We start from the raw sequence: 65,159 nt of genomic DNA, 5'->3' as shown, positions 1-65,159 counted from the left end.
CATCGGCTTTTCTGCACGGGCAGCGGCTTTGCCTTTCCTCTGGCTTTGATGTGGCGCCCCTGGAGCGTCCTTGACCCGGCAAGGGTTTCTCCCCGCTCCCGCAGCCCCAGACACGCGATTACCTGAGCGCCGAGCGGAATCACCCACGCGGGATTTTCTTCCCGGGACGCAGAAGGTGACGCTGGGAAAGGAGGAGGCAAAAACGAAGCGGTTTGTCCGGCAGCCACGGCCCTAGAAACTACACCTCCCGGCATGCCCCGGGGAACCAACGTGGCCGACCAAAAGCCCCGGATGCCAGGGGACGCAGCCCTCCGTGCTTTGGGATCCTGCGGGGACACCGTTCACCGCGCCACCGCCGCACGTGGAAGCCCCGCCGAGCCCCCAGCGCGGCTCCCCCGCCGCCCGGCCCCGGAGCGGAGCGGCGCGGCTCGGCGCGGGGCCCCCCGCCCCGCACCGGCGCGGCGCCCGCCCAACTCCGGGCTCACCTCGCCACCGGCCCCGACCCGACGCGCCCCCCTCGGCCGGCTCCGGGAAGCCCCGCCCGCCCGGCTCCCACACGGCACCGGACCCTCCCCGCTCCGTGCCTCCCGCCGGCCCGCCGCTCCCCCGCAGGCAAGGGAAAGGAGGAGGCAAAAAGGAAGCGGTTTGCCCGGCAGCCACGGCCCTAGAAACTACACCTCCCGGCATGCCCCGGGGAACCAACGTGACCGACCAAAAGCCCCGGATGCCGCGAGACGCAACCCTCCGTGCTTTGGGACCCTGCGGGGACACCGTTCCCCCCGCCGCCGCCGCACGTGGAAGCCCCGCCGAGCCCCCAGCGCGGCTCCGGGCAGCCCCCGCCAACACCTCCGGCTGCCCGCCCCCGCCCGGCGCCGACGCGGCGCGGCGCCCCCCCGCCGCCCGGCCCCGGACCGGCGCGGCTCGGCGCGGCACCCCCCCGCCCCGGAGCGGCGCGGCTCGGCGCGGCGCCCCCCCGCCGCCCGGCCCCGGAGCGGCGCCGCTCGGCGCGGCGCCCCCCCGCCGCCCGGCCCCGGGAAGCCCCACCCGCCCGGCTCCCACACGGCACCGCACCCTCCCCGCTCCGTGCCTCCCGCCGGCCCGGCCGCTCCCCCCCCAGGCACCGCCGCCCTTCTCGGGACTTTCCCCGCTCACCTCCTCCCTGCCTGCAGCCGCAGCCGGGCTCCCGCTGGCCCCTCCGCGGGGGGAAGCTCCACCCACGGCGCGATGCCCGCCCCCGATGCACCTCGCATGCGCTGGCGAAGCTCCGCCCTCCCAGCGGAAAACCCCGCCCTCTGCAGCCAAGCTCTGCCCTGCACACAGCACGCATGCGCCGGTGAAGCTCCGCCCCCTCGGCAAAGCTCCACCCTCCCATGGCAAAGCTCCGCCCCCCCGCAGCAAAGCTCCGCCCCTGAGACAGCGCGCATGCGCAGACAAAGCTCCGCCCTTCACAGCAAACCTCCGCCCTCCCACGGCAAAGCTCCGCCCCTGAGACAGCGCGCATGCGCAGACAAAGCTCCGCCCTTCACAGCAAACCTCCGCCCTCCCACGGCAAAGCTCCGCCTCCCCGCGGCAAGGCTCCGCCCCCGACGCATCGCGCATGCCCTGGTCAAGCTCCGCCCTCATGCGGCAAAGCTCCGCCCCCGACGCATCGCGCATGCGCTGGTCAAGCTCCGCCCTCACCCGGCAAAGCTCCGCCCTCACCTGGCAAGGCTCCGCCCCCCCCGCGGCAACGCTCCGCCCCCGAGGCAGCGCGCATGCGCGGCAAAGCTCCGCCTTTCACATCAAAGCTCCGCCCCCACGGCAAAACTCCGCCCCAAGACAGCGCGCATGCGCCGGTTAAGCTCCGCCCTCACACGGCAAGCTCCGCCCACCCGCGGCAAAGCCCCGCCCTTCAGCGCAAAGCACCGCCCCCCCTCGGCAAGGCTCCGCCCCCGAGACAGCACGCATGCGCCAGTGAAGCTCCGCCCTCGCACGGCAAAGCTCCGCCTTACCACCGCTAGGCTCCGCCCCCCCCCGCGGCTAAGCTCCACCCCAACACAGTGCGCAGGCGTGGTCTCCAGGGGCGGGGCCTGTCGCTAGGGGTGGTGCCCTTCCCCTGCCCGGGGGCATCCAGGGGCGGGGCCCGGCGCTAGGGGCGGGGCCGCTCCACACCAGGACCGGGGCATTCGGCGGGGCGGGGCTGCAGCGGAGGCGGACGCCGCGGGGCGGGGCTGCAGCGGAGGCGGACGCGGCAGTGCTAGCAGCGGCAAGCGCCTCCCGTGCGGCGAGAGCGGCGCTTCCTTACCGGGAGGCAGCAACGGCTGCGGCGGCAGCACCCCGCGGCCACCGCGCTGTCGCATGCCCGTTACCGGCCACCGGCACCGGCGACCACGGGGACGCCACCGCCCCTGCGCGGCTCCCGCCCTGCAGTACCCGCTTTTGGCCGCCAGGCGGCAGCACCACACCAAGCCCGGCGCTCCGACCGCGCCCCGCGGGGAGAAAGGACTCGCCCCCCGGCCCGCCTGGGGCCGCCCGCAGCCGCCGCCGCCGCCGCCTTACGGGGGGGCGGGGGGTGTCACAAGCCTCGCCCTTCTCTGCCCCTGCTCCCGCTCACAGCCCACGCAGCCACAGCCATCGCCTCGCCACCAAAAAGCACCCAAGCGGCTCGAGCATTTCAGTCCTCTGCACTTGACAGCTTGCAGCGGCTGCTGGCCCTTTCTCTCCGCGCCCCCCACCCCAGCACCCAGCCGGGGGACGCAGCACAGGGAACCTGGTCAATACCTTTGCCTCGCCTCGGCTTTTTTGCCCCCAGAAAAAGCCCCCGGGAGTGCTGGATTCATCTGCATGTGGCATCAGGGGTGGCAGAGTGACACCAGCGAGTCAACAGACCCTGGAGAGATTTTAGTAAAAAAAAAAAAAAAAAGAAAAAAAAAAGAAAATAAAAGCGACACCGATGGCATCCTCAAGGCACTGAAAGCTGCTTTGCGTCAGAGGGGCAGCTACGATTATCAGGAAGCGCTGCATGCGAGCAGACCACGGGCAAGCGCGCGATCTGCGAGCGAGCGATACGCTGGCGCCCCTCGGGCTCTGCTGCGGTGCCCGCCCTCTGCTCATCCTGCACACGCACCGGGCTTCCCGCGCAGGGCTTGCCGCTTAAACAAGACGCTGCGCCATGTTACTTACCGCCCTGCGGCGTGCAAAGGAACGAGACGTGAAACAGGGAAAGCAAAGGGGCACGGCGGCCCCTCAGCTGGCCACACCAGACGGCCGTAGAGCCCTGCCAGTTCCCTCGCTGCTCTGGACGGCAACGCAGCTCCGCGCTCCCTGCCGCTCCCGCCAGCACACGCGGCGCCCGCGCTTGGCCGCCTGCAGCGCGCGAGACTCGGGAGGCTGGAGGGGCCGGTCCGCCGAGGGGGCAGCTGAGCCGCTCGCCTCCTTCGGCTGCTTCATTTGCCGCCTTAAAACAATCGCTTCCACGCTCCCTTTCTTCATTTCAGACCCCTCTCCACATCTCCTGGCCTGCAAGCCATTTGCAGCAAGCAACACGGCTGAAATCCTGTGCTGCTAGACACCTAGCTGTCATCTTGCTCCCACGCCCAAAGGCTTTGGGAACCTGAACCCCCTGCTTGGTTGGGCATCGAGACTGCGAGGCGAGAAACACGCCTGGACTCCACCAAGCCAGGCGCCTGCCACATCGCTCAGCACGGTGCTACGCGGCTGCCTGACCGACACCTTCTGCCGCTAAAACCAGAGCGCGGTTCCCTTCTGAAGAGTCACCGGCAGCGCGGAGAGTCCCTCGCCTTTCCCTGCGCCAGGTCCCCCGGGAACAGCGTCTCAGTCGGACTGGAGCGTGCAGCAGCCTCCGGTCGTCCCAGCCCCTCGCCCGTCCAGAAAGCGCCTGCCTGTAGCAGCGGCAGAACCGCTGCTGCCCAGAGGGGAAAGGAATGGCTCGGGGCAAAGCTCCCCAGGCTGCCCGTGTCCCGTGCGGAGCTGGGGGTCCAGAAGCAAAGGAGCTATGGGAGGGGGGAGCAGGGGAGCGGGGGCACGAGACCGGAGGGCAGGGGACGCGGGGGGCACGTCACGGGGCAAAAAAAAACCCGCACAGGGGGAAAAACCTTGTGTGGGGGGACGTTTGGGTGGAGAGCACTTGGGAGGGCGCAGAGACAGGCAGAGGAGGACGGGGGGCAGGAGACGGACACGGACGGACAGCGGCTGTGTGTGGGTAGAAAGGTGCACGGGGGGACACGGGTGGGGATGACCTGCACCAGGGGGTTCGCCCGGCATAATCCACAGCAGATAACTCACCTGGGATAAGCCGCAACGGATAGTCCGCTCCGGAGAAGGAATCCACGCCAGATAATCCCCAGCAATGCCCCTCAAACTGCCAGCGGTTCACCCCAAATTTGGCCCAAATTGGTGTGGGTTTTGCGTTTGGGTTTTTTGGTTTGTTGGCTTGTTTTTTTGTTGTTGTTCTTTTTTGTGTTTTCTTTTACATCATACAAAACTTGGGGGTTTCTGCTTTTCAAAACTATTCAGTTCTGGGGTTTTCCGGCGCTTTTCCACATCATAACAATGGGTCATTTTTGGTTTTCTGCGTTAAAATGTGGGGGGGGGGGGGGGGGGTGTGTGTGCGCGCTTGCTTGCTTTCCAGCTGCACAAATCCAGGCGGATTCGGCTTTCCTGGGAGCCCCAAACCGTGTTGCTCTTGGACTTGGATATTTTGACACTTTGGTATCTTAGACTTCGGTATCTACTTACAATTCTGTCTATTTAGACTTAGTTATCTGTTTACACTTCCATAGAACCTTTACTTCCATTACACAGACGACCTACTTTGGCTTACTCGGTGACACACGGTAAGCGTAGATACCTCTACCTATCCAGACTTTCTTCTGTTTTCAATTCCTTCATCTACATCATCTCTTTTTGCGTTTTAAACTCCTTTATTTCTTCACATATAGACAAGTTCTTTTTTATTTTAAAACCCTATCTATCTCCATTTAGATTTTTTAATAATTTCTAGAACGTAGCAGGTACAGGTTTGTATTTTGAAATCCTATTCTCTCTCTATATATATAGAAATGAATATTATTTTTCAATATATATATATATAAAGGCGAGAGATTTTCCTCTACTGCAATGCCTCGCACCCGTATTTCCAGTTTTTAACATTTTTAATCACACACACACACACACACGAGTTTTCAGGCATTTTGGGGCTGTGACCCCCCCTCCTCTGGGGGGAACCTCCCCGTGACACCTTCATCCCCCACTCACCTGCTCCTCTGTTTCATCATCACACCCCCCGCCCCCAGGGACGTTGGGGTGCCCCAAATGACATCATCACCCCCCAGGCCCCTCCAACACTTTTTCATCACCCCCCCAAAAAAGGCACAAAACAAGGAACACAGCCCCGACCGGCAGCTCGCTACTTTAATAATGCCGTTTACATATGTAGGCGCCCCCCGAAAAGGGGAGCTCCGCCAGAGAAATAAAATGGGGGCAGCCCCCCCCAGCCCCTGTCCCGCAAGCCGGCGGCTGCCCCACGCCCGCGGGGGGGCCTGCCAGGGGACGGTGACGCACCTCTCGCTCAGGCTCGGCTCTGCCGTGCTCCCCCTCCGTTCCCGCGCTGGGACGGGCTCCCCGGGGCAGCGAACCTCCCCGCTCCCTCTTGGCCCGGCACTCTCCCCACCAGACAGCCCTCGCTGACGCACCCGCGGGGCACCCGCCGGAGACAGAGCCAGGAGCCTCCAGGCACGGGGCCGGCCCCTTACCCTCGGGACGCTTCACGACCGGCAGGCCAACCTGGGCCGGGGGGGACCTAGCGAGCATCACGAGACGCCTGCAACAAGACACCTGAAAAACAAAAATCCCAAGCGATATTTCCGCATGTGAAAAAAATAGCACAGCAGCGAGTAGAGGAATTCAGTCAGAGCAAGGGAGAGGAGAGCAGTTGAGCTCAAGGAGGATTCGAGGTAAGCAGGTCAGCTCAAAACACAAGACGTCCTTTAAAAGCTAGAGCGACCTGAACGCTTCCAATCAGCATGAAGACTAACCGGTACGATTCCAAACACGTTCTTCGCGTAAAAGTACGCGCTCTTGCCGGCGTTGGAAAACGTCTCACCCCTTCCTTACGGCACGGCTGCAGGGAGACAACCCTGCGAGGCTGCAGGACAAGGGCGTACCGCAATCAGAATCTACGCTTACAGATCCGCCGCAACAGCTACGGCCCTCGCGCTCCTGCGCATCTTGCTGGCTCGGTCGATAAAGCTGGAAGCGAAGCGTAACGCTTTCGAGGGTAAAAGGAAAACCAGAGGACAAATCGCAGCAATTTGCTTCCTACTAAAAAAGCTGTGCGTGTGCTTACAGACATCCAATAAAAATACTTCTACTGGAGAAGGGCTGGATTTTCCTTTTGCGTTAATTTAACTTGCACAGCTGTGAATCGATACCAGCAGATTATCTGTCTCCAAGATACGCAGTTATCATTTGACCAGGGGTTTTTTGCGCCTTACGTCATTAGGAGCGACATCTGGCCAGCCGCGCTGCCCGAGAGAGATGCTACTGAACTGCCAGGGAAACGCACCCTTGAAAGCCAGACAGAAAGAAAAGTACTTCAGAGCACTCCGTCAAACGAGCCGGGGGGGGGGGGAACCCATAACGTTCAGTTGCCTCTCCTGGTCAACGTTTAGAACAAATACCTAACGGCTCAAATACACCTGAGCAATTGTACGCCACAGCTAGTTGGCAGTTAAAGTTGAAACAACGCCACAGCTAGTTGGCAGCTGCAGGTGAAACAACGCAAGGCAGTTTGTATAGACAATTTTAACTTTTTTTTTTTTCCTAAAGTTACATCTAGGGTAGAAAAATCAGTGAGAGAAGAGATCCCTCATACGGTTTTACTTTGCGGGCGGAATCCAGTCCCCGGGGCTGCAATGCCTAAGGCTACCAAAAAGGACCGGCAGATTTGCTAACGCTTTTGGCTGCACCGAAGCACGCAGAGGAACGCGTGTTGATGACATCTCGGCTGTTGCAACTGAGAACCAGCGATGCCATCGACTTCTGGAAGACGTGCTGTGCTCGGCTCTTTGGAAGCAAACGGACTTTTCTTTCTTTTTTTTTTTTTTTCTTTTTTTTTTTTTTTAAGAGAGCGGAAAGTCTCGCTGCTGCTGACTTCTACTGCCAAGCGCATCATCTCTGAAGATCCCCACTCTGATGGGGAGTTCATAAAACACAACTTCTTTGAATGAGAAAGACTTCCATTCTGGAAAATCTCTTTCCAACTGAAGTAAGAAACCACACGCTGTAGGTTAAGGAAAAAGGACGCTGCCGAAGCAGTAACTCACCGAAACCACGTCAGGACTCGCTGTCGCTACTTACAAGGCTGGCAATGCTTCTCGGGAAAGCGACGCCGATTCCTCCTCTTTTGTCCACGTCTCTCCTTGGACCTGGATCGCTTTTAGTATGGGTGCCAGTATCTCAGTAAGCTTTTCAAGTACTACTGTAAGGTATTTTCAAAACTTACTGACTGAAAAAGCACACAACAGACGATCCCTCAGAAACATCTGTAACGCGACGCTTCCCGGACACGTCCGCGCTTTAAGCTACGACGGCAAGATAAGCAGGGCTCAAGAAACGCCATGCCGATGAGGCGACGCGTTCGAGACCCTCGGGAGGCTTACCGAGGGGCCCCATGATCACCAAGAGCTACGGAAACATCAAGACCCGAGAAAGCCAGGGTACGAGACACAGAAGACAGACTACGCAAAAGCAGAACACGCAGACACAGGATGGAACCGCCCTGCCCAGCCAACGTCAGCAGCGTGCTAAGAACAGTAACCCGGTCCTTTTCCCTTCCCAAAGGAGACTGCTCCTGGACAGGCCTCTCCCCGACACCAACTTTATAACCCCTCCCTGCAATTCCTATCCTTGATACCTCCTCAGCCCTCACCCCGCAACTGAGCTTTCAGAGGGCCAGGGATCTGAATCCACCCTCAAAAAAGAAAAAAAGAAAACCACCACACACCGAACTAGAACATTCCTGCACTCACTCAGTTCTTCTTCATCATCTCAAAAAAACCAAAAAACAAAAAACAAAAAACCCCAAAACCTCCCAACCCAAAAACCCACAGCACACTAACAAACTAAAACACAGTGCTGGTATTCAGCATCGGTCTGGTTACTGCCAACCGCTTCTGCGACACCCTCCTCCTCAAAAGCACCGCACCGCTCTGCTCCCCTGCTCCACGCCTGTTCTCAAGAAAGATGCTGCGGCTGTCGCTCGGTGCGCCTAGGATGCCAGGAGACACAAAGTTCCCGTGGCGCTCGGGTGAAATAGCCAGCCCCGTGTGCCTCCCCTCTACCACCCAGCTCACCTCAACTTCTCGGCCGATTCTCAAGGCAGCCAGCACAGCTCCCACAAAACCAAACGGGAAATGATTAACCAACATGCCATTTCATACTTTACTATTAAATGACGACCCGGCTGACAACCACCTCGCCTCCTCCAGCCGCTCCTCAGCGGGAAGCTACGCCCTCCGAGGCTGTTAAAAGGGAGGACCCTAAGGAAAGAGAACAACTCCTTGAAAACTAAAGACAGGGAACGGGATAAAAGCAAAAAAAAGTCAATAATGACGGGAATTAGGGCAACAAAGAGAAAAAAATGAAAACCGGGGACAGTGAACTAAAAGAGAGATGTAGGAAGACAATTGAAAAAGCAAAGGTACTAATAGAGACAAGGAAGAATTAAAAAAGGGAAACGGCAAACGGAATACAAGTAGACAGAAGCTTTTGTCGTGGTTTAACCCCAGCCAGCAGCTAAGCACCACACAGCCGCTACGGGGGAGAAAATTGGAAGGGTGGAAGTCAGAACACTCGTGGGTTAAAGGAAGAACAGTTGAACAATTGAAGGAAAAGACAACAGAATAGTAGTAATAGTACTAGTAGTAATAATAATAAACCAATAACAGTATACAAAGCAAGCGATTCACTCTACAGGTGCTCACCACTCGCCGACCGATGCCAAGCACGTCCCCGAGCAGCGATCGCTGACTCCTGGCCAACGACCCCCCCGTTTCCCTACCGAGCGTGACGTCACACGGGAGGGAACAGCGCTTCGGCCGGCGCGGGTCAGCTGAGCTGGCTGTGGCGCCTCCCAGCTTCTGGCGCACCGGGCAGAGCACGGGAAGCTGAAAGGTCCTTGAGCGGTCTAAGCGCTACTTAGCGACAAACAAAACGTCAGTGCGTTACCAACATTGTTCTCGTCCTCAATCCAAACCGCAGCACTCTGCCAGCTACTTGGCCCAGCCCCGTCTTCGCTTCATGGGTCCCACCTGGGCTGCCCTAGCTGGAACCCATCAGGAACTGAGGCCATCACCCCAGCCCCACAGCACATCACTGCGTCCCCTGGACCCAACCGCAGCCGCTCACCCGGAGGCCAGGGGCTGGAAACACATCTGGGGTCACAAAGGAGGCAGCAAATGTTTGTTCCTTCACGCCCATCAGAAATCCCAGCAACGAGCTGGTTACGAGGCTCGGTGCCCAAAGGCAGCGGGACAGAGGGAAAAGAGGGACGAGGAAAGCAGAAGGAAGGATGGAGGGAGGTAGAGAAGAGGGGTAGGACAGGGAGCCAGAAAACGGGATACTGGGAACAAGAGAGGGACGGGGAACCGCACAAGGGTGTTGAGAGAGAGAGAAATGGAGTGCAGCGAGGAGGAGGATGGGGAGATCCCATAGGAACAGGGAGCAACAGGGGGCAGGGGAGAGAGACAGGAGGGACCGAGCGGGACAACAGGAACAGCAGAGAGGCACAGAGAGAATAAGAGACACGCAGGCAGCGGCGGGGCGGGGCGGATAGAGGGAAGTACAAAAGGGGGAAAAAGCAAAAAGAATTAAAAAAAAGTGACAGGAAGTTGGATAGAGGCAGTCACAGAAATAGAAATTAAAAAGCAACAAACATAGGCAAGAATTAAAAATTAGAGAATGTAAGACAGAGCGAGAAATAGAAAGGGAACAGGACAGAGAGGCAGGACATGTAAAAAATTGTTAAAGGGAGCTACGTAGAGGGAGATTTGAAAGGGAAAATAAAAAACAATGGACTACAGGAAACACAGGAAAGAAAAATGGGACAGGGAACTAGATAAATGGAGAGATAGAAATAAGACGTTAAAAGCAACATGGTACGTGACAGGAAAGCATTAAGAATAAGGGAAAGGGAACTAGATAAATGGAGACATAAAAAGAAAATTGTAAAAGCGACAGGGTAAGGAAAACCAGACAAAATTAAAAACAGGGAGAGCAAACTGCGTAAAAGATGAGAGAGAGAAAAATTCAAAAAGGATGGGACAGGAAAGAATTAAAAAACAGGGATAGGGACCTTGATAAAAGTAGACCTAGAAGGAAACTTGAAAATGCCAAGAGGTACAGCACAGTCAGCAAAGAACTAAAAACAGGGACAGCAAACCAGATTACATATGGAAACAAAATTTTAAAAGCCGAGGGATAAAGAGAGGGGAAAATGAAAAAAATAGAGATGGCAATCTAAAGAGAGACATACGAAGAAAAGAGATGAAGTGAAGCACAGGCTGGAGGACAGACAGGAAAGCATTAACAAATAAGCGCGTTGGATGGGATAAAATTAGACATCGGAAAAATAAAAGCCACGTCTCTTAGGAAAGACAAGAAAAAACTACCAAATAAAGAAAGGGGGACAAAGAGAGAGACGCATACAAAGTAAATTTTAAAAGCAACGGGGTACACAACCGTACAAAACTATTAAAAAGTAAGGATAGGGAGCTTGATCAAAGTAGATAGAGAAAGAAAATTTCAAAAGCAACTGGGTAGAGGACAAACAGAAAGAAAATTAAACACAGAGGCAGCAAACGAGATAAAAGTAGACATAGAAACAAAAATTTTAAAGCCGAGGTACTAAGACAGGAAAGAATTAAAAAAATAGCAACAGCGAACCAAACAAATGCAGAGAGACAGAAATTGTAAAAAGCGACCGCGCTAAGGAAAGATGAGAAATAATTAAAAAATAATGACAGTGAACGGAATAAAGGTAGAAAATTTTTAAAGCAACAGAGTTTAGGGAAATAGAGGAAAAAATTTAAAAGTAGGGGCACTGAACTGAAACGGGGACATAGGAAGAAAATTGAAAATCAAAGGCACTAAGGAAATAATTAAAAATAAAGACATCGAAGGGAAAAATGTAGACAGGGAAAGAACGTTTTAAAAGTGATGGGTATGAGGGAAATAAAGGGAAAAATTAAAAGATAGGGACAGCGAACTAAAACAGATGTGGAAAGAAAATCTAAAAAGCAACGGCACGAATGAAAGAAAAAGAAATAATTTTTTAAACAACAGCAAAGGGAATAAAAGTGGGCATAGAAAGAACATTTAATAAGCAGAGGGGAACTAGGGGAATAAAGGGGAAAAATTGAAAAATAGGGACAGCAAACTCAGAGATGGAGAAAGAACATTGAAAAAGCGAGGGCACTAAGGACAGACAAGAAATTATGAAAAGAAAAGACAGCAAAATAAAGACTGCAAAGGGAATAAACGTAGACAATTTTAAAAGCGACAGGGATTAGGGAAATCAAGGGAAAATTATGAGATAAGGAGAGCAAACTAAAACAGAGATGTAAAAATAAAATTTTTAAAGTGACGGCACTAAGACAAGAAATTATTAAAAAAATTCAAAGGTAATAAAAGTAGGCATAGAAAGAAGATTTAATAAGCAGAGGGGAATTAGGGAAACAAAGGGAAAAATTAGGAAATAGGGACAGTGAACTAAAATAAATGCAGAAAGAAACTCTAAAAAGCAAGGGCACTAACCAAAGACAAGAAATTATTAAAAGACAAGACAGCAACATAAAGACAGTGAACGAGGTAAAAGTAGAAAACTCTGAAAAGCAAGGGGGATTAGGGAAATAAAATGGAAAAATTTAAAAATAGGGACTGAACTAAAACAGAGATGTAGAAAGAAAAGAAATAATTAAAAAATAAAGGCATCAAAAGTAAGAAAAGTAAGCATAGAAAGAACATTTTAAAAGGGGGCGATAAGGGAAAAATTAAAACATAGAGACAGCAGGCTAGAACAGATTAAAATAGAACATCTAAAAAGCAAAGGAATTAAAGAAAGGCAAGAAGTAATTAAAAGAACAGCATAATAAAGACTGGGAACGGCATAAAAGAAAATTTTAAAAAGTAACAGGGATTAGAGAAATAAATGGAAAAATTAAAAAATAGTGGCAGTGAACTTAAAGAGATGGAGAAGGAAAATTTAAAAAGTGAGGGCACTATGGAAAGACAAGAAATAATTAAAACATAAATACAGGGAAATAATGACAGCTACTGGAACAAAAGGAGACAGAAAACTTTAAAAGAAACTGTGATTAAGGAAATAAGGATAACATTCAAAAATAGCATCACTGAACTAAAATGGAGATGATGAAAGAAAATCTAAAAAGCGATAGCACTAAGGAAAGACAAGAAAGGACAATCAAAAACTAACAGCAGCAAACGGGATAAAGGTAGAACACTTTAAAAGCCAAAGGACGGCGAAAGGAAAGAACTAAAAAATAGCAGCAGTGAACCACAATGCAGAAATAAAAAAAAAAAAAAAATGCACTAAGGAAATACAAGAAATCATTCAAAACTACAGATGGTGAACAGGAGAAAAGTGGGCAGAGAAAGAAAATTTGCAAAGCCATGAGCATTAGGGAAAAGAAGGGGAGGGAACTAAAAACTAGGGACAGCAAACTAAAGGCAGAGCAAGAAAATTTAAAACGGGAGGGCCCCAAGGAAAGACAAGAAATAATTAACTAGAGCACAATAAAGACAGCAAAGGGGATAAAAGGAGACAGAAAATTTAAAAGCAATGGAGATTAAAGCCATATTGAGCAAATGAAAAAACGGCGATGGCAAACTATAAGGAAAATAAGGAAAAAAATGAATCGAAACTGTGAACTAGAAGAGAGATGTAGAATTAAAAAATTGTAAAAGCAATGGCAGTAATGAAAAACAAGAAAAAATAATTAACATCTCATGACAGCAAAGGAGATAAGAGTAGAAAATTTTAAAAACCAATGATCAAGATTAAGAAAGGAAAAAAGGAAAACCCAAATATTAAGATTAAGAAAGGAAATCGCTAAAAAATAGGGACAGCTAACTACAACACAGACATAAATAGACATTTTAAAAAGCAAAGGCACTAAGGAAAGACAAGAAATCATTAAATAATAAAGACAGTGAACAGGACAAAAGTAGGCATAGAAAGAAAACTAAAAGAAAAAGAAAACAAACTAAGAGAGAGCTGTGGAAAGAAAATTTTAAAAGGTAGGGCACTAAGGAAAGACAAAAAAATAATTAAAGATAAATACATCAAAATAAAGACAGGAAATGGTATAAAAACAGACAAACTTTTAAAAGCAATGGTGATTAAGGAAATAAGGAAAAAATTTTAAAATCCCATTGGTGAACTAAAATGGAGATGGAAAAGAAGATTTAAAAAGTGATGGCACTAAAGAAAAACAAGAAAGAATAATTAAAAATTAATGACAGCAAACAAGATGCAAGTAGAAATTTTAAAAGCCAAAGGATTAAGAGAGGAAAGCAGTACAAAGTAGCAACATTGAACTACAATGCAGACATAGACAGAAATTTTTAAAAGCGACAGTGCTAAGGAAAGACAAGAAATCATTCAAAATAAAGACAGTGAACGGAATAAAAGGAGGCATAGAAAGAAAACTTAAAAAGCAATCAGCATTAGGGACAGTGCACTAAAACAGAGATGCAGAATCAAAACTTTAAAAAGCAAGGGCACTAAGGAAAGACAAGAAATAATTGGGAAAATTAAAAAACAGGACAGTGAACTAAAGGGACGGAGAAGGAAAATTCAAAAAACGAGGGCCCTAAGGAAAGAGGACAACAGGAGACAGGAGAGTGCTTAAAGGAAGCGGCGATTAAGAACATCAGGAAGTGATTTAAAAACCCGCATCGGTGAACTAAAACGGAGACGGAAAAAACAGAAAAAGACAGAAAATTATTTTTGAATCATTTATATAATACAGCAGATATAGGTTTGTATTTGGAAATCCTTCTTTTTATATATATATATATATATATATATATGAATACTGTATATATACATATGAATATTATTTTTATATATATATATATATATATATAAAGGCGAGAGATTTTTCTCTACTGCAATGCCTCACACCCGTATTTACAGTTTTGAACGTTTTTAATCACACACACGAATTTTCGAGGCTGATTCCTCCTCTTTTGTCCACGTCTCTCCTTGGACCTGGATCGCTTTTAGTACGGACGCTAGTATCTCAGTAAGCTTTTCAAGGACTACTCTAAGATATTTTCAAAACTTATTGACTGAAAAAGCACACAGCTTCTATGACGAAAACAAAGCCTGTTTCTTCTGAACGCCTGAACTCTTACAAACGGCGTCTTTCCTCTTTTAGGACGCAACTATTTTCCCGATATCGTTTCCTAGTAAGCGCACAGAAACAGAAGATTGCGCTTTCAGGAAGGCAAAATAAACGGAGGGAAGTCGGCTTTGCACAGGCAGAACACGCTCCAGCGCAGACCTTCTTTTCCTTTTAGGATCTGCGCTAAAATAGTTCCTAGAAAAACTACAGAAGGAAGGAGAGCTGGCGCATTCTTGACGTTAACTTTGAAGTCCATGCTACAAGCGCCTTAGGAAAAACGCGGACACGCATCGCGGACGCACCTTGTACTCGCAGACCGCTACGCAGCCTTTCCGTCCGTCTTGCGCTTTCACGGCAGAAGAAAGGGCGACCACGGTGAAACGGCGGCAGCTGACGCTCTGCTGAGAGAGGAAAAAAAACCTGTAGCATAAAGCTGGGGAGGAGTCCCAAGCTGCCCGGTTTTGTGAAGTCTTGCGAAGGCTACAGCCGAGCGAAGGAAAAAATAGCCCTTTGGAACATATTGCCAAACAACATTCGGCAATAAAACTCGGAGGCGTTTGACACGCGCCCATTTTTTGGTAACTTGCTATTTGCTTCCTGTTATCGTTGTTCTTCCTTCAGAACCTCTACTTGGAGCCAACTTCTTTGCTACCGGTTCAAGCGTTTCCCTTCCTGGTATTACTAGCACACGGGCCCAGGCAAGTCCCTGAACTGCTCTTCCGAACTTCTCCAAACGACAATTACAGCCACGAAAGAGGACTTCAAGAGAGGAAAAGGAGAGGCCGGGCAGCAAAAGAGCTCTGCAGGCTGCCACCAGTCAACATTCCACTCTTTTTTTTTTTTTTCTTTTAAATACACCCCCCCCCGCCCCCCAAATACAAACAAAAGAAACCCATGACCTTGTATTTTTTTTCCTTTGGGAGCTCACCCCTGTCTCAGCACAGTGTCCTCCACAGAGCAGGAAGCGCAGACGATCTGTATCCCGATCTGCACGCGACGAATCCGTGTTCAGAAGAAATAGGCCAGATCTGTAAGACCGGTGTTATTTTGGGGGTTTTAACAATCACAACGCAATTGCATCGACCGACGCGTTTGTGAGAAAACTCCTTAACTTCTAAACGTAGCACCTCCTTGGGTAAAAAAACGTGTGCGAGACTGAAAAAAAGGGATGATTCAGAGCTCCCGCTCACGATGGAGCCGTGGCGAAAGGAATGAAAGTGAAGACAAACAGCAGCAACACGAAGTGAAATTCGGCTTTAACTCTAGGCACGTGCTTAAGAGACTCTCCAAGCCCACACCTCAATCCTAGGAGCGACTAGCCCTTTTCTGGAAGGACAAACTTTGTTACTTCAAAGTCCTAGACCGAAGGCTCCACGGAACAGAACGTGCACCGAGCCACAGGCCACCGTGCCATCGACGCTCTGATGGCAAAGAAAAACCAAGGAAAACTAAAGTTTAAAGATCGGTTTCCATCGCGTTTCATTCCTGACGTTTCCACTGGCACCTAGGTGCTCCAAAATGAACTCTACTGACACCGCATGTTACTAACAATTTAGTTCTGCGTATCAAAACAACAGGCTAGTTCCAGCTCGCCCATCAAAATAGCACGACCGACCAGAAGAGAAACACCGGACCCTAAAGAAGGGAACAGGCAGCTCTTCATTTCTCCTAGAGGAAAGTCTGTTCTTTTGCCCGGAAGGCAAACAGCCGAAACTGCCAAGGGAGCACTGCAGGAACGCGGCGCGCTCTCTCAGCTGCAATTTGTCATCGGCTTTTCGGCACGGGCAGCGGCTTTGCCTTTCCTCTGGCTTTGATGTGGCGCCCCTGGAGCGTCCTTGACCCGGCAAGGGTTTCTCCCCGCTCCCGCAGCCCCAGACACGCGATTACCTGAGCGCCGAGCGGAATCACCCACGCGGGATTTTCTTCCCGGGACGCAGAAGGTGACGCTGGGAAAGGAGGAGGCAAAAAACGAAGCGGTTTGTCCGGCAGCCACGGCCCTAGAAACTACACCTCCCGGCATGCCCCGGGGAACCAACGTGGCCGACCAAAAGCCCCGGATGCCAGGGGACGCAGCCCTCCGTGCTTTGGGATCCTGCGGGGACACCGTTCACCGCGCCACCGCCGCACGTGGAAGCCCCGCCGAGCCCCCAGCGCGGCTCCCCCCGCCGCCCGGCCCCGGAGCGGAGCGGCGCGGCGCGGCTCGGCTCGGCTCGGCGCGGCGCCCCCCCGCCCCGCACCGGCGCGGCGCCCGCCCAACTCCGGGCTCACCTCGCCACCGGCCCCGACCCGACGCGCCCCCCCCTCGCCCGGCTCCGGGAAGCCCCGCCCGCCCGGCTCCCACACGGCACCGAACCCTCCCCGCTCCGTGCCTCCCGCCGGCCCGCCGCTCCCCCGCAGGCAAGGGAAAGGAGGAGGCAAAAAAGGAAGCGGTTTGCCCGGCAGCCACGGCCCTAGAAACTACACCTCCCGGCATGCCCCGGGGAACCAACGTGACCGACCAAAAGCCCCGGATGCCGCGAGACGCAACCCTCCGTGCTTTGGGACCCTGCGGGGACACCGTTCCCCCCGCCGCCGCCGCACGTGGAAGCCCCGCCGAGCCCCCAGCGCGGCTCCGGGCAGCCCCCGCCAACACCTCCGGCTGCCCGCCCCCGCCCGGCGCCGACGCGGCGCGGCGCCCCCCCGCCGCCCGGCCCCGGACCGGCGCGGCGCGGCGCCCCCCCCGCCCCGGAGCGGCGCGGCTCGGCGCGGCGCCCCCCCCCCACCGCCCGGCCCCGGAGCGGCGCGGCGCCCCCCCGCCGCCCGGCCCCGGCGCGGCTCGGCGCCCCCCCGCCGCCCGGCCCCGGCGGGGCTCGGTGCGGCGCCTCTCCGCCGCCCGGCCCGCACCGGCGCGGTGCCCGCCCAGCATCGAACCAGTGCGGCTCAGATCGGCGCGGCGGCCCCCCGGCGCCCGGCCCCAGAGCGGCGCGGCTCGGCGCGGCGCCCGCCCGGCCCCGGACCGGCGCGGCTCGGCGCGACCTCCCGCGCCCGGCCCCGGCGCGGCTCGGCGCTGCCCCGCCGCCCGGCCCCGGCGCGGCTCGGCGCTCCCCGCCGCCCGGCCCGCACCGGCGCGGCGCCCGCCCAGCATCGAACCAGCGCGGCTCAGCTCGGCGCGGCGCCCCCCGCCGCCCGGCCCCGGGAAGCCCCACCCGCCCGGCTCCCACACGGCACCGCACCCTCCCCGCTCCGTGCCTCCCGCCGGCCCGGCCGCTCCCCGCCCCAGGCACCGCCGCCCTTCTCGGGACTTTCCCCGCTCACCTCCTCCCTGCCTGCAGCCGCAGCCGGGCTCCCGCTGGCCCCTCCGCGGGGGGAAGCTCCACCCACGGCGCGATGCCCGCCCCCGATGCACCTCGCATGCGCTGGCGAAGCTCCGCCCTCCCAGCGGAAAACCCCGCCCTCTGCAGCCAAGCTCTGCCCTGCACACAGCACGCATGCGCCGGTGAAGCTCCGCCCCCTCGGCAAAGCTCCACCCTCCCATGGCAAAGCTCCGCCCCCCCGCAGCAAAGCTCCGCCCCTGAGACAGCGCGCATGCGCAGACAAAGCCCCGCCCTTCACAGCAAACCTCCGCCCTCCCACGGCAAAGCTCCGCCCCCCCCGCAGCAAAGCTCCGTCCCCAACTCATCGCGCATGTGCCGATGAAGCTCCGCCCTCACCCGGCAAAGCTCCGCCCCCCCGCGGCAAGGCTCCGCCCCCGACGCATCTCGCATGCGCTGGTCAAGCTCCGCCCTCACCCGGCAAAGCTCCGCCCTCAGCCGGCAAGGCTCCGCCCCCCCGCGGCAAGGCTCCGCCCCCCCGCGGCAAGGCTCCGCCCCCGAAACATCGCGCATGTGCTGGTCAAGCTCCGCCCTCACCCGGCAAAGCTCCGCCCTCACCCGGCAAAGCTCCGCCCCCCCGCGGCAAGGCTCCGCCCCCGACGCATCGCGCATGCGCTGGTCAAGCTCCGCCCTCACCCGGCAAAGCTCCGCCCTCACCCGGCAAAGCTCCGCCCCCCCCGCGGCAAGGCTCCGCCCCCGACGCATCGCGCATGCGCTGGTCAAGCTCCGCCCTCACCCGGCAAAGCTCCGCCCTCACCTGGCAAGGCTCCGCCCCCCCGCGGCAAAGCTCCGCCCCCGAGGCAGCGCGCATGCGCGGTAAAGCTCCGCCTTTCACATCAAAGCTCCGCCCCCACGGCAAAACTCCGCCCCCCGAGACAGCGCGCATGCGCAGACAAAGCTCCGCCCTCACACAGCAAGCTCCGCCCACCCGCGGCAAAGCCCCGCCCTTCAGCGCAAAGCACCGCCCCCCCTCGGCAAGGCTCCGCCCCCGAGACAGCACGCATGCGCCAGTGAAGCTCCGCCCTCGCACGGCAAAGCTCCGCCTTACCACCGCTAGGCTCCGCCCGCCCGCGGCTAAGCTCCACCCCAACACAGTGCGCAGGCGTGGTCTCCAGGGGCGGGGCCTGTCGCTAGGGGTGGTGCCCTTCCCCTGCCCGGGGGCATCCAGGGGCGGGGCCCGGCGCTAGGGGCGGGGCCGCTCCACACCAGGACCGGGGCATTCGGCGGGGCGGGGCTGCAGCGGAGGCGGACGCCGCGGGGCGGGGCTGCAGCGGAGGCGGACGCGGCGGGGCTAGCAGCGGCAAGCGCCTCCCGTGCGGCGAGAGCGGCGCTTCCTTACCGGGAGGCAGCAACGGCTGCGGCGGCAGCACCCCGCGGCCACCGCGCTGTCGCATGCCCGTTACCGGCCACCGGCACCGGCGACCACGGGGACGCCACCGCCCCTGCGCGGCTCCCGCCCTGCAGTACCCGCTTTTGGCCGCCAGGCGGCAGCACCACACCAAGCCCGGCGCTCCGACCGCGCCCCGCGGGGAGAAAGGACTCGCCCCCCGGCCCGCCTGGGGCCGCCCGCAGCCGCCGCCGCCGCCGCCGCCGCCTTACGGGGGGGCGGGGGGTGTCCCAAGCCTCGCCCTTCTCTGCCCCTGCTCCCGCTCACAGCCCACGCAGCCACAGCCATCGCCTCGCCACCAAAAAGCACCCAAGCGGCTCGAGCATTTCAGTCCTCTGCACTTGACAGCTTGCAGCGGCTGCTGGCCCTTTCTCTCCGCGCCCCCCACCCCAGCACCCAGCCGGGGGACGCAGCACAGGGAACCTGGTCAATACCTTTGCCTCGCCTCGGCTTTTTTGCCCCCAGAGTAAGCCCCCGGGAGCGCTGGATTCATCTGCATGTGGCATCAGGGGTGGGAGAGTGACACCAGCGAGTCAACAGACCCTGGAGAGATTTTAGTAAAAAAAAAAAAAAAAAAGAAAAAAAAAAAGAAAATAAAAGCGACACCGATGGCATCCTCAAGGCACTGAAAGCTGCTTTGCGTCAGAGGGGCAGCTACGATTATCAGGAAGCGCTGCATGCGAGCAGACCACGGGCAAGCGCGCGATCTGCGAGCGAGCGATACGCTGGCGCCCCTCGGGCTCTGCTGCGGTGCCCGCCCTCTGCTCATCCTGCACACGCACCGGGCTTCCCGCGCAGGGCTTGCCGCTTAAACAAGACGCTGCGCCATGTTACTTACCGCCCTGCGGCGTGCAAAGGAACGAGACGTGAAACAGGGAAAGCAAAGGGGCACGGCGGCCCCTCAGCTGGCCACACCAGACGGCCGTAGAGCCCTGCCAGTTCCCTCGCTGCTCTGGACGGCAACGCAGCTCCGCGCTCCCTGCCGCTCCCGCCAGCACACGCGGCGCCCGCGCTTGGCCGCCTGCAGCGCGCGAGACTCGGGAGGCTGGAGGGGCCGGTCCGCCGAGGGGGCAGCTGAGCCGCTCGCCTCCTTCGGCTGCTTCATTTGCCGCCTTAAAACAATCGCTTCCACGCTCCCTTTCTTCATTTCAGACCCCTCTCCACATCTCCTGGCCTGCAAGCCATTTGCAGCAAGCAACACGGCTGAAATCCTGTGCTGCTAGACACCTAGCTGTCATCTTGCTCCCACGCCCAAAGGCTTTGGGAACCTGAACCCCCTGCTTGGTTGGGCATCGAGACTGCGAGGCGAGAAACACGCCTGGACTCCACCAAGCCAGGCGCCTGCCACATCGCTCAGCACGGTGCTACGCGGCTGCCTGACCGACACCTTCTGCCGCTAAAACCAGAGCGCGGTTCCCTTCTGAAGAGTCACCGGCAGCGCGGAGAGTCCCTCGCCTTTCCCTGCGCCAGGTCCCCCGGGAACAGCGTCTCAGTCGGACTGGAGCGTGCAGCAGCCTCCGGTCGTCCCAGCCCCTCGCCCGTCCAGAAAGCGCCTGCCTGTAGCAGCGGCAGAACCGCTGCTGCCCAGAGGGGAAAGGAATGGCTCGGGGCAAAGCTCCCCAGGCTGCCCGTGTCCCGTGCGGAGCTGGGGGTCCAGAAGCAAAGGAGCTATGGGAGGGGGGAGCAGGGGAGCGGGGGCACGAGACCGGAGGGCAGGGGACGCGGGGGGCACGTCACGGGGCAAAAAAAAACCCGCACGGGGGGAAAAACCTTGTGTGGGGGGACGTTTGGGTGGAGAGCACTTGGGAGGGCGCAGAGACAGGCAGAGGAGGACGGGGGGCAGGAGACGGACACGGACGGACAGCGGCTGTGTGTGGGTAGAAAGGTGCACGGGGGGACACGGGTGGGGATGACCTGCACCAGGGGGTTCGCCCGGCATAATCCACAGCAGATAACTCACCTGGGATAAGCCGCAACGGATAGTCCGCTCCGGAGAAGGAATCCACGCCAGATAATCCCCAGCAATGCCCCTCAAACTGCCAGCGGTTCACCCCAAATTTGGCCCAAATTGGTGCGGGTTTTGCGTTTGGGTTTTTTGGTTTGTTGGCTTGTTTTTTTGTTGTTGTTGTTGTTCTGTTTTGTTTTATCTTTTACATCATACAAAACTTGGGGGTTTCTGCTTTTCCAGAATATCCAGTTCTGGGGTTTTCCGGTGCTTTTCCACATCATAACAATGGGTCATTTTTGGTTTTCTGCGTTAAAATGTGTGTGGGGGGGTGCGGGTGTGGTGTGGGTGTGTGCGCGCTTGCTTGCTTTCCAGCTGCACAAATCCAGGCGGATTCGGCTTTCCTGGGAGCCCCAAACCGTGTTGCTCTTGGCTATTTTGCTCTTGGACTTGGATATTTTGACACTTTGGTATCTTAGACTTCGGTATCTACTTACAATTCTGTCTATTTAGACTTAGTTATCTGTTTACACTTCCATAGAACCTTTACTTCCATTACACAGACGACCTACTTTGGCTTACTCGGTGACACACGGTAAGCGTAGATACCTCTACCTATCCAGACTTTCTTCTGTTTTCAATTCCTTCATCTACATCATCTCTTTTTGCGTTTTAAACTCCTTTATTTCTTCACATATAGACAAGTTCTTTTTTATTTTAAAACCCTATCTATCTCCATTTAGATTTTTTAATAATTTCTAGAACGTAGCAGGTACAGGTTTGTATTTTGAAATCCTATTCTCTCTCTATATATATAGAAATGAATATTATTTTTCAATATATATATATATAAAGGCGAGAGATTTTCCTCTACTGCAATGCCTCGCACCCGTATTTCCAGTTTTTAACATTTTTAATCACACACACACACACACACGAGTTTTCAGGCATTTTGGGGCTGTGACCCCCCCTCCTCTGGGGGGGAACCTCCCCGTGACACCTTCATCCCCCACTCACCTGCTCCTCTGTTTCATCATCACACCCCCCGCCCCCAGGGACGTTGGGGTGCCCCAAATGACATCATCACCCCCCAGGCCCCTCCAACACTTTTTCATCACCCCCCCACAAAAAAGGCACAAAACAAGGAACACAGCCCCGACCGGCAGCTCGCTACTTTAATAATGCCGTTTACATATGTAGGCGCCCCCCCGAAAAGGGGAGCTCCGCCAGAGAAATAAAATGGGGGCAGCCCCCCCAGCCCCTGTCCCGCAAGCCGGCGGCTGCCCCACGCCGCGGGGGGAGCCTGCCAGGGGACGGTGACGCACCTCTCGCTCAGGCTCGGCTCTGCCGTGCTCCCCCTCCGTTCCCGCGCTGGGACGGGCTCCCCGGGGCAGCGAACCTCCCCGCTCCCTCTTGGCCCGGCACTCTCCCCACCAGACAGCCCTCGCTGACGCACCCGCGGGGCACCCGCCGGAGACAGAGCCAGGAGCCTCCAGGCACGGGGCCGGCCCCTTACCCTCGGGACGCTTCACGACCGGCAGGCCAACCTGGGCCGGGGGGGACCTAGCGAGCATCACGAGACGCCTGCAACAAGACACCTGAAAAACAAAAATCCCAAGCGATATTTCCGCATGTGAAAAAAATAGCACAGCAGCGAGTAGAGGAATTCAGTCAGAGCAAGGGAGAGGAGAGCAGTTGAGCTCAAGGAGGATTCGAGGTAAGCAGGTCAGCTCAAAACACAAGACGTCCTTTAAAAGCTAGAGCGACCTGAACGCTTCCAATCAGCATGAAGACTAACCGGTACGATTCCAAACACGTTCTTCGCGTAAAAGTACGCGCTCTTGCCGGCGTTGGAAAACGTCTCACCCCTTCCTTACGGCACGGCTGCAGGGAGACAACCCTGCGAGGCTGCAGGACAAGGGCGTACCGCAATCAGAATCTACGCTTACAGATCCGCCGCAACAGCTACGGCCCTCGCGCTCCTGCGCATCTTGCTGGCTCGGTCGATAAAGCTGGAAGCGAAGCGTAACGCTTTCGAGGGTAAAAGGAAAACCAGAGGACAAATCGCAGCAATTTGCTTCCTACTAAAAAAGCTGTGCGTGTGCTTACAGACATCCAATAAAAATACTTCTACTGGAGAAGGGCTGGATTTTCCTTTTGCGTTAATTTAACTTGCACAGCTGTGAATCGATACCAGCAGATTATCTGTCTCCAAGATACGCAGTTATCATTTGACCAGGGGTTTTTTGCGCCTTACGTCATTAGGAGCGACATCTGGCCAGCCGCGCTGCCCGAGAGAGATGCTACTGAACTGCCAGGGAAACGCACCCTTGAAAGCCAGACAGAAAGAAAAGTACTTCAGAGCACTCCGTCAAACGAGCCGGGGGGGGGGGGGGGGGGGGGGGAACAACCCATAACGTTCAGTTGCCTCTCCTGGTCAACGTTTAGAACAAATACCTAACGGCTCAAATACACCTGAGCAATTGTACGCCACAGCTAGTTGGCAGTTAAAGTTGAAACAACGCCACAGCTAGTTGGCAGCTGCAGGTGAAACAACGCAAGGCAGTTTGTATAGACAATTTTAACTTTTTTTTTTTTCCTAAAGTTACATCTAGGGTAGAAAAATCAGTGAGAGAAGAGATCCCTCATACGGTTTTACTTTGCGGGCGGAATCCAGTCCCCGGGGCTGCAATGCCTAAGGCTACCAAAAAGGACCGGCAGATTTGCTAACGCTTTTGGCTGCACCGAAGCACGCAGAGGAACGCGTGTTGATGACATCTCGGCTGTTGCAACTGAGAACCAGCGATGCCATCGACTTCTGGAAGACGTGCTGTGCTCGGCTCTTTGGAAGCAAACGGACTTTTCTTTCTTTTTTTTTTTTTTTCTTTTTTTTTTTTTTAAGAGAGCGGAAAGTCTCGCTGCTGCTGACTTCTACTGCCAAGCGCATCATCTCTGAAGATCCCCACTCTGATGGGGAGTTCATAAAACACAACTTCTTTGAATGAGAAAGACTTCCATTCTGGAAAATCTCTTTCCAACTGAAGTAAGAAACCACACGCTGTAGGTTAAGGAAAAAGGACGCTGCCGAAGCAGTAACTCACCGAAACCACGTCAGGACTCGCTGTCGCTACTTACAAGGCTGGCAATGCTTCTCGGGAAAGCGACGCCGATTCCTCCTCTTTTGTCCACGTCTCTCCTTGGACCTGGATCGCTTTTAGTATGGGTGCCAGTATCTCAGTAAGCTTTTCAAGTACTACTGTAAGGTATTTTCAAAACTTACTGACTGAAAAAGCACACAACAGACGATCCCTCAGAAACATCTGTAACGCGACGCTTCCCGGACACGTCCGCGCTTTAAGCTACGACGGCAAGATAAGCAGGGCTCAAGAAACGCCATGCCGATGAGGCGACGCGTTCGAGACCCTCGGGAGGCTTACCGAGGGGCCCCATGATCACCAAGAGCTACGGAAACATCAAGACCCGAGAAAGCCAGGGTACGAGACACAGAAGACAGACTACGCAAAAGCAGAACACGCAGACACAGGATGGAACCGCCCTGCCCAGCCAACGTCAGCAGCGTGCTAAGAACAGTAACCCGGTCCTTTTCCCTTCCCAAAGGAGACTGCTCCTGGACAGGCCTCTCCCCGACACCAACTTTATAACCCCTCCCTGCAATTCCTATCCTTGATACCTCCTCAGCCCTCACCCCGCAACTGAGCTTTCAGAGGGCCAGGGATCTGAATCCACCCTCAAAAAAGAAAAAAAGAAAACCACCACACACCGAACTAGAACATTCCTGCACTCACTCAGTTCTTCTTCATCATCTCAAAAAAAACCAAAAAACAAAAAACCCCAAAACCTCCCAACCCAAAAACCCACAGCACACTAACAAACTAAAACACAGTGCTGGTATTCAGCATCGGTCTGGTTACTGCCAACCGCTTCTGCGACACCCTCCTCCTCAAAAGCACCGCACCGCTCTGCTCCCCTGCTCCACGCCTGTTCTCAAGAAAGATGCTGCGGCTGTCGCTCGGTGCGCCTAGGATGCCAGGAGACACAAAGTTCCCGTGGCGCTCGGGTGAAATAGCCAGCCCCGTGTGCCTCCCCTCTACCACCCAGCTCACCTCAACTTCTCGGCCGATTCTCAAGGCAGCCAGCACAGCTCCCACAGAACCAAACGGGAAATGATTAACCAACATGCCATTTCATACTTTACTATTAAATGACGACCCGGCTGACAACCACCTCGCCTCCTCCAGCCGCTCCTCAGCGGGAAGCTACGCCCTCCGAGGCTGTTAAAAGGGAGGACCCTAAGGAAAGAGAACAACTCCTTGAAAACTAAAGACAGGGAACGGGATAAAAGCAAAAAACTTCAATAATGACGGGAATTAGGGCAACAAAGAGAAAAAAATGAAAACCGGGGACAGTGAACTAAAAGAGAGACGTAGGAAGACAACTGAAAAAGCAAAGGTACTAATAGAGACAAGGAAGAATTAAAAAAGGGAAACGGCAAACGGAATACAAGTAGACAGAAGCTTTTGTCGTGGTTTAACCCCAGCCAGCAGCTAAGCACCACACAGCCGCTACGGGGGAGAAAATTGGAAGGGTGGAAGTCAGAACACTCGTGGGTTAAAGGAAGAACAGTTGAACAATTGAAGGAAAAGACAACAGAATAGTAGTAATAGTACTAGTAGTAATAATAATAAACCAATAACAGTATACAAAGCAAGCGATTCACTCTACAGGTGCTCACCACTCGCCGACCGATGCCAAGCACGTCCCCGAGCAGCGATCGCTGACTCCTGGCCAACGACCCCCCGTTTCCCTACCGAGCGTGACGTCACACGGGAGGGAACAGCGCTTCGGCCGGCGCGGGTCAGCTGAGCTGGCTGTGGCGCCTCCCAGCTTCTGGCGCACCGGGCAGAGCACGGGAAGCTGAAAGGTCCTTGAGCGGTCTAAGCGCTACTTAGCGACAAACAAAACGTCAGTGCGTTACCAACATTGTTCTCATCCTCAATCCAAACCGCAGCACTCTGCCAGCTACTTGGCCCAGCCCCGTCTTCGCTTCATGGGTCCCACCTGGGCTGCCCTAGCTGGAACCCATCAGGAACTGAGGCCATCACCCCAGCCCCACAGCACATCACTGCGTCCCCTGGACCCAACCGCAGCCGCTCACCCAGAGGCCAGGGGCTGGAAACACATCTGGGGTCACAAAGGAGGCAGCAAATGTTTGTTCCTTCACGCCCATCAGAAATCCCAGCAACGAGCTGGTTACGAGGCTCGGTGCCCAAAGGCAGCGGGACAGAGGGAAAAGAGGGACGAGGAAAGCAGAAGGAAGGATGGAGGGAGGTAGAGAAGAGGGGTAGGACAGGGAGCCAGAAAACGGGATACTGGGAACAAGAGAGGGACGGGGAACCGCACAAGGGTGTTGAGAGAGAGAGAAATGGAGTGCAGCGAGGAGGAGGATGGGGAGATCCCACAGGAACAGGGAGCAACAGGGGGCAGGGGAGAGAGACAGAAGGGACCGAGCGGGACAACAGGAACAGCAGAGAGGGACAGAGAGAATAAGAGACACGCAGGCAGCGGCGGGGCGGGGCGGATAGAGGGAAGTACAAAAGGGGGAAAAAGCAAAAAGAATTAAAAAAAGTGACAGGAAGTTGGATAGAGGCAGTCACAGAAATAGAAATTAAAAAGCAACAAACATAGGCAAGAATTAAAAATTAGAGAATGTAAGACAGAGCGAGAAATAGAAAGGGAACAGGACAGAGAGGCAGGACATGTAAAAAATTGTTAAAGGGAGCTACGTAGAGGGAGATTTGAAAGGGAAAATAAAAAACAATGGAGTACAGGAAACACAGGAAAGAAAAATGGGACAGGGAACTAGATAAATGGAGACCTAGAAATAAGACGTTAAAAGCAACGTGGTACGTGACAGGAAAGCATTAAGAATAAGGGAAAGGGAACTAGATAAATGGAGACATAAAAAGAGAATTGTAAAAGCGACAGGGTAAGGAAAACCAGACAAAATTAAAAACAGGGAGAGCAAACTGCGTAAAAGATGAGAGAGAGAAAAATTCAAAAAGGATGGGACAGGAAAGAATTAAAAAACAGGGATAGGGACCTTGATAAAAGTAGACCTAGAAGGAAACTTGAAAATGCCAAGAGGTACAGCACAGTCAGCAAAGAACTAAAAACAGGGACAGCAAACCAGATTACATATGGAAACAAAATTTTAAAAGCCGAGGGATAAAGAGAGGGGAAAATGAAAAAAATAGAGATGGCAATCTAAAGAGAGACATACGAAGAAAAGAGATGAAGTGAAGCACAGGCTGGAGGACAGACAGGAAAGCATTAACAAATAAGCGCGTTGGATGGGATAAAATTAGACATCGGAAAAATAAAAGCCACGTCTCTTAGGAAAGACAAGAAAAAACTACCAAATAAAGAAAGGGGGACAAAGAGAGAGACGCATACAAAGTAAATTTTAAAAGCAACGGGGTACACAACCGTACAAAACTATTAAAAAGTAAGGATAGGGAGCTTGATCAAAGTAGATAGAGAAAGAAAATTTCAAAAGCAACTGGGTAGAGGACAAACAGAAAGAAAATTAAACACAGAGGCAGCAAACGAGATAAAAGTAGACATAGAAACAAAAATTTTAAAGCCGAGGTACTAAGACAGGAAAGAATTAAAAAAATAGCAACAGCGAACCAAACAAATGCAGAGAGACAGAAATTGTAAAAAGCGACCGCACTAAGGAAAGATGAGAAATAATTAAAAAATAATGACAGTGAACGGAATAAAGGTAGAAAATTTTTAAAGCAACAGAGTTTAGGGAAATAGAGGAAAAAATTTAAAAGTAGGGGCACTGAACTGAAACGGGGACATAGGAAGAAAATTGAAAATCAAAGGCACTAAGGAAATAATTAAAAATAAAGACATCGAAGGGAAAAATGTAGACAGGGAAAGAACGTTTTAAAAGTGATGGGTATGAGGGAAATAAAGGGAAAAATTAAAAGATAGGGACAGCGAACTAAAACAGATGTGGAAAGAAAATCTAAAAAGCAACGGCACGAATGAAAGAAAAAGAAATAATTTTTTAAACAACAGCAAAGGGAATAAAAGTGGGCATAGAAAGAACATTTAATAAGCAGAGGGGAACTAGGGGAATAAAGGGGAAAAATTGAAAAATAGGGACAGCAAACTCAGAGATGGAGAAAGAACATTGAAAAAGCGAGGGCACTAAGGACAGACAAGAAATTATGAAAAGAAAAGACGGCAAAATAAAGACTGCAAAGGGAATAAACGTAGACAATTTTAAAAGCGACAGGGATTAGGGAAATCAAGGGAAAATTATGAGATAAGGAGAGCAAACTAAAACAGAGATGTAAAAATAAAATTTTTAAAGTGACGGCACTAAGACAAGAAATTATTAAAAAAATTCAAAGGTAATAAAAGTAGGCATAGAAAGAAGATTTAATAAGCAGAGGGGAATTAGGGAAACAAAGGGAAAAATTAGGAAATAGGGACAGTGAACTAAAATAAATGCAGAAAGAAACTCTAAAAAGCAAGGGCACTAACAAAAGACAAGAAATTATTAAAAGACAAGACAGCAACATAAAGACAGTGAACGAGGTAAAAGTAGAAAACTCTGAAAAGCAAGGGGGATTAGGGAAATAAAATGGAAAAATTTAAAAATAGGGACTGAACTAAAACCGAGATGTAGAAAGAAAAGAAATAATTAAAAAATAAAGGCATCAAAAGTAAGAAAAGTAAGCATAGAAAGAACATTTTAAAAGGGGGCGATAAGGGAAAAATTAAAACATAGAGACAGCAGGCTAGAACAGATTAAAATAGAACATCTAAAAAGCAAAGGAATTAAAGAAAGGCAAGAAGTAATTAAAAGAACAGCATAATAAAGACTGGGAACGGCATAAAAGAAAATTTTAAAAAGTAACAGGGATTAGAGAAATAAATGGAAAAATTAAAAAATAGTGGCAGTGAACTTAAAGAGATGGAGAAGGAAAATTTAAAAAGTGAGGGCACTATGGAAAGACAAGAAATAATTAAAACATAAATACAGGGAAATAATGACAGCTACTGGAACAAAAGGAGACAGAAAACTTTAAAAGAAACTGTGATTAAGGAAATAAGGATAACATTCAAAAATAGCATCACTGAACTAAAATGGAGATGATGAAAGAAAATCTAAAAAGCGGTAGCACTAAGGAAAGACAAGAAAGGACAATCAAAAACTAACAGCAGCAAACGGGATAAAGGTAGAACACTTTAAAAGCCAAAGGACGGCGAAAGGAAAGAACTAAAAAATAGCAGCAGTGAACCACAATGCAGAAATAAAAAAAAAATGCACTAAGGAAATACAAGAAATCATTCAAAACTACAGATGGTGAACAGGAGAAAAGTGGGCAGAGAAAGAAAATTTGCAAAGCCATGAGCATTAGGGAAAAGAAGGGGAGGGAACTAAAAACTAGGGACAGCAAACTAAAGGCAGAGCAAGAAAATTTAAAACGGGAGGGCCCTAAGGAAAGACAAGAAATAATTAACTAGAGCACAATAAAGACAGCAAAGGGGATAAAAGGAGACAGAAAATTTAAAAGCAATGGAGATTAAAGCCATATTGAGCAAATGAAAAAACGGCGATGGCAAACTATAAGGAAAATAAGGAAAAAATGAATCGAAACTGTGAACTAGAAGAGAGATGTAGAATTAAAAAATTGTAAAAGCAATGGCAGTAATGAAAAACAAGAAAAAATAATTAACATCTCATGACAGCAAAGGAGATAAGAGTAGAAAATTTTAAAAACCAATGATCAAGATTAAGAAAGGAAAAAAGGAAAACCCAAATATTAAGATTAAGAAAGGAAATCGCTAAAAAATAGGGACAGCTAACTACAACACAGACATAAATAGACATTTTAAAAAGCAAAGGCACTAAGGAAAGACAAGAAATCATTAAATAATAAAGACAGTGAACAGGACAAAAGTAGGCATAGAAAGAAAACTAAAAGAAAAAGAAAACAAACTAAGAGAGAGCTGTGGAAAGAAAATTTTAAAAGGTAGGGCACTAAGGAAAGACAAAAAAATAATTAAAGATAAATACATCAAAATAAAGACAGGAAATGGTATAAAAACAGACAAACTTTTAAAAGCAATGGTGATTAAGGAAATAAGGAAAAAATTTTAAAATCCCATTGGTGAACTAAAATGGAGATGGAAAAGAAGATTTAAAAAGTGATGGCACTAAAGAAAAACAAGAAAGAATAATTAAAAATTAATGACAGCAAACAAGATGCAAGTAGAAATTTTAAAAGCCAAAGGATTAAGAGAGGAAAGCAGTACAAAGTAGCAACATTGAACTACAATGCAGACATAGACAGAAATTTTTAAAAGCGACAGTGCTAAGGAAAGACAAGAAATCATTCAAAATAAAGACAGTGAACGGAATAAAAGGAGGCATAGAAAGAAAACTTAAAAAGCAATCAGCATTAGGGACAGTGCACTAAAACAGAGATGCAGAATCAAAACTTTAAAAAGCAAGGGCACTAAGGAAAGACAAGAAATAATTGGGAAAATTAAAAAACAGGACAGTGAACTAAAGGGACGGAGAAGGAAAATTCAAAAAACGAGGGCCCTAAGGAAAGAGGACAACAGGAGACAGGAGAGTGCTTAAAGGAAGCGGCGATTAAGAACATCAGGAAGTGATTTAAAAACCCGCATCGGTGAACTAAAACGGAGACGGAAAAAACAGAAAAAGACAGAAAATTATTTTTGAATCATTTATATAATACAGCAGATATAGGTTTGTATTTGGAAATCCTTCTTTTTATATATATATATATGAATTCTGTATATATACATATGAATATTATTTTTCAATATATATATATAAAGGCGAGAGATTTTTCTCTACTGCAATGCCTCACACCCGTATTTACAGTTTTGAACGTTTTTAATCACACACACGAATTTTCGAGGCTGATTCCTCCTCTTTTGTCCACGTCTCTCCTTGGACCTGGATCGCTTTTAGTACGGACGCTAGTATCTCAGTAAGCTTTTCAAGGACTACTCTAAGATATTTTCAAAACTTATTGACTGAAAAAGCACACAGCTTCTATGACGAAAACAAAGCCTGTTTCTTCTGAACGCCTGAACTCTTACAAACGGCGTCTTTCCTCTTTTAGGACGCAACTATTTTCCCGATATCGTTTCCTAGTAAGCGCACAGAAACAGAAGATTGCGCTTTCAGGAAGGCAAAATAAACGGAGGGAAGTCGGCTTTGCACAGGCAGAACACGCTCCAGCGCAGACCTTCTTTTCCTTTTAGGATCTGCGCTAAAATAGTTCCTAGAAAAACTACAGAAGGAAGGAGAGCTGGCGCATTCTTGACGTTAACTTTGAAGTCCATGCTACAAGCGCCTTAGGAAAAACGCGGACACGCATCGCGGACGCACCTTGTACTCGCAGACCGCTACGCAGCCTTTCCGTCCGTCTTGCGCTTTCACGGCAGAAGAAAGGGCGACCACGGTGAAACGGCGGCAGCTGACGCTCTGCTGAGAGAGGAAAAAAAACCTGTAGCATAAAGCTGGGGAGGAGTCCCAAGCTGCCCGGTTTTGTGAAGTCTTGCGAAGGCTACAGCCGAGCGAAGGAAAAAATAGCCGTTTGGAACATATTGCCAAACAACATTCGGCAATAAAACTCGGAGGCGTTTGACACGCGCCCATTTTTTGGTAACTTGCTATTTGCTTCCTGTTATCGTTGTTCTTCCTTCAGAACCTCTACTGGGAGCCAACTTCTTTGCTACCGGTTCAAGCGTTTCCCTTCCTGGTATTACTAGCACACGGGCCCAGGCAAGTCCCTGAACTGCTCTTCCGAACTTCTCCAAACGACAATTACAGCCACGAAAGAGGACTTCAAGAGAGGAAAAGGAGAGGCCGGGCAGCAAAAAAGCTCTGCAGGCTGCCACCAGGCAACATTCCACTCTTTTTTTTTTTTTTCTTTTAAATACACCCCCCCCCCCGCCCCCCAAATACAAACAAAAGAAACCCATGACCTTGTATTTTTTTTCCTTTGGGAGCTCACCCCTGTCTCAGCACAGTGTCCTCCACAGAGCAGGAAGCGCAGACGATCTGTATCCCGATCTGCACGCGACGAATCCGTGTTCAGAAGAAATAGGCCAGATCTGTAAGACCGGTGTTATTTTGGGGGTTTTAACAATCACAACGCAATTGCATCGACCGACGCGTTTGTGAGAAAACTCCTTAACTTCTAAACGTAGCACCTCCTTGGGTAAAAAAACGTGTGCGAGACTGAAAAAAAGGGATGATTCAGAGCTCCCGCTCACGATGGAGCCGTGGCGAAAGGAATGAAAGTGAAGACAAACAGCAGCAACACGAAGTGAAATTCGGCTTTAACTCTAGGCACGTGCTTAAGAGACTCTCCAAGCCCACACCTCAATCCTAGGAGCGACTAGCCCTTTTCTGGAAGGACAAACTTTGTTACTTCAAAGTCCTAGACCGAAGGCTCCACGGAACAGAACGTGCACCGAGCCACAGGCCACCGTGCCATCGACGCTCTGATGGCAAAGAAAAACCAAGGAAAACTAAAGTTTAAAGATCGGTTTCCATCGCGTTTCATTCCTGACGTTTCCACTGGCACCTAGGTGCTCCAAAATGAACTCTACTGACACCGCATGTTACTAACAATTTAGTTCTGCGTATCAAAACAACAGGCTAGTTCCAGCTCGCCCATCAAAATAGCACGACCGACCAGAAGAGAAACACCGGACCCTAAAGAAGGGAACAGGCAGCTCTTCATTTCTCCTAGAGGAAAGTCTGTTCTTTTGCCCGGAAGGCAAACAGCCGAAACTGCCAAGGGAGCACTGCAGGAACGCGGCGCGCTCTCTCAGCTGCAATTTGTCATCGGCTTTTCGGCACGGGCAGCGGCTTTGCCTTTCCTCTGGCTTTGATGTGGCGCCCCTGGAGCGTCCTTGACCCGGCAAGGGTTTCTCCCCGCTCCCGCAGCCCCAGACACGCGATTACCTGAGCGCCGAGCGGAATCACCCACGCGGGATTTTCTTCCCGGGACGCAGAAGGTGACGCTGGGAAAGGAGGAGGCAAAAAACGAAGCGGTTTGTCCGGCAGCCACGGCCCTAGAAACTACACCTCCCGGCATGCCCCGGGGAACCAACGTGGCCGACCAAAAGCCCCGGATGCCAGGGGACGCAGCCCTCCGTGCTTTGGGATCCTGCGGGGACACCGTTCACCGCGCCACCGCCGCACGTGGAAGCCCCGCCGAGCCCCCAGCGCGGCTCCCCCCCGCCGCCCGGCCCCGGAGCGGAGCGGCGCGGCGCGGCTCGGCTCGGCTCGGCGCGGCGCCCCCCCCGCCCCGCACCGGCGCGGCGCCCGCCCAACTCCGGGCTCACCTCGCCACCGGCCCCGACCCGACGCGCCCCCCCCTCGCCCGGCTCCGGGAAGCCCCGCCCGCCCGGCTCCCACACGGCACCGAACCCTCCCCGCTCCGTGCCTCCCGCCGGCCCGCCGCTCCCCCGCAGGCAAGGGAAAGGAGGAGGCAAAAAAGGAAGCGGTTTGCCCGGCAGCCACGGCCCTAGAAACTACACCTCCCGGCATGCCCCGGGGAACCAACGTGACCGACCAAAAGCCCCGGATGCCGCGAGACGCAACCCTCCGTGCTTTGGGAACCTGCGGGGACACCGTTCCCCCCGCCGCCGCCGCACGTGGAAGCCCCGCCGAGCCCCCAGCGCGGCTCCGGGCAGCCCCCGCCAACACCTCCGGCTGCCCGCCCCCGCCCGGCGCCGACGCGGCGCGGCGCCCCCCCGCCCCGGAGCGGCGCGGCTCGGCGCGGCGCTCCCCCGCTGCCCAACCCCGGCGCGGCTCGGTGCGGCGCCCCCCCCCGCCGCCCGGCCCCGGAGCGGCGCGGCGCCCCCCCCGCCGCCCGGCCCCGGACCGGCGCGGCTCGGCGCGGCGCTCCCCGCCGCCCGGCCCCGGCGGGGCTCGGTGCGGCGCCTCTCCGCCGCCCGGCCCGCACCGGCGCGGTGCCCGCCCAGCATCGAACCAGTGCGGCTCAGATCGGCGCGGCGGCCCCCGGCGCCCGGCCCCAGAGCGGCGCGGCTCGGCGCGGCGCCCGCCCGGCCCCGGACCGGCGCGGCTCGGCGCGGCGCTGCCCCGCCGCCCGGCCCCGGCGCGGCTCGGCGCTCCCCCGCCGCCCGGCCCGCACCGGCGCGGCGCCCGCCCAGCATCGAACCAGCGCGGCTCAGCTCGGCTCGGCGCCCCCCCCGCCGCCCGGCCCCGGGAAGCCTCACCCGCCCGGCTCCCACACGGCACCGCACCCTCCCCGCTCCGTGCCTCCCGCCGGCCCGGCCGCTCCCCCCCCAGGCACCGCCGCCCTTCTCGGGACTTTCCCCGCTCACCTCCTCCCTGCCTGCAGCCGCAGCCGGGCTCCCGCTGGCCCCTCCGCGGGGGGAAGCTCCACCCACGGCGCGATGCCCGCCCCCGATGCACCTCGCATGCGCTGGCGAAGCTCCGCCCTCCCAGCGGAAAACCCCGCCCTCTGCAGCCAAGCTCTGCCCTGCACACAGCACGCATGCGCCGGTGAAGCTCCGCCCCCTCGGCAAAGCTCCACCCTCCCATGGCAAAGCTCCGCCCCCCCGCAGCAAAGCTCCGCCCCTGAGACAGCGCGCATGCGCAGACAAAGCCCCGCCCTTCACAGCAAACCTCCGCCCTCCCACGGCAAAGCTCCGCCCCCCCCGCAGCAAAGCTCCGTCCCCAACTCATCGCGCATGTGCCGATGAAGCTCCGCCCTCACCCGGCAAAGCTCCGCCCCCCCGCGGCAAGGCTCCGCCCCCGACGCATCTCGCATGCGCTGGTCAAGCTCCGCCCTCACCCGGCAAAGCTCCGCCCTCAGCCGGCAAGGCTCCGCCCCCCCGCGGCAAGGCTCCGCCCCCGAAACATCGCGCATGTGCTGGTCAAGCTCCGCCCTCACCCGGCAAAGCTCCGCCCTCACCCGGCAAAGCTCCGCCCCCCCGCGGCAAGGCTCCGCCCCCGACGCATCGCGCATGCGCTGGTCAAGCTCCGCCCTCACCCGGCAAAGCTCCGCCCTCACCCGGCAAAGCTCCGCCCCCCCCGCGGCAAGGCTCCGCCCCCGACGCATCGCGCATGCGCTGGTCAAGCTCCGCCCTCACCCGGCAAAGCTCCGCCCTCACCTGGCAAGGCTCCGCCCCCCCGCGGCAAAGCTCCGCCCCCGAGGCAGCGCGCATGCGCGGTAAAGCTCCGCCTTTCACATCAAAGCTCCGCCCCCACGGCAAAACTCCGCCCCCCGAGACAGCGCGCATGCGCAGACAAAGCTCCGCCCTCACACAGCAAGCTCCGCCCACCCGCGGCAAAGCCCCGCCCTTCAGCGCAAAGCACCGCCCCCCCTCGGCAAGGCTCCGCCCCCGAGACAGCACGCATGCGCCAGTGAAGCTCCGCCCTCGCACGGCAAAGCTCCGCCTTACCACCGCTAGGCTCCGCCCCCCCCCCGCGGCTAAGCTCCACCCCAACACAGTGCGCAGGCGTGGTCTCCAGGGGCGGGGCCTGTCGCTAGGGGTGGTGCCCTTCCCCTGCCCGGGGGCATCCAGGGGCGGGGCCCGGCGCTAGGGGCGGGGCCGCTCCACACCAGGACCGGGGCATTCGGCGGGGCGGGGCTGCAGCGGAGGCGGACGCCGCGGGGCGGGGCTGCAGCGGAGGCGGACGCGGCGGGGCTAGCAGCGGCAAGCGCCTCCCGTGCGGCGAGAGCGGCGCTTCCTTACCGGGAGGCAGCAACGGCTGCGGCGGCAGCACCCCGCGGCCACCGCGCTGTCGCATGCCCGTTACCGGCCACCGGCACCGGCGACCACGGGGACGCCACCGCCCCTGCGCGGCTCCCGCCCTGCAGTACCCGCTTTTGGCCGCCAGGCGGCAGCACCACACCAAGCCCGGCGCTCCGACCGCGCCCCGCGGGGAGAAAGGACTCGCCCCCCGGCCCGCCTGGGGCCGCCCGCAGCCGCCGCCGCCGCCGCCTTACGGGGGGGCGGGGGGTGTCACAAGCCTCGCCCTTCTCTGCCCCTGCTCCCGCTCACAGCCCACGCAGCCACAGCCATCGCCTCGCCACCAAAAAGCACCCAAGCGGCTCGAGCATTTCAGTCCTCTGCACTTGACAGCTTGCAGCGGCTGCTGGCCCTTTCTCTCCGCGCCCCCCACCCCAGCACCCAGCCGGGGGACGCAGCACAGGGAACCTGGTCAATACCTTTGCCTCGCCTCGGCTTTTTTGCCCCCAGAGTAAGCCCCCGGGAGCGCTGGATTCATCTGCATGTGGCATCAGGGGTGGGAGAGTGACACCAGCGAGTCAACAGACCCTGGAGAGATTTTAGGAAAAAAAGAAAAAAAAAAGAAAATAAAAGCGACACCGATGGCATCCTCAAGGCACTGAAAGCTGCTTTGCGTCAGAGGGGCAGCTACGATTATCAGGAAGCGCTGCATGCGAGCAGACCACGGGCAAGCGCGCGATCTGCGAGCGAGCGATACGCTGGCGCCCCTCGGGCTCTGCTGCGGTGCCCGCCCTCTGCTCATCCTGCACACGCACCGGGCTTCCCGCGCAGGGCTTGCCGCTTAAACAAGACGCTGCGCCATGTTACTTACCGCCCTGCCCTGCGGCGTGCAAAGGAACGAGACGTGAAACAGGGAAAGCAAAGGGGCACGGCGGCCCCTCAGCTGGCCGCACCAGACGGCCGTAGAGCCCTGCCAGTTCCCTCGCTGCTCTGGACGGCAGCGCAGCTCCGCGCTCCCTGCCGCTCCCGCCAGCACGCGCGGCGCCCACGCTTGGCCGCCTGCAGCGCGCGAGACTCGGGAGGCTGGAGGGGCCGGTCCGCCGAGGGGGCAGCTGAGCCGCTCGCCTCCTTCGGCTGCTTCATTTGCCGCCTTAAAACAATCGCTTCCACGCTCCCTTTCTTCATTTCAGACCCCTCTCCACATCTCCTGGCCTGCAAGCCATTTGCAGCAAGCAACACGGCTGAAATCCTGTGCTGCTAGACACCTAGCTGTCATCTTGCTCCCACGCCCAAAGGCTTTGGGAACCTGAACCCCCTGCTTGGTTGGGCATCGAGACTGCGAGGCGAGAAACACGCCTGGACTCCACCAAGCCAGGCGCCTGCCACATCGCTCAGCACGGTGCTACGCGGCTGCCTGACCGACACCTTCTGCCGCTAAAACCAGAGCGCGGTTCCCTTCTGAAGAGTCACCGGCAGCGCGGAGAGTCCCTCGCCTTTCCCTGCGCCAGGTCCCCCGGGAACAGCGTCTCAGTCGGACTGGAGCGTGCAGCAGCCTCCGGTCGTCCCAGCCCCTCGCCCGTCCAGAAAGCGCCTGCCTGTAGCAGCGGCAGAACCGCTGCTGCCCAGAGGGGAAAGGAATGGCTCGGGGCAAAGCTCCCCAGGCTGCCCGTGTCCCGTGCGGAGCTGGGGGTCCAGAAGCAAAGGAGCTATGGGAGGGGGGAGCAGGGGAGCGGGGGCACGAGACCGGAGGGCAGGGGACGCGGGGGGCATGTCACGGGGCAAAAAAAAACCCGCACGGGGGGAAAAACCTTGTGTGGGGGGACGTTTGGGTGGAGAGCACTTGGGAGGGCGCAGAGACAGGCAGAGGAGGACGGGGGGGCGGAGACGGACACGGACGGACAGCGGCTGTGTGTGGGTAGAAAGGTGCACGGGGGGACACGGGTGGGGATGACCTGCACCAGGGGGTTCGCCCGGCATAATCCACAGCAGATAACTCACCTGGGATAAGCCGCAACGGATAGTCCGCTCCGGAGAAGGAATCCACGCCAGATAATCCCCAGCAATGCCCCTCAAACTGCCAGCGGTTCACCCCAAATTTGGCCCAAATTGGTGCGGGTTTTGCGTTTGGGTTTTTTTTTTTTGCTTTTTTGTTTTTTTGTTGTTGTTGTTGTTCTGTTTTGTTTTATCTTTTACATCATACAAAACTTGGGGGTTTCTGCTTTTCCAGAATATCCAGTTCTGGGGTTTTCCGGTGCTTTTCCACATCATAACAATGGGTCATTTTTGGTTTTCTGCGTTAAAATGTGGGGGGGGGGGTGCGGGTGTGGTGTGGGTGTGTGCGCGCGCGCTTGCTTTCCAGCTGCACAAATCCAGGCGGATTCGGCTTTCCTGGGAGCCCCAAACCGTGTTGCTCTTGGCTATTTTGCTCTTGGACTTGGATATTTTGACACTTTGGTATCTTAGACTTCGGTATCTACTTACAATTCTGTCTATTTAGACTTAGTTATCTGTTTACACTTCCATAGAACCTTTACTTCCATTACACAGACGACCTACTTTGGCTTACTCGGTGACACACGGTAAGCGTAGATACCTCTACCTATCCAGACTTTCTTCTGTTTTCAATTCCTTCATCTACATCATCTCTTTTTGCGTTTTAAACTCCTTTATTTCTTCACATATAGACAAGTTCTTTTTTATTTTAAAACCCTATCTATCTCCATTTAGATTTTTTAATAATTTCTAGAACGTAGCAGGTACAGGTTTGTATTTTGAAATCCTATTCTCTCTCTATATATATAGAAATGAATATTATTTTTCAATATATATATATATAAAGGCGAGAGATTTTCCTCTACTGCAATGCCTCGCACCCGTATTTCCAGTTTTTAACATTTTTAATCACACACACACACACACACGAGTTTTCAGGCATTTTGGGGCTGTGACCCCCCCTCCTCTGGGGGGGAACCTCCCCGTGACACCTTCATCCCCCACTCACCTGCTCCTCTGTTTCATCATCACACCCCCCGCCCCCAGGGACGTTGGGGTGCCCCAAATGACATCATCACCCCCCAGGCCCCTCCAACACTTTTTCATCACCCCCCCAAAAAAGGCACAAAACAAGGAACACAGCCCCGACCGGCAGCTCGCTACTTTAATAATGCCGTTTACATATGTAGGCGCCCCCCGAAAAGGGGAGCTCCGCCAGAGAAATAAAATGGGGGCAGCCCCCCCCAGCCCCTGTCCCGCAAGCCGGCGGCTGCCCCACGCCGCGGGGGGAGCCTGCCAGGGGACGGTGACGCACCTCTCGCTCAGGCTCGGCTCTGCCGTGCTCCCCCTCCGTTCCCGCGCTGGGACGGGCTCCCCGGGGCAGCGAACCTCCCCGCTCCCTCTTGGCCCGGCACTCTCCCCACCAGACAGCCCTCGCTGACGCACCCGCGGGGCACCCGCCGGAGACAGAGCCAGGAGCCTCCAGGCACGGGGCCGGCCCCTTACCCTCGGGACGCTTCACGACCGGCAGGCCAACCTGGGCCGGGGGGGACCTAGCGAGCATCACGAGACGCCTGCAACAAGACACCTGAAAAACAAAAATCCCAAGCGATATTTCCGCATGTGAAAAAAATAGCACAGCAGCGAGTAGAGGAATTCAGTCAGAGCAAGGGAGAGGAGAGCAGTTGAGCTCAAGGAGGATTCGAGGTAAGCAGGTCAGCTCAAAACACAAGACGTCCTTTAAAAGCTAGAGCGACCTGAACGCTTCCAATCAGCATGAAGACTAACCGGTACGATTCCAAACACGTTCTTCGCGTAAAAGTACGCGCTCTTGCCGGCGTTGGAAAACGTCTCACCCCTTCCTTACGGCACGGCTGCAGGGAGACAACCCTGCGAGGCTGCAGGACAAGGGCGTACCGCAATCAGAATCTACGCTTACAGATCCGCCGCAACAGCTACGGCCCTCGCGCTCCTGCGCATCTTGCTGGCTCGGTCGATAAAGCTGGAAGCGAAGCGTAACGCTTTCGAGGGTAAAAGGAAAACCAGAGGACAAATCGCAGCAATTTGCTTCCTACTAAAAAAGCTGTGCGTGTGCTTACAGACATCCAATAAAAATACTTCTACTGGAGAAGGGCTGGATTTTCCTTTTGCGTTAATTTAACTTGCACAGCTGTGAATCGATACCAGCAGATTATCTGTCTCCAAGATACGCAGTTATCATTTGACCAGGGGTTTTTTGCGCCTTACGTCATTAGGAGCGACATCTGGCCAGCCGCGCTGCCCGAGAGAGATGCTACTGAACTGCCAGGGAAACGCACCCTTGAAAGCCAGACAGAAAGAAAAGTACTTCAGAGCACTCCGTCAAACGAGCGGGGGGGGGAAACCCGTAACGTTCAGTTGCCTCTCCTGGTCAACGTTTAGAACAAATACCTAACGGCTCAAATACACCTAAGCAATTGTACGCCACAGCTAGTTGGCAGTTAAAGTTGAAACAACGCCACAGCCAGTTGGCAGTTGCAGGTGAAACAATGCAAGGCAGTTTGTATAGACAATTTTAACTTTTTTTTTCTTCCTAAAGTTACATCTAGGGTAGAAAAATCAGTGAGAGAAGAGATCCCCCATACGGTTTTACTTTGCGGGCGGAATCCAATCCCCGGGGCTGCAATGCCTAAGGCTACCAGAAAGGACCGGCAGATTTGCTAACGCTTTTGGCTGCACCGAAGCACGCAGAGGAACGCGTGTTGATGACATCTCGGCTGTTGCAACTGAGAACCAGCGATGCCATCAACTTCCGGAAGACGTGCTGTGCTCGGCTCTTTGGAAGCAAACGGACTTTTCTTTCTTTTTTTTTTTTTTTTTTTCTTTTTTTTTTTTTAAGAGAGCGGAAAGTCTCGCTGCTGCTGACTTCTACTGCCAAGCGCATCATCTCTGAAGATCCCCACTCTGATGGGGAGTTCATAAAACACAACTTCTTTGAATGAGAAAGACTTCCATTCTGGAAAATCTCTTTCCAACTGAAGAAAGAAACCACACGCTGTAGGTTAAGGAAAAAGGACGCTGCCGAAGCAGTAACTCACCGAAACCACGTCAGGACTCGCTGTCGCTACTTACAAGGCTGGCAATGCTTCTCGGGAAAGCGACGCCGATTCCTCCTCTTTTGTCCACGTCTCTCCTTGGACCTGGATCGCTTTTAGTATGGGTGCCAGTATCTCAGTAAGCTTTTCAAGTACTACTGTAAGATATTTTCAAAACTTACTGACTGAAAAAGCACACAACAGACGATCCCTCAGAAACATCTGTAACGCGACGCTTCCCGGACACGTCCGCGCTTTAAGCTACGACGGCAAGATAAGCAGGGCTCAAGAAACGCCATGCCGATGAGGCGACGCGTTCGAGACCCTCGGGAGGCTTACCGAGGGGCCCCATGATCACCAAGAGCTACGGAAACATCAAGACCCGAGAAAGCCAGGGTACGAGACACAGAAGACAGACTACGCAAAAGCAGAACACGCAGACACAGGATGGAACCGCCCTGCCCAGCCAACGTCAGCAGCGTGCTAAGAACAGTAACCCGGTCCTTTTCCCTTCCCAAAGGAGACTGCTCCTGGACAGGCCTCTCCCCGACACCAACTTTATAACCCCTCCCTGCAATTCCTATCCTTGATACCTCCTCAGCCCTCACCCCGCAACTGAGCTTTCAGAGGGCCAGGGATCTGAATCCACCCTCAAAAAAGAAAAAAAGAAAACCACCACACACCTAACTAGAACATTCCTGCACTCGCTCAGTTCTTCTTCATCATCTCAAAAAAACCCAAAAAACAAAAAAACCCAAAACCTCCCAACCCAAAAACCCACAACACACTAACAAACTAAAACACAGTGCTGGTATTCAGCATCGGTCTGGTTACTGCCAACCGCTTCTGCGACACCCTCCTCCTCAAAAGCACCGCACCGCTCTGCTCCCCTGCTCCACGCCTGTTCTCAAGAAAGATGCTGCGGCTGTCGCTCGGTGTGCCTAGGATGCCAGGAGACACAAAGTTCCCGTGGCGCTCGGGTGAAATAGCCAGCCCCGTGTGCCTCCCCTCTACCACCCAGCTCACCTCAACTTCTCGGCTGATTCTCAAGGCAGCCAGCACAGCTCCCACAAAACCAAACGGGAAACGATTAACCAACATGCCATTTCATACTTTACTATTAAATGACGACCCGGCTGACAACCACCTCGCCTCCTCCAGCCGCTCCTCAGCGGGAAGCTACGCCCCCTCCGAGGCTGTTAAAAGGGAGGACCCTAAGGAAAGAGAACAACTCCTTGAAAACTAAAGACAGGGAACGGGATAAAAGCAAAAAACTTCAATAATGACGGGAATTAGGGCAACAAAGAGAAAAAAATGAAAACCGGGGACAGTGAACTAAAAGAGAGACGTAGGAAGACAATTGAAAAAGCAAAGGTACTAATAGAGACAAGGAAGAATTAAAAAAGGGAAACGGCAAACGGAATACAAGTAGACAGAAGCTTTTGTCGTGGTTTAACCCCAGCCAGCAGCTAAGCACCACACAGCCGCTACGGGGGAGAAAATTGGAAGGGTGGAAGTCAGAACACTCGTGGGTTAAAGGAAGAACAGTTGAACAATTGAAGGAAAAGACAACAGAATAGTAGTAATAGTACTAGTAGTAATAATAATAAACCAATAACAGTATACAAAGCAAGCGATTCACTCTACAGGTGCTCACCACTCGCCGACCGATGCCAAGCACGTCCCCGAGCAGCGATCGCTGACTCCTGGCCAACGACCCCCCGTTTCCCTACCGAGTGTGACGTCACACGGGAGGGAATAGCGCTTCGGCCGGTGCGGGTCAGCTGAGCTGGCTGTGGCGCCTCCCAGCTTCTGGCGCACCGGGCAGAGCACGGGAAGCTGAAAGGTCCTTGAGCGGTCTAAGCGCTACTTAGCGACAAACAAAACGTCAGTGCGTTACCAACATTGTTCTCATCCTCAATCCAAACCGCAGCACTGTGCCAGCTACTAGGAAGAACCTTAACTCTCTGCCAGCCGAAAGCAGGAGGCTTTGAACAGCAAGGGCGATGGAAGAAATAAGGAAAAACTTAATCAATAGCGACAGGGAGCTCCCTCGGAGAAGGAAAATTTAGAAAGCGAGGGCACTAAGGGAAGAGAAGAAACAATTAAACCCAACTAAACCCCAAGGGGAAAAGTCAACATAGAACACTGAAAAAGCAACAGGGATTAGGGAAATAAATGGGAAAATTAAAAAACAGGACAGCGAACTAAAGGGACGGAGAAGGAAAATTCAAAAAACGAGGGCCCTAAGGAAAGACAAGAAAGAATTAAAACATAAATACAGGGGAATAAAGGCAGCAAAGAGGACAAAAGGAGACAGGAGAGTGCTTAAAGGAAGCAGCGATTAAGAACATCAGGAAGTGATTTAAAAACCCGCATCGGTGAACTAAAACGGAGACGGAAAAAACGGAAAAAGACAGAAAATTATTTTTGAATCATTTATATAATACAGCAGATATAGGTTTGCATTTGGAAATCCTTCTTTTTATATACATATATGAATTCTGTATATATACATATGAATATTATTTTTATATATATATATATATATATATAAAGGCGAGAGATGTTTCTCTACTGCAATGCCTCACACCCGTATTTACAGTTTTGAACGTTTTTAATCACACACACGAATTTTCGAGGCCGATTCCTCCTCTTTTGTCCACGTCTCTCCTTGGACCTGGATCGCTTTTAGTACGGACGCTAGTATCTCAGTAAGCTTTTCAAGGACTACTCTAAGATATTTTCAAAACTTATTGACTGAAAAAGCACACAGCTTCTATGACGAAAACAAAGCCTGTTTCTTCTGAACGCCTGAACTCTTACAAACGGCGTCTTTCCTCTTTTAGGACGCAACTATTTTCCCGATATCATTTCCTAGTAAGCGCACAGAAACAGAAGATTGCGCTTTCAGGAAGGCAAAATAAATGGAGGGAAGTCGGCTTTGCACAGGCAGAACACGCTCCAGCGCAGACCTTCTTTTCCTTTTAGGATCTGCGTTAAAATAGTTCCTAGAAAAACTACAGAAGGAAGGAGAGCTGGTGCATTCTTGACGTTAACTTTGAAGTCCATGCTACAAGCACCTTAGGAAAAACGCGGACACGCATCGCGGACGTACCTTGTACTCGCAGACCGCTACGCAGCCTTTCCGTCCGTCTTGCGCTTTCACGGCAGAAGAAAGGGCGACCACGGTGAAACGGCGGCAGCTGACACTCTGCTGAGAGAGGAAAAAAAACCTGTAGCATAAAGCTGGGGAGGAGTCCCAAGCTGCCCGGTTTTGTGAAGTCTTGCGAAGGCTACAGCCGAGCGAAGGAAAAAAGAGCCGTTTGGAACATAGTGCCAAACAACATTCGGCAATAAAACTCGGAGGCGTTTGACACGCGCCCATTTTTTGGTAACTTGCTATTTGCTTCCTGTTATCGTTGTTCTTCCTTCAGAACCTCTACTTGGAGCCAACTTCTTTGCTACCGGTTCAAGCGTTTCCCTTCCTGGTATTACTAGCACACGGGCCCAGGCAAGTCCCTGAACTGCTCTTCCGAACTTCTCCAAACGACAATTACAGCCACGAAAGAGGACTTCAAGAGAGGAAAAGGAGAGGCCGGGCAGCAAAAAAGCTCTGCAGGCTGCCACCAGTCAACATTCCACTTTTTTTTTTTTTCTTTTAAATACACCCCCCCCCGCCCCCAAATACAAACAAAAAAACCCCATGACCTTGTATTTTTTTCCCTTTGGGAGCTCACCCCTGTCTCAGCACAGTGTCCTCCACAGAGCAGGAAGCGCAGACGATCTGTATCCCGATCTGCACGCGACGAATCCGTGTTCAGAAGAAATAGGCCAGATCTGTAAGACCGGTGTTATTTTGGGGGTTTTAACAATCACAACGCAATTGCATCGACCGACGCGTTTGTGAGAAAACTCCTTAACTTCTAAACGTAGCACCTCCTTGGGTAAAAAAACGTGTGTGAGACTGAAAAAAAGGGATGATTCAGAGCTCCCGCTCACGATGGAGCCGTGGCGAAAGGAATGAAAGTGAAGACAAACAGCAGCAACAGGAAGTGAAATTCGGCTTTAATTCTAGGCACGTGCTTAAGAGACTCTCCAAGCCCACACCTCAATCCTAGGAGCGACTAGCCCTTTTCTGGAAGGACAAACTTTGTTACTTCAAAGTCCTAGACCGAAGGCTCCACGGAACAGAACGTGCACCGAGCCACAGGCCACCGTGCCATCGACGCTCTGATGGCAAAGAAAAACCAAGGAAAACTAAAGTTTAAAGATCGGTTTCCATCGCGTTTCATTCCTTACGTTTCCACTGGCACCTAGGTGCTCCAAAATGAACTCTACTGACACCGCATGTTACTAACAATTTAGTTCTGCGTATCAAAACAACAGGCTAGTTCCAGCTCGCCCATCAAAGTAGCACGACCGACCAGAAGAGAAACACCGGACCCTAAAGAAGGGAACAGGCAGCTCTTCATTTCTCCTAGAGGAAAGTCTGTTCTTTTGCCCGGAAGGCAAACAGCCGAAACTGCCAAGGGAGCACTGCAGGAACGCGGCGCGCTCTCTCAGCTGCAATTTGTCATCGGCTTTTCTGCACGGGCAGCGGCTTTGCCTTTCCTCTGGCTTTGATGTGGCGCCCCTGGAGCGTCCTTGACCCGGCAAGGGTTTCTCCCCGCTCCCGCAGCCCCAGACACGCGATTACCTGAGCGCCGAGCGGAATCACCCACGCGGGATTTTCTTCCCGGGACGCAGAAGGTGACGCTGGGAAAGGAGGAGGCAAAAAACGAAGCGGTTTGTCCGGCAGCCACGGCCCTAGAAACTACACCTCCCGGCATGCCCCGGGGAACCAACGTGACCGACCAAAAGCCCCGGATGCCAGGGGACGCAGCCCTCCGTGCTTTGGGATCCTGCGGGGACACCGTTCCCCCCGCCACCGCCGCACGTGGAAGCCCCGCCGAGCCCCCAGCGTGGCTCCAGGCAGCCCCCGCCACCGGCTGCAGCCGGCCCCCCACGACCGGCGCCGACCCGGCGCCCTCCCACTGCCCAGCCCCGAAGCGGCTCGGCGCCCGGCCCCGCACCGGCGCGGTGCCCCCCCGCCGCCCGGCCCCGGCGCGGCGCCGCTCGGCACGGAAGCCCCCTGCCGCCCGGCCCCGGCGCGGCGCCGCTCGGCTCGGCGTGGCGCCGCCCGGCTCAGGACCGGCGCGGCGCCCCCCCCACCGCCCGGCTCCGGACCGGCGCGGCACCCCCCCCACCGCCCGGCTCCGGGCTGATCTCGCCACCCGCCCCGACCCGACGCGCCCCCCCCTCGCCCGGCCCCGGGAAGCCCCGCCCGCCCGGCTCCCACACGGCACCGCACCCTCCCCGCTCCGTGCCTCCCGCCGGCCCGGCCGCTCCCCCCCCAGGCACCACCGCCCTCCTCGGGGCTTCCCCGCTCACCTCCTCCCTGCCTGCAGCCGCAGCCCAACGACCGCTCCGCTCCGCCCCGGGCTCCCGCTGGCCCCTCCGCGGGGGGAAGCTGCGCCCACCGCGCGATGCCCGCCCGCGACGCACCGCGCATGGTCTGGGAGGAATTCCAGTTTAATCTCTGTGGGCTGGACGACCTTCTGTATCATCCAGGGGACTTCTCGTTTCACCTCTATGCTCTGGAGGGCCTTCTCGATGGTCTGGGTGGACTTTCGCTGTCATCTCCATGGTCTGCGGAGCCGCCCTATACTCCGGGAGGACTTCCGCTTGCATCTCTATCGTCTGAAGGACAGTCTTTCGAATCTGGGATGACTTTCTGTCTCCTCTCTATGCTCTGGAGGACCTTCTCGATGGTCTGGGTGGACTTTCGCCGTCATCTCCATGGTCTGCGGAGCCGCCCTATACTCCGGGAGGACTTCCGCTTGCATCTCGATGGTCTGAAGGACAGTCTTTCGAATCTGGGACGACTTTCTGTCTCATCTCTATGGTCTGAACGACCTTCTCTGTGATCCGGGAGGACTTTGTCGGCCATTTTGGTGGTTTGGACGAGTTATTTTTTTGCCGGGGGGGGTTTGGTTTTTTAAGCTTTTGTGTGCTCTGTGCAGCCGCAGCCCAACGACCGCTCCGCTCCGCCCCGGGCTCCCGCTGGCCCCTCCGCGGGGGGAACCTCCACCCACGGCGCGATGCCCGCCCCCGATGCACCTTGCATGCGCTGGCGAAGCTCCGCCCTCCCAGCGGCAAACCCCGCCCTCTGCAGCCAAGCTCTGCCCTGCACACAGCACGCATGCGCCGGTGAAGCTCCGCCCCCTGGGCAAAGCTCCACCCTCCCATGGCAAAGCTCCGCCCCCCGCAGCAAAGCTCCGCCCCTGAGACAGCACGCATGCGCAGAATAAGCTCCACCCTTCACAGCAAACCTCCGCCCTCCCACGGCAAAGCTCCGCCCCCCCGCAGCAAAGCTCCGCCCCTGAGACAGCGCGCATGCGCAGACAAAGCTCCGCCCTTCACAGCAAACCTCCGCCCTCACCCGGCAAAGCTCCGCCCCCCCGCGGCAAGGCTCCGCCCCCGACGCATCGCGCATGTGCTGGTCAAGCTCCGCCCTCACCCGGCAAAGCTCCGCCCTCACCTGGCAAGGCTCCGCCCCCCCGCGGCAAAGCTCCGCCCCCGAGGCAGCGCGCATGCGCGGCAAAGCTCCGCCTTTCACATCAAAGCTCCGCCCCCACGGCAAAACTCCGCCCCCCGAGACAGCACGCATGCGCCAGTGAAGCTCCGCCCTCGCACGGCAAAGCTCCGCCTTACCACCGCTAGGCTCCGCCCCCCCGCGGCTAAGCTCCACCCCAACACAGTGCGCAGGCGTGGTCTCCAGGGGCGGGGCCTGTCGCTAGGGGTGGTGCCCTTCCCCTGCCCGGGGGCATCCAGGGGCGGGGCCCGGCGCTAGGGGCGGGGCCGCTCCACACCAGGACCGGGGCATTCGGCGGGGCGGGGCTGCAGCGGAGGCGGACGCCGCGGGGCGGGGCTGCAGCGGAGGCGGACGCGGCAGTGCTAGCAGCGGCAAGCGCCTCCCGTGCGGCGAGAGCGGCGCTTCCTTACCGGGAGGCAGCAACGGCTGCGGCGGCAGCACCCCGCGGCCACCGCGCTGTCGCATGCCCGTTACCGGCCACCGGCACCGGCGACCACGGGGACGCCACCGCCCCTGCGCGGCTCCCGCCCTGCAGTACCCGCTTTTGGCCGCCAGGCGGCAGCACCACACCAAGCCCGGCGCTCCGACCGCGCCCCGCGGGGAGAAAGGACTCGCCCCCCGGCCCGCCTGGGGCCGCCCGCAGCCGCCGCCGCCGCCGCCGCCGCCGCCTTACGGGGGGGTGGGGGGTGTCCCAAGCCTCGTCCTTCTCTGCCCCTGCTCCCGCTCACAGCCCACGCAGCCACAGCCATCGCCTCGCCACCAAAAAGCACCCAAGCGGCTCGAGCATTTCAGTCCTCTGCACTTGACAGCTTGCAGCGGCTGCTGGCCCTTTCTCTCCGCGCCCCCCACCCCAGCACCCAGCCGGGGGACGCAGCACAGGGAACCTGGTCAATACCTTTGCCTTGCCTCGGCTTTTTTGCCCCCAGAGTAAGCCCCCGGGAGTGCTGGATTCATCTGCATGTGGCATCAGGGGTGGGAGAGTGACACCAGCGAGTCAACAGACCCTGGAGAGATTTTAGGAAAAAAAATAAAAAGATCAGAACCAGAAGGGTAAAAGTGAGAAAATTCATGGATTGAGATAAAACCAGTTCAACAACCACAACCACCATTACAGAAAAGTGGAAAACTAAAAATCTAAGAGAAAAACAAAAGCCAATGCAGACAAGCCATACAAATGAAAACAATTGCTCACCACCAAGCGACTGATGCTCCGCCAGTCCCTGAGCCGCAGCCCCCCGCCAGCCTCCCCCCTCATTTTATGGCTGGACGTGACGCACACGGTGCGGGATGTCCCCTTGGTCGGCCGGGGTCCGCTGTCCCAGCCCCCTCCCCTCCCAGCTCTCTGTGCCCCCGCCTGCTCGCCGGCGGGGCAGGGTGAGGAGCAGAAAGGGCCTTGACTCTGTGCAAGTGCTGCTCGGTGACTAAAACATCCCTGCGTGTGTTATCAACACTTTTTCCAGCACAAATCCAAAACACAGGGGCAGGGAGAGTGGGATGGGAGCAGGGTGCAGGTGGTGTCTTGCGGAAACAGTAATTTTCCAATTCGCAAAACTACTAAATGCTTGTGCCTTGGGAATGGAATTTGGGAGGGAGCTCAAAGAGATGAAAGTGTTTGTGTAAGTAACAAACTGTGGGCAACTAACGGCTCCAGCCTTGAGGAAGAGCTCACAGACCGATAAAGGGAGCATCTTGGCACCAAAGACTGGATGGTGGCCAGAGAAGCGTGAAGTTTGATCAAACTGCAGAAAGTGGGTGAAAGGTAAACGTGGCGAGGGGAGATCGCGACCGCCGACTCAATTCAGGACGAAAAAGACTTGCCCCCCCACCTGAAAGGGGCACGCCTGCTAATTTACATAGCAAGTGAGGCTAATTTAAGTACAGCAAACCAATAGTGTATGAAATGTTAATCACCAGCTGATAAGTGTAAATTTAGGCAGGTTTATACCGATCTTGTAACCTGACAAATACACTGCCGTTTTGTGTGAGGGTGTGCCTGACTTGTGGGAAATCGCCAAGCACCCAGCTTTGCGCAGACCTGAAATAAGTGATCAATGTCTCTCCTGAGTGGGTGGTCATTGGGCCGTTGCACACCGGGCAAAGGATCCGCCTTTCGGACAACAGTTTTGGCGAGCGCGGTGGGACAGCCGTGAAGCCTGAAGCCTGAAGACTCACCGGCCACCGGAGGGGAGAAGCTATTCTTCGGATTCCAGCGCGCACCGACCTGTTTGTTCGGGGACTCTGCGAGTGCTCTCCCTGTCCGGAGCGGGCAAGCGACTCAAAGGTGCAGCGCGTAAATTAGAGACACTGTAAGGGGAGCTGTATAAACGGTAAAAGTAAGAGGTATTCGTGAATGCTTGACAGTGATGACTGGAGTGCCTGAAAAAGGGGATAAGACCATTCTTTTTGGGTAAAAATATGGGAGCGGGACAAGGGGCAGGAAAGTCTGCTGAACCTCCCCTTTGCTCTCCGTTAGGATACATCCTGCAATATCGGAATAAGTTTGGTGGGGATCCCCTAACTAAAAGAAAATTAAAAGAATACTGCAGTCAATGGTGGCCGATGTATAAATTGGATGATGGGGAAAAATGGCCGGATATGAGAACTCTGAATTATAATACTATTTTGCAGCTCGTTATTTTGTAGAAGGCAGGATAAATGGGATGAAATACGTGGATTTGTTCTTTTCTTTAAGAAATGATTATAAGACAACAAGAAAATGGAAATTGTTGGTATCTGATTCAAATGTCTTGATGACGGAGTATAAAAATAAATTGCCTCAGTGTTGTTCTGCTTCTAGCATTGGGAAAAGGTGTTTGAAAGTGGAAGCTGGAGAAGAGGATGCGCAGCTGATGGTGTCCCCGGGAAGGGAAGGGGACAGTGTTGGTGGCAGGGAGAGAAGCAGCGAAGGACGTGAGTCCCGTTGTGGGCAGAACTCGGGCGCAGCAGAACCCTGTAATTCGGGCTCCGTTGCGCCAGGCGGTAGGACCGGACGGAACGCCTGTCTCTGTGACAGTACCTTTTTCAGCCTCAGAGTTAATGAATTGGAAGGAGTCTGCTGGGTCATATCGGGAAAATCTGGAAAAAATGTATCGGTCCTTTAAATTGATAATTGAAAATCATAACCCGGATTGGAAAGATATGCAGGTGTTGCTTAATACTTTATTTCTCCCTGAGGAGAAGAGAATGGTGTTAGGAAAAGCTCCAGAGGACAATATGAGGTTAAATACCAGGGGCGGTCCGGGTCATTTTATGCCAATACAAGAACCAGATTGGGATCAGAATATTAGTGCGGACAGATTGATGATCAAAAGGTATCAGCAGTTAATTTTGTGTGGGGTAAAGCAGGGGGTACCTAGACCCAAAAATCTTGCAAAGTTGTATCAGGTGGTTCAGAGTAAAAATGAAGACCCTTCTGCTTTCTATGAGAGGCTGTGTGAAACTGCTAGAAAATGGATGGATTTGAATCCGGATGATGAAGCAAATGGGAGGATGTTCAGTATGGTGTTTATTGGGCAGTCGGTGCAGGATATAAAGAGACTGTTATGGAAAGTCGATGGGGACAGGGGTATGTCAATAACTGGGATGAGAGAGAAAGAAAAGAGAAACAGAATAGAATGAAGTTGCAAGCATCTTCGCTGGCAGCAGCAATAAATGGGAATAATAGTAGAAGGAAAGGTAGGGGTGGAAGTAGAGTAAGAGGGGGACGAGGCCGGGAAGAGGGTCACAAAACCTAACCCTGGTGGGGCCAAAGCACCGTGCAGCCTGTAAACAGGAGGGACGCTGGAAGAATGAACGCCCGAACCCAAAGGGGCTAGAGGAGCAGGATCGGGTAAGAAATGCCCACCTTATGGCGTCAGAGGATTCGCACGATGAAGGAAGGGCACCGGGGGAAAACATTAAGGTCTCCCCAGCTGATCCCCTGGTTTCAGTTCAGCTGGCGAATCAGACGGTTAAATTTTTAGTTGACATAGGAGCAATATATTCTCTATTAAACAGTTGTAAAGGACCTATGAGTAAATTCTCAATGTCAGTAATTGGTGCCACGGGAAAATGAGAGATTAGAACTTTCTTTCAACCGATTAAGTGTGAAATTGGAAACAAAGCACTTACACATGAATTTTTGTATATGCCAGAATGTCCCCTACCTCTGATGGGAAGGGATTTATTGAATAAATTGGGAGCACAGATAACTTTTTCATGAGAATAAAGTTCAATTGCATATTCCACAAAATAACGCCTGGGAGGCACAAGCATATATGTTACAGGAATTGTCAGAAACGAAGAATGCTGAAAATAAGGAAGAACAAATTGAAGCACCCTCTGAAATCATGAATGCAGCGGTTCCCTTTGAATGGGCAACTGAGAAACCTGGAAGAGCCAAATTGGCAGAACCGGTAAAAGTGGAATTGAAACTGGGAGCGAGGCCAGTAAGACGAGAACAATATTCCATGAAATTGGAAGCTCGGGTTGTACTGGAGCCTATAATTAATAATTTTCTAAAATATGGACTGTTGAGAGTGTCAATCTGAATATAATACCCTGATTTTGCCTGATAAAAAGCCACATTCGTAGGAATATCGATTAGTACAGGATCTAAGAGCTATTAATCAAATAGTGATTGCTGTACACCCGGTGGTGCCTAATCCCTACACTCTGCTGACACGATAGTTGATTCAAATGTTTATTTTACAGTGTTGGACTTAAAAGATGCTTTCTTTTGCATTCCATTGGACGAACAAAGTGGGAAGCTGTTTGCCTTTGAATGGGAGAGCCCTGCAACGGGACGCAAAGTGCAGTTCTGCCGGACAGTGCTTCCTCAGGGACTCAAGAATAAACCTACAATCTTTGGTAATGCATTGGCAAAAGAACTGGAACAATGGCAAGGTCAGAAGCCTACCGCTCCCTGGTTACAATACGTAGATGGTATCTTGTTGGGGGCAGACAGAGCTGAAGAATGTAAAGAGGCAACTATTAATCTATTGAAGTGTCTGGGGTTGGCAGGATACAGAATGCCACAAAAGAAAGCACAGATTATGCAGAAAAATGTAATTTATCTTGGATTAGAGATATCCCAAGGAAAAAGGAAACTGGGAGTTGAGAGAAAAGAGGCGATCTGCCAAATCGCCCTCCCACCATCGAAAAGAGAACTCAGGGGATTTCTAGGAATGGCTGGATGGTGTCGCCTGTGGATACCTAATTTGGGGTTAATGGCTAAACCTTTGTATGAAGCTGTTAAGGGACCAGGAGGGCTATTGGAATGGACTCCAGAATGCCAGAAAGGATTTGATGAAATAAAAATCGCTCTCATGAGTGCTTTAGGTCTCCTGAATTTATCAAACATCAGGCACTGGGAGTGCTTGTACAAACTTTGGGAGACGAAAAGACCAGTAGCTTACTTTTCAAAACAATTGGATAAAGTAAATTCTGGATGGCCAGGGTGTCTGAGAGCGGTAGCAGCTGCTGTGTTGCCAATACAAGAGGCATGAAAATTGACTTTGGGACAGAAAATAACTGTTTATGTGGCACATGCTGTTGCAGCGGTGCTGGAGCAGAAAGGACATCATTGGCTATCCCCGAGCAGAATGGTACAAGACCAAGCAATATTGCTCGAACAAGAATATATAGCAATGAGAGTGTCCAGTGCCCTGACTCTGGCATTGCTGTTACCTGTACGTGAAAGGGAGGAATTGTCATATGATTGTCCACAAACCATCGAACAGGTGTACTCTAGTCGTTCAGACCTGAAGGATACTCCCTTGCAGAATCCCAACTGGGAGCTGTTCTCTGATGGAAGCAGCTTCGCCGTGAAAGGGGAACGGAGGGCTGAGTATGCTGCTGTTACCTTAGAAGAAGAAATAGAAGCAAGACCACTGCCAGTGAATACACCTGCTCAGAAGGCTGAATTAGTCGCTTTAACTCAAGCTCTGGAATTATCAGAAGGAAAGCGGGCTAATACCTATACTGATTCAAAATATGCTTTTGGAGTAATACATGCACATGGTGCAATTTGGAAAGAAAGAGGACTGTTATCATCACAAGAAAACCCAATAAAATACAGCAAAGAGATTATGAAATTACTTGAGGCACTTAATAAACCTAAAGAAATAGCAGTAATACACTGCAAAGCACATCAGTCTGGTCAAACTGATGTAATTAAAGGAAATCGAAAAGCAGATGAGGCTGCGAAAAAGAATTGCTCTATCAGCAACAGTGACAACCTTAGTTCCAGAAAGAATCTTAAAAACTGACACTCCTAAATATACAGAAAAAGAAGACAAGTTGGCTGAACTACTGAAATGCATTAAGACTGCCGAAGGATGGTGGGTGACTCCAATCGGACAATGTGTTGTAACTCCACAGATAACGAAGGAACTAACAGAACGAACACGTAAGAGCACACGTATGGGAACTGAAGCTTTAATTGAAACAGTAAGAGGTAGGCTGTAGGAATCAACATGATGCTGATTGCTAAAAGTGTCACACAACAACGCGCGGTTTGTGTCAAAAATAACCCTAAGATCCAAAGGACACCCCCTCCTGGAGAGGTAAAAAGATGTTTCACGCCTGGGGAATATTGGCAAATTGATTTTTCCAAATTACGTAACTGTAATGGATATAAGTATTTATTAGTAATTGTTGATACTTTTTCAGGATGGCCTGAAGCTTTCCCATGTCGCACCAACAAGGCAAGAGAAGCGGTAAAAACTTTGTTAAAGGAAATTATACCAAGATTTGGGGTACCAGGAGGGTTTTCTTCAGATCAAGGGCCTCATTTTGTTGCAGAAGTGGTTCAAGGGGTGTCAAGATTTTTACAACTTAAGTGGGATTTACATACTCCATGGAGACCCCGGTCCAGTGGAAAAGTAGAAAGGATGAATCAGACAACAGAGAGGCAGATTGGAAAATTGTGTCAGGAAACCCAGATGAAATGGATAGAAGTTTTGCCTCTAGCGTTATTAAGAATTAGAATAACCCCTGAAGTTAGAGAAAGAATTAGTCTATTTGAAATTTTGTATGGGAAACTTTACACAGTAAATTTAACAGGGAAAGGAACTCAGATGCACCTTAAGGGTGACCAAGTGTCGAGTGACTCTCTCTTGCCTGTGGCAAGGGTTCTCACTTCTCTCCATAGGCACGTCCAGCTGAGAACGCCTGTGCCTTTGGATTCAGCTGTACGCCCGTTTAAGCCAGGAGATCAAGTGTGTCTGCAGACCTGGAAAGAGGAGCCGTTGACAGAAAAGTGGAAGGGACCCGACCTTGTACCGTTAACTACAAACACTGCCGTGAAACGTCAGGGGATTGATACCTGGATTCACTACACCTGAGTAAAAGCGGCCCCTCCAAAGATGTAGAGAGTTGAACAAGTACAACCTTTGAAGTTAAAAATATGCAGAGACAAATGAACTGCACTTGGACTGATATTGAATCAGTTTTACATTTAGAGTGTACAAGGAAAAATTTTCTTGTATTGTCTTTTAGGAATAACATTAATACTGTTTCTGTGGTTTTTATACAGGTACACTACTTTCCTAAAGCCCAACAAGAGAAATATGGTGGTTACTTTTTTTTTCCCTTTCCTGAGTCAGGTACCCAAAGGGAACCAGGAGGGATGCTCTGATGCTTGGAGTCATAATCTCCACCTGGAAATGGTTGAAAAAGCTATGAAAATAGCTAATCGAACAAGTTGCTGGGTGTGTACCCATTTCCCAGAGCATGGCAATAAGGGAGTACCTTCAGTCAGAATACCAATTCCCTTCAATAAGTCCTGGAATAATTTGTGGGTAAAACCGAAATTCACAGGGAAAAAAAAAAAGAGAGTGATTTTCAGACCTGGAATGTGTGAGATGTGTTAAGTGTATGACAACAAATAAGACCAGGTCACCTGGTAACACGTCGGTAGAGCGTTACCCGTGCTGTGAGCGGCCAGTACAGTCACAAGGAAAGACACGACAGAACGGTTGTGGGAACGTTCCGAAGGCAGCAGCCGGTTTTGGCCATGTGGAAAGAAGGCACGGGAAGTCTTGCCACCCAGTTGTCTGGGACTTGCACCCCACGTGCGGTTGTCCCTAACATTACCATAATGAATGAAATAAACACAGGGCTATGGGTAAGAACATGTATGAAAAGGTACCAAAGAAGCCATGATCCATTAACTGATCGACCAGCTGCCTTCCATTCATTTGTCAGGTGGTTTCTGCCTTGGTTAGGAGTTAGAGAACTTGAAAAAGCAATAGTGACTATTTCAGCACTTATTGAAAACAGAGAATGCGACAGCTGACGCTATCAAAGCCTTGCAAGGGAAGCGTCAGAGATTGCAGAAGTAGCTACCCAAAATAGGATGGCATTGGATATGCTATTGGCTTCTCAAGGAGGGGTGTGTGCAGTGATCAATACTGGTTGTTGTGTATATGTGGATCAAAGTGGGCGAATCTCTACTGATTTAAATGAAATTTGGCAACAAACTAAAATCTTACATGAAATTCAAAAAGATGATGCATCTTCAGGATTCAGAGAGACTTGGGGATGGTTAACTTCCTGGTTCCCTGATTTAAACCTATGGATCAAGAGATTACTGGCATTATTAATAATAATCCTGTTAGCTTTTGTATGTCTGTATGTACTTCTACAATGCACCTGTAGGCGTTGCTTGGCCAGCAATCCGGCACAAAAATGACTTATCTAAGGAATACCCTTAGACAAGTCTCAAAAGGGGGAAATGATGTCAGAAACAGTAATTTTCCAATTAGCAAAACTCCTAACCGCTTGTGCCTTGGGAACGGAATTTGGGAGGGAGCTCAAAGAGATGAAAGTGTTTGTATAAGTAACAAACTGTGGGCAACTAACGGCTCCAGCCTTGAGGAAGAGCTCACAGACCGATAAAAGGGAGCATCTCAGCACCAAAGACTGGACGGTGGCCAGAGAAGCGTGAAGTTTGATCAAACTGCAGAAAGTGGGTGAAAGGTAAACGTGGCGAGGGGAGATCGTGACCGCCGACTCAATTCAGGACTGAAAAGACTTGCCCCCCCACCTGAAAGGAGCACGCCTGCTAATTTACATAGCAAGTGAGGCTAATTTAAGTACAGCAAACCAATAGTGTATGAAATGTTAATCGCCAGCCGATAAGTGTAAATTTAGGCAGGTTTATACCAATCTTGTAACCTGAGAAATACACTGCCGTTTTGTGTGAGGGTGTGCCTGATTTGTGGGAAATCGCCAAGCACCCAGCTTTGCGCAGACCTGAAATAAGTGATCAATGTCTCTCCTGAGTGGGTGGTTATTGGGCCGTTGCACACCGGGCAAAGGATCTGCCTTTCGGACAACAGAGGGAGCGGGTGGGGGGTGTCGGAGTTTGGGTGGGGGCAATGGGCAGATGGGGGGTGCAGGCAGCGCCCCAGGGGTCCAGAAGCAAAGGGGCTATGGGAGGGGGGAGCAGGGGAGTGGGGGCACGAGACTGGAGGGCAGGGGACGCGGGGGGCACGTCACGGGGCAAAAAAAAAAACCCGCACGGGGGGAAAAACCTTGTGTGGGGGGACGTTTGGGTGGAGAGCACTTGGGAGGGCGCAGAGACAGGCAGAGGAGGACGGGGGGGCAGAGACGGACACGGACGGACAGCGGCTGTGTGTGGGTAGAAAGGTGCACGGGGGGACACGGGTGGGGATGACCTACACCAGGGGGTCCGCCCGGCATAATCCACAGCAGATAACTCACCTGGGATAAGCCGCAATGGATATTCCGCTCCGGAGAAGGAATCCACGCCAGATAATCCCCAGCAATGCCCCTCAAACTGCCAGCAGTTCACCCCAAATTTGGCCCAAATTAGCAGTGGTTTTTGGTGGGTTTTGGTTTGTTTTTTGGTTGTTTGTTGTTTGTGTTGTTTTTTTTTTTTTTTGCTTTGACATAATACAAAACTTGGGATTTTCTGCTTTCCAAAATATTCAGTTCTGGGGTTTTCCGGCGCTTTTCCACAACATAACAATGGGTCATTTTTGGTTTTGGTTTTCTGCATTAACATGGGGGTGGCAGTGTTTGCTTTCCAGCTGCACAAATCCAGGCAGATTCGGCTTTCCTGGGAGCCCCAAACTGTGTTGCTCCCCCCCTCCAAATTGTGTGGCCGCGCAGGGGAAAGTCCCCGTTTGGGGGAAACTGGCCCCAAAGCGGGATGGGAAAAGGGGGAAGGGACAGCTTTGGAAAGTGCTTTTATACCTTCAAGAGAGATTCAAGGGGGAGGTCGAGTTTTTAAATCCTTTCTATAAACAGGGTTTCTTTGCATTTTAGAAACCTTCTGTAGCATAGACGTTTACACTTACGTAGCTAGTTACACATACACATATTCAGGCAACAGATACCTTTGATGCATATTACCTGTTTACACTATTATATCTATTGACATGTATGTGGCTATTTACACTTATTATATAGAACATCTATTTAGATGAGCTGGCTGTTTAGACTTGGATATTTTGACACTTTGATATCTTAGACTTCCCTCTTTAGACTTAGATACCTACTTACAATTCCATCTCTTTAGACTTAGTTCTGTTTACACTTCTATATAACCTTTTACTCTGTGACACACGGTGAGCGTAGAGAGCTCTACCTATCCAGACTTTTCTCTGTTTTAAATTCCTTCATATCCATCATCTCTTTTTGCATTTTAAACTCATTTATTTCTTAACATATAGACAAGTTCTTTTTTATTTTAAAACCCTATCTATCTCCATTTAGATTTTTTAATAGTCTAAAATCCTTTATATAATATAGCAGATACAGGTTTGTATTTTGAAATCCTTTTTTTATATATATATAAGTGAATATTATTTTTTTATATATATATATAAAGGCGAGAGATTTTTCTCTACTGCAATGCCTCACACCTGTATTTACAGTTTTTAATGTTTTTAATGAATTTTCAGGCATTTTGGGGCTGTGACCCCCCCTCCTCTGGGAGGAAACCTCCCTGTGACACCTTCATCCCCCACTCACCTGCTCCTCTGTTTCATCATCACGCCCCTGCCCCCAGGGACGTTGGGGTGCCCCAAATGACATCATCACCCCCAAGGCTCCTCCACCCCACCCCACCCTTTTAATTCACCCCAAAAAAAAGGCACAAAAACAAGGAAAACAGCCCCGACCGGCAGCTCGCTACTTTAATAATGCCGTTTACATACGTAGGCGCCCCCCCGAAAAGGGGAGCTCCGCCAGAGAAATAAAATGGGGGCAGCCCCCCCAAACGGTTGCAGCCCCCCCCAGCCCCTGTCCCGCAAGCCGGCGGCTGCCCCACGCCGCGGGGGGAGCCTGCCAGGGGACGGTGACGCACCTCTCGCTCAGGCTCTGCTCTGCCGTGCTCCCCCTCCATTCCCGCGCTGGCTTGGACTTATCCAAGGGCTGCAGTCCTTTAGGATTTTACCCGCTTCAAGTGGAGCCTGATCTACGAGCCAGTCTCTCCAGGAGTATACCTGCTGCGGCACAGACTTCTCCACAGTCACTTAGAGGTGCACCTGTTCCAGCGTGGCCTTCTCCACGGGCCACAATGCCTTCCGAGATATACTGGCTCCAGCATGGCCTTACCCACAGCCATGTCCTCTTCAGAAACAAACATACTCCAGCATGGCCTTACCCATGCCCACACGCCTTGAGGTGCTCCAGCATGAGCTCATGCACAGCCACCAATGCTTCAAGGCGTACCTGCTGCAGCGTGGACTCATCCACAGCCACAGGTGCTTCGAGGGGTACTTTCTCCAGCGTGGCCTTCTCCTTCAGCCACAATCCCTTCAGAGGTATACCTGCTGCGGCACAGACATAACCACGGCCACAGATGCCTCGAGACATACCTGCTCTGGCATGGGCTTACCACGTCCACAGACGCTTTGGGGTGTCCTGCTCCCGCGTGGACTCATCCACAGGTCGCAGTCCCTCTGACTCAAGGCCAGCTGTCCTGGCCGTGCCCCCTCCCAGCTTCTTGTGCACCTGGCAGAGCATGGGAACCTGAAAAGTCCTTGACCAGTATAAACACTACTCAGTAACAAAAAAAACATCAGTGTGTTATCAACGTTATTCTCATCCTAAATCCAAAACACAGCACTATACCAGCTACTAAGAAGAAATTTCACTCTAACCCAGCTGAAACGAGTACAAGTCCTTGCACTGCTGCTGCGCATCTTGCTGGCTCGGTCGATAAAGCTGGAAGCGAAGCGTAACGCTTTCGAGGGTAAAAGGAAAACCAGAGGACAAATCGCAGCAATTCGCTTCATACTAAAAAAGCTGTGCATGTGCTTACAGACATCCAATAAAAATACTTCTACTGGAGAAGGGCTGGATTTTCCTTTTGCGTTAATTTAACTTCCACAGCTGTGAATCGATACCAGCAGATTATCTGTCTCCAAGATACGCAGTTATCATTTGACCAGGGGTTTTTTGCGCCTTACGTCATTAGGAGCGACATCTGGCCAGCCGCGCTGCCCGAGAGAGATGCTACTGAACTGCCAGGGAAACGCACCCTTGAAAGCCAGACAGAAAGAAAAGTACTTCAGAGCACTCCGTCAACTCCCCGTAACGTTCAGTTGCCTCTCCTGGTCAACGTTTAGAACAAATACCTAATGGCTCAAATACACCTAAGCAATTGTACGCCACAGCTAGTTGGCAGTTAAAGTTGAAACAACGCCACAGCTAGTTGGCAGTTGCAGTTGAAACAATGCAAGGCAGTTTGTATAGACAATTTTAACTTTTTTTTTCTTCCTAAAGTTACATCTAGGGTAGAAAAATCAGTGAGAGAAGAGATCCCCCATACGGTTTTACTTTGCGGGCGGAATCCAATCCCCGGGGCTGCAATGCCTAAGGCTACCAAAAAGGACCGGCAGATTTGCTAACGCTTTTGGCTGCACCGAAGCACGCAGAGGAACGCGTGTTGATGACATCTCGGCTCTTGCAACTGAGAACCAGCGATGCCATCAACTTCCAGAAGACGTGCTGTGCTCGGCTCTTTGGAAGCAAACTGACGGGGTTTTTTTGTTTGTTTGTTTGTTTGTTTCTTTTTTTTTTTTTTTTTAAGAGAGCGGAAAGTCTCGCTGCTGCTGACTTCTACTGCCAAGCGCATCATCTCTGAAGATCCCCACTCTGATGGGGAGTTCATAAAACACAACTTCTTTGAATGAGAAAGATTTCCATTCTGTAAAATCTCTTTCCAACTGAAGAAAGAAACCACACGCTGTAGGTTAAGGAAAAAGGACGCTGCCGAAGCAGTAACTCACTGAAACCACGTCAGGACTCGCTGTCGCTACTTACAAGGCTGGCAATGCTTCCCGGGAAAGCGACGCCGATTCCTCCTCTTTTGTCCACGTCTCTCCTTGGACCTGGATCGCTTTTAGTACGGACGCTAGTATCTCAGTAAGCTTTTCAAGTACTACTCTAAGATATTTTCAAAACTTATTGACTGAAAAAGCACACAGCTTTTACGACGAAAACAAAGCCTGTTTCTTCTGAACGCCTGAACTCTTACAAACGGCGTCTTTCCTCTTTTAGGACGCAACTATTTTCCCGATATCATTTCCTAGTAAGCGCACAGAAACAGAAGATTGCGCTTTCAGGAAGGCAAAATAAACGGAGGGAAGTCGGCTTTGCACAGGCAGAACACGCTCCAGCGCAGACCTTCTTTTCCTTTTAGGATCTGCGTTAAAATAGTTCCTAGAAAAACTACAGAAGGAAGGAGAGCTGGCGCATTCTTGACGTTAACTTTGAAGTCCATGCTACAAGCGCCTTAGGAAAAACGCGGACACGCATCGCGGACGCACCTTGTACTCGCAGACCGCTACGCAGCCTTTCCGTCCGTCTTGCGCTTTCACGGCAGAAGAAAGGGCGACCACGGTGAAACGGTGGCAGCTGACACTCTGCTGAGAGAGGAAAAAAACCCTGTAGCATAAAGCTGGGTAGGAGTCCCAAGCTGCCCAGTTTTGTGAAGTTTTGCAAACTACAACTACAAGACTATAACCGAGCAAAGGAAGAAGTATTGTGCATCCTCTTTGTGCTAAAGGAGCAGCAGGCGCCCGAGCATTCACACACCATGCGGGGAGTCGCACGCACACCACCTGAGACTTGAACTGCTCGGAGCGGAGTCCCTTCACAGCGGGCAGCTCCACTGAGCTGACCAGTGCCCCTTTTCGAGTCCTTGCTCACACACACACACGCTCACCCTCGGGCGCTTTCTCTCCCCTCATGCTCGACCCCCTGTTCTCCCCAAAGCAGAGTCTCCAACACGATGTACGCCAGGCGAATTTGTTGAGTCGTACAGCGGTGAAGAGCAGCTCAAGCTGGGTGCCTCTGGAGAGGGACCCCAAACAAAGAAAGCCCTGGGCAATTATACCCTCGCAGTTTAAGTTCCCCTCCCCTTGGTCAACGGTTCACTCCAACAGCAATATTTGGGTCTGGGCTCTTCTTGTTTCTTATTGGATCCTTTCCCGGTCTCCAGGCAGGACGTTCCTTTTCTTATCTTGAACAGCTGCAGCTTTTGCCGATGGTTGCGGCTACCTTATCTTCCTGGTTTGCACCAGTTTCAGGCCCTTCCTTCACGTAGCGAGGCAGGAGCTCAGCATACGGTCTGCGGATCCAGGTGAAAGCTCAGGGCGTGCAGTCTGAGGCTGCAGCGGGCCTTGCTCCTCGCGCTAGCTATTGGATTCTATTTGAGCTACAGTGACTTCTGCAACATTTGGTACAGTTGTTGACACAGGCCACAAGAGCTTTTCCACTTTTTTTAGATGACCATGTCTTTTTTTGACTCATTGGCAGCTTTAGTTTCACTAAAACCACTTTCATAGATACACATAGGTGACACACAGATACCTATGTACACTTTCTCAAGCCTACGTACAGCCAAGACTTGCTCGCCCTGCACGTCCCAAGTTGAATATTTTTGTTGAAGAGTACAGCAACCCATCTGTCCTTGTGAACTGCCTCCTTGCAAAAAAAGGAATGATTTTTCCCAGGCTGTTTCTCCAAGCAGTCAAGATCTTTTAAAACCGCACTTGTGCCACCAAACCTGCTTACGGTCCCTCCCAGCTTTTGGCTGTCCTTACGTTGAACAGGCACACACTCTATTCCATCTTCCGACAGCACAAATACGGCACGCTCTTGGGCCCGGAGCACAACCCTACGGACATCCACACGCACCTTGCTGTTTTGATGAAGAGCCACCGAGCCTCCCTGCGAGCACGGCTGCGCACGCAAGATCAGTCTCACCTACGCCGATTTCAGTCAAAGCAGCTTTCAGTACACCCAAAACCCTGTCTTGACACTTTGCCACAGTAGAAGCGATCCGTAACTGGAACTCCACAGAAACGTAGTAACACAAGTTCCAAACCCACAGCAGCAACAGCTTCTGTTTGTAGACCAGGAGCAAGGGAGAAAAAGAAAACAGCTTCATCGCGCGCACAGGAAAGTAGCAGAGAGAGAAAAGGGTCAGCGTTCGTAGCCCTTACAGAAAACAGACATTCTCCTTCCATTCCTAAACCCACCCGTTAGGCCTAAATATAGCAGCACTACCGTGGCGATATAGAGAGTCGGGAACAGCCCTGCATTTACATATATTTAACAACATAACAACAGCCGGACATTTACATAGCAGGACGCAAACAGAGGGATGTGTTTTGCCGCACACAACCCTGAATTCCCCGAAAGTTTACATTCACCAAAAACAGCCGTTTGGAACATATTGCCAAACAACATTCGGCAATAAAACTCGGAGGCGTTTGACACGCGCCCATTTTTTGGTAACTTGCTATTTGCTTCCTGTTATCGTTGTTCTTCCTTCAGAACCTCTACTTGGAGCCAACTTCTTTGCTATCCGTTCAAACGTTTCCCTTCCTGGTATTACTAGCACACGGGCCCAGGCAAGTCCCTGAACTGCTCTTCCGAACTTCTCCAAACGACAATTACAGCCACGAAAGAGGACTTCAAGAGAGGAAAAGGAGAGGTCGGGCAGCAAAAGAGCTCTGCAGGCTGCCACCAGTCAACATTGCACTCTTTTTTTCTTTTAAATCCACCCCCCCAAAACTCATCCCCCCCCCCCCCCCCAATCCCACAAAATACAAACAAAAACCCCCATGACCTTGTGTGGTTTTTTTCTTTGGGAGCTCATCCCTGTCTCAGCATATTGTTTCATCAGAGCATGAAGTGCAGATGATCTGTTTCATTCCTTACGTTTCCACTGGCACCTAGGTGCTCCAAAATGAACTCTACTGACACCGCATGTTACTAACAATTTAGTTCTGCGTATCAAAACAACAGGCTATTTCCAGCTCGCCCATCAAAGTAGCACGACCGACCAGAAGAGAAACACCGGACCCTAAAGAAGGGAACAGGCAGCTCTTCATTTCTCCTAGAGGAAAGTCTGTTCTTTTGCCCGGAAGGCAAACAGCCGAAACTGCCAAGGGAGCACTGCAGGAACGCGGCACGCTCTCTCAGCTGCAATTTGTCATCGGCTTTTCTGCACGGGCAGCGGCTTTGCCTTTCCTCTGGCTTTGATGTGGCGCCCCTGGAGCGTCCTTGACCCGGCAAGGGTTTCTCCCCGCTCCCGCAGCCCCAGACACGCGATTACCTGAGCGCCGAGCGGAATCACCCACGCGGGATTTTCTTCCCGGGACGCAGAAGGTGACGCTGGGAAAGGAGGAGGCAAAAAAGGAAGCCGTTTGTCACACCCAGCCAACGGGAAAACACAGGGGAGGATTCTGCCAGAGGGGCCATGCACCTTGGCAGCTCCGGCCAGCCGCTTTCTCCCCCCTTTGCCAGGTACCGGGGAGACACCGCCGCCTCGTGCTGCCACTTTGCCTGCGGCCCCTCGCAGCGGGACTGTCCCAGGACAGCCGGGGGACCCCCACCTCACCTCTGCCCTCAGGAACGGTACCGGGAGAGACCCTCCACGCAGAGAGAGGTGCATGGCATGGATTTAGTTCCCGAGGGAAGATGCTGGGCTCCCCACTGGCAGAAGGACGACTCGCCTCCCTGCTGCTCGGAGCTGCTTGCTGGGGACAGCCCTGCTGTGCCAGGAGTGGAGTCCAGCCGACAGATGCTCCAGCAAACAGACCCTCCAGCTAATTGCAGCTCCTGCTCATTCTACCTGTAGGTAACTTTGCCTCTGGCTAATGCATGCTCCAGACAGTGGACACCCTGTCCCTCTCCACAGCTCCTGCTTGCTACAGCTAATTGAAGCCCCAGCTCTGCGCTGAAGCTCCGGTTCATTTCAGCTCCGTCTCCTTACAAGCTCCAGCTATTTGCGACAGTCTGGGCTTTTGTCAAGGTCATAAATCAATCACTGTTAAAACTTGAGAAATAGGATTAAACATCATAATTGTACACTGTATAAATACCAATTCGTTATTATTAATTAGTTAATAACTATTCTAAGCAGCGTACAAAGAAAAACTGGACTCAAAGAGGGTGCGCGGGGTCTGAAAAGCACCCTTCCCCCCAGAGACCACCTCAGGCCTTGCGTTCGGCCTGGTGCATGCTGGCCTCCCAAACTCGGGGGTCGACACGAC

At 52.7% G+C, this 65,159-nt stretch overlaps 4 long non-coding RNA genes across 8 annotated transcripts; all 4 read right to left on the bottom strand.

Moving 5' to 3' along the window:
- Positions 1–14,203: 14,203 nt before the first annotated feature.
- Positions 14,204–17,802, bottom strand: LOC148051093 (uncharacterized). Of its 3 annotated transcripts, none has more exons than XR_015700771.1 (4): positions 17,724–17,802; positions 16,317–16,375; positions 15,358–15,457; positions 14,204–14,830 (listed from the first exon to the last, which is right to left on the bottom strand). It is a non-coding gene; the product is annotated as an uncharacterized LOC148051093 (long non-coding RNA). The 3 variants fall into 3 exon arrangements; XR_015700770.1 differs by having other exon boundaries at positions 14,204–14,827; XR_015700772.1 differs by lacking the exon at positions 16,317–16,375 and having other exon boundaries at positions 14,204–14,827; positions 17,724–17,790.
- A 4,466-nt stretch (positions 17,803–22,268) lies between these two features.
- Positions 22,269–23,486, bottom strand: LOC148051092 (uncharacterized). The gene is made up of 2 exons (XR_015700527.1): positions 22,910–23,486; positions 22,269–22,709 (listed from the first exon to the last, which is right to left on the bottom strand). It is a non-coding gene; the product is annotated as an uncharacterized LOC148051092 (long non-coding RNA).
- Positions 23,487–30,946: 7,460 nt separating this feature from the next.
- Positions 30,947–34,636, bottom strand: LOC148051091 (uncharacterized). 3 transcript variants are annotated; one of them, XR_015700768.1, is made up of 4 exons: positions 34,558–34,636; positions 33,170–33,228; positions 32,211–32,310; positions 30,947–31,681 (listed from the first exon to the last, which is right to left on the bottom strand). It is a non-coding gene; the product is annotated as an uncharacterized LOC148051091 (long non-coding RNA). The 3 variants fall into 3 exon arrangements; XR_015700767.1 differs by having other exon boundaries at positions 30,947–31,678; XR_015700769.1 differs by lacking the exon at positions 33,170–33,228 and having other exon boundaries at positions 30,947–31,678; positions 34,558–34,624.
- Positions 34,637–43,310: 8,674 nt separating this feature from the next.
- On the bottom strand, positions 43,311–44,918 carry LOC148051090 (uncharacterized). The gene is made up of 3 exons (XR_015700773.1): positions 44,738–44,918; positions 44,116–44,211; positions 43,311–44,017 (listed from the first exon to the last, which is right to left on the bottom strand). It is a non-coding gene; the product is annotated as an uncharacterized LOC148051090 (long non-coding RNA).
- Between the last annotated feature and the right edge of the window lie 20,241 nt (positions 44,919–65,159).

The sequence above is a fragment of the Nipponia nippon genome, unplaced genomic scaffold (genome assembly GCF_047370975.1).
Source record: "Nipponia nippon isolate SJK-2023a ecotype South Korea unplaced genomic scaffold, ASM4737097v1 scaffold_7, whole genome shotgun sequence".
NCBI classification, from domain to species: Eukaryota; Metazoa; Chordata; class Aves; order Pelecaniformes; family Threskiornithidae; genus Nipponia; species Nipponia nippon.
The sequence above is the reverse complement of the archived record's forward strand: the minus strand, read 5'-3'. Positions and strand labels throughout refer to the sequence as shown.